Source organism: Bos grunniens, chromosome 25, assembly GCF_055505025.1.
Source record: "Bos grunniens cultivar Pamir isolate PY7600 chromosome 25, Bosgru_T2T1.0, whole genome shotgun sequence".
Classification (NCBI taxonomy): Eukaryota; Metazoa; Chordata; class Mammalia; order Artiodactyla; family Bovidae; genus Bos; species Bos grunniens.
Window position 1 is genome coordinate 4,318,388 of NC_141189.1, and position 58,006 is coordinate 4,376,393.

Consider the following 58,006-nt stretch of genomic DNA (forward strand, 5'->3'; position numbering starts at 1 on the left):
CACCTGGAAAAAGCTCAGCAGGTCATGGAAATCTGGTTCATCGCTGGACCAGCAAAGGTGAAATAAAACGCCTGGTGACCCTGTTCACGTTTAGGGATCCGGGAACCCTAAGCGTCGACTCATCAAATATCCGGTGACTCACAGCACCTGAAACTCACGTGGATGTCATTGAGGGCTCAGCCAGGCACTCAGGAGGGAGGCGGACACAGCCACACTGCCTGGGGCACAGAGCCTGGGGCTGTGGACCCAAGACGGACGGGAGGCCGAGAGCCCTGGGGCCACTCCTCTCTCCCACCTGCGCATCCTTCACCAACCCCAGTGGAGCGCTGGGGACAAGACAGAGGCACAGGCTTTGAGTGCAAAGCGCAGAGGCTAAGGGCCATCGGCCAGCGTGGCTCATCAGTCTCTCAGACCTGAATGGGGTCACTTCCAAACACAGCAACCCCAGGATCCTGGGCAGAGAGTGGGAACCCCAGAGGATCAGAGGACACCAGGGCCCACCCCAGCTCAGCCAGCTCTATCAGCACACGGTGTCTGCCGCAGAAGCCCTAATCCAGGACGGGGCCCCCACAGAAAGGTGCCCCCCAGTCACGAGAACAGTCCAGACTACCGGGCACCTCCTAGGAGAAGTGCTCACTGATTAGCTCTTACCACAACTCATCACGTCTCTGTTAATAAGGCAGCGTGCGCTCATTTTTCCCAAGTGCTCTGAGCTGCCGCTTTAAAATCTACAGTATAATTGGGAGGGAACTCTGAGCATTCGCACAGCTCCTCCCAGAGACCAGGACCCAAGTCCGGGGGCACACGGGCACCCAGAAGCCCCCTCTGTCCTGACTCTCACGCTGGCCCCGTCCTAGGTCCCGTATCACTGGACTAAAGGTGCCGGCCACGGGAACTACACCCAGGAGGGCCACTCTCCGCCCCAGTCACTCGCAGAGCCCATGTCCTCAGTCTCCGTGGCTCTCTGGCCACGTGAAGGTGCCTGAGCTGCAGAAACACATGTGCATGTGTCACCTTGGCCGCCTGCAGGAGAACAGAGCCCTACCCAGCACTCAGGGTGTCAGAAACACTCAGCAGAGGTTTCCCAATCGCCACTCACCTCAGGCCCAGAGGGAGGCTCTTCTCATCCAGGCCTCAGGCTGCAAATTCAGGCTAAGCCCGGATGCCATGCCAAGCCCAGCAGAGCCCCTCCTGCCTAGCTCTCTCCCACAGCAGGCGCCCCCAGGCCGGGCCTGCACCTGAGGACTCGTGGCTTTGGAATAAAGTGACCCTGTGCTCGTTCCACCTCGAGACCTTTGCACATGCCGCTCCCGCTCCCTGGCACTCTCCTTCCCTCTTCACTGGGCCTTTGGAGGCAGCCCCCTGGGCTCCTATGACATGCACAGTTCCCGGGACTCTGCGCTCTCAGCACCTACATTTTAATACACTTATTGAAGTATCTGCTATTGCTTGTCTCCCCACGCACATAGTCGACTCCAGGTGGGCAGAAGCTCCCTCTGCTCCTCTCTCAAATCTCTTCTGTGCCAGACAGAGTGAGCACTCAGATATTTACCAAAGGAATGATTCTAAAGCCTGCGGTCAACGCAATGAACATAAGCTTTTTAAGACTCAGTATTCTGGCCCCACATCACGTTCCAGAACAGACTAATTGCTGTTGAGGGTCCTTCACCCTGGAACCCACTGGTGGTGCGTCTAAGGAGGTCAGGCCCTGAGGGCTCTTCTCCTAAGAGGTGCACCTGCTGGTGATCAGGGAAGGAAAGACCCGGCTGCCATGGAGACGGGCAGTCACCCTGCCGACCGCCCAGCCAGACATCCCTCCATCCTGACCCAGCATCTGGAATAGAACGGTTCCGAAAAAGTAACTAAGTAACTTGGGTGCCAGGTTCCTTCTGCCTCCCCAGGCCAGGTATGTGCTGCACACTCTGCTCTCTTCTCTTTCCAACCTGCCAGACCACCAGACACTCACCTCCTGGCATCCCGCTCAGGTAAGCCAGGTAAGCAACCTGATCAACATAACCCCGCACGTCATCCCAGACCATTATTGCCTGGGAGGTGGGGCGGGGCTGCACCCTAGGGTACCATGCTGCAGAATTTAGAACAGGGTGGAGGGGGGCAGTGACAAGATGCCTGCCCCACGGACAGCAAGCGGCAAACTTGGGAAACTTTCAGCAACTCTCCACTGAGATCCCACATCCAGGGAACCTATGGGGAGCAGCAGGAGGAATGGGTGGGCGCAGAGGCAGCTGGGCCCCTTCCTACCCTCTGGTGGCCTCACTGGCCCCACCCGTTATTCAAGGCCTTCCAGGCTTCCATCTTCTTCCTTGACTACCAGGATCCTCATTGCTTGTCCACGATTTGGGCCCCTCTACTCTCCTGGTGTGCCCCTGGTGCAGGTGTATCCGCGGGGCCATGCCTGCTGCCCAAAGGCAGCCCCTCACCTGGCAGCCAGCGCCCCAGACCTGCCGACACTTGTTGAACTAAACCCAGCACCAACGTCTCCCCACACAGGCACAGCAGGGCCTGACCATGCATACCTCCCCTCTCCTCTGCCCACTGGGTCCTCCTCCAAACGCCAGCCCCTCTCCCATCTCTGCGACCACACGGGGCAGCCCAGACCCCATCCGACCCCAGGAAGGACCCCATCCGATCCCAGGAGTGAGCTCCGCAAGCTACCTCCTGGCGGTACAAGACTCGGCCAAGCTGCCCACCGGAGCCTCCATTTGAAGAGGGAAGACCCAGACAAGGCCCCCAAGGTCACTAAGCAGGCTCGCGGGGGGCGCCTAGCCCAGCCATCTCTACCCCTTCAAGGGGCTGATCAGGCCCCCGCCTCCCGCGGAAGTAGGGGCCAGGCCGTGACAGCCCCTTCTGGATGGGTGTGTCCCGGGGGCGGCCGCGGCCCAACCCCCGCCCCTCCGGCCTAGACCGTGGAGGGCACCTCCCAGGACTAGCGCGCGTGTGTCCTCTGCTGCCCGCCTACTCCGCGCTGCCCACCCGGACCGACCCCGGGGGTCGGAGCCCGCCCCCATCGCGCGGGCCGGGGCGGGGGTCCACCGGCTGCACTGAGCGTGGGCGCGGCTGCCCAAGGCCAGGCCAGCGCGCTGCTCCGGGCCCCCCAACCCCAGGTCCAGGCCAGGTCCGCCCCGCCGCGCGCCGCGATCTCACCGCGGCCTCGCGCGCCGGCGTCGAGGGGCGGCGCGACCCCGACCCCACGCCCGCGCCCGGCCCGCCCGCACCTGCCGCCCGCGAGCGCCGCCCGCCGGCCCAGCCGCGCACTCACCGCGCCGCCCGCTCACCGCGCGCGCCAGCCGCCGAGCCGCCGCCGGACACCGGGGCCGGGCCGGGACCTGCGCGCCCCGCGCTACACAAAGTGACGGCCCCGGAGCTGCGCGGCGGCGGCGGCGCGTGGGCACCGGAAGTGCCGCCGCCGGGCTCCGCCTCGCCAGTGCCCACGGGGGGGCACTTCCGGTCACGCGGGGTCCAGCGCGGCCTCAAAGGGTCGTGCGTGGGGGGAGAGGACGCGCCCCTCGCGCGAGGGCGCCCTCGGCCCTGAGTCCGCGCGCTCGTGTGCACCGGGACCCCGGCCTTGGGGACCGCGACGCACCGCCCCCGCGCCTTCCCAGGACCCAACCCCACCTCCGGGGACCCCCCGCCCCGCCCTGGCCCTGGAGACGCCCGCCGGGTCCCTGGCCGGACCGCCGCTCCCCAGAACCCGCTCAGCCTCAACCGCAATTCCAGGAGCTCTGCTGAGCGCCAGAGCCGGCTGGCTCCATCCCAGGCCCCGCGATGGTGGAGGGAGGAGGTGACCCCTATGAGTGGCCTCGGGGAGGCGTCGTGCAGGCCCGTGTGCCCTCAGATCCGGACAGGGCAGGGCCGATCCCTGCCGGGCAGGGGCCAGCAGGACAAGAGCAGGTGGCCGGACGCCCACGGCTCGTGTGGGGCCAACTCTGGCTAGAAGGTAGAGGTGGGGGTGTTCCCAGGATGGAGGAGGACGCGGACCGAGGGGGCCAGCCATTGGGCCGGGGTCGCTGGATGAATGCAATAAGCCCTCAGATCTGGAAGCTTTCCAAGTGACCAGGAAGAGGGCCCGCTTCTAGGAAGGGACGTGTTCCCCCAGCAGAGGGAGGCGGGAGGGGGAGACGGCCGCCCAGGAGGTGTGAGAAGGTGAGGTGGGAGACTCGGGATGTCCACAGCCCTCCCCAAAACTTACCTGTATCTGCCCCCCCACCCCCATCCCCCAGGGCCACAGCTGCTGTCTTATGGTGACATCTTGCACCCACGGAGGTTGGGCCCTGGGCCTTGCCCAGCTATCATTGCACTGGTACCATTTTTCTTCTATTTTCACTAATGCCCGCCCACCCCCACCCCTTAAGACAGGACTGTCAACACTACAGCCTGACTCGGCTCTCAGAGGGTTCATACCTGCTTGAAGTGACAGCTTCTCCCCTCCAGACCCTCAGCGTCTGGCTGTGGGTCTGCTCAGACCACGGAGGACTCAGACCTGCCTGCACAGCGATTTCCATCACAAGGAGGGGAAAAGGGTAGCTGTGTGTGGTGATGAGGCTTAACTAAACTTACTGTGGCAGTCATTTCACAGTATACATCAAATCGTTACATTGAACACCTAAAACGAATACAGTGTTATATGTCAGTTATATCTCAACAAAGCATATATATATATATATGTTGTTTCCCTGGCAGTGATTAGGACTTTGCCTTTCAATGCAGAGGGTGAGGGGTTTGATCCCTGGTCAGGAAAGTAAGATCCCATACACCTCGATCCCAAAAAGCCAGAACATAAAATGGAAGCAATACTGTAACAAATTCAATAAAGACTTTAAACATGGGCCACATCAAAAGAAAAAAATCTTTAAAAACTAAAAGTTGAAGGTCTCATTAAAAGATGGCAAAAAAAAATCAGTTCTGCCAGTGTCACACCTGTGGTTTGCAGGGTCCCGCTCCGGGCCCTCAGAAGTGACCAGCCCCAGCGGATGAGACTGGGCTTGAGGTGCTCCATGCCCACCGTCCCCCCGCCTCCACCTTTCTGCAGGCCCACTTGTCCATGGCACTCCCCATCTGGTCCTGTGGATGCCCACCGTCCCCCCGCCCCCACCTTTCTGCAGGCCCACTTGTCCATGGCACTCCCCATCTGGTCCTGTGGGCCTCTGTGCCTTGGACTCCGGGACCCTCTCCCCAGCCCCCTCCACCCCAGGTGGTCCCATTGAGAAGCTCTGAAGGGGAGATAACTCAGGAGAGCAGCAGAGCCAGGAAAAGGGGAGCAATAGGAACAGAGGCACCAGAGACTGGCACCTGGACCTGAAGGGGCGGCTGGAGAAGGAGGCCTGCAGGGAGCTGGAGGCTGGAGGTGGCGTCACCGGGTAGGAGCTGGGGCTGTGCAGGAGGGGTGCGACTGGCCCCTTCCCACTGCAGCGCCAGCCTGTCCTCTCCTTCCCACCCTACCAGTGCTGCCCACTGGTCAAGTCCACTCCTAATGTGAGGGACAGGGGATGAAGTCAGTCAGGCACCAGAACCAGATAGGAAACAAATGGGGGAGGAGGTGGTGGTGATTTAGTTGCTAAGTCATGTCTGACGCTTGTGACCCCATGGACTATAGGCCGCCAGGGTCCTTTGTCCATGGGATTTTCCAGGCAAACATTCTGGACTGGGTTGCCATTTCCTCCACCAGGGGATCTTCCCAACCCAGGGATCCAACCTGGGTCTACTGCATTGCAGGCAGACTTTTAACTGACAGGGATTCTTAATGGACTGGGAAGCCCAAACTGGGGAGGGGGCAGGTGAAACAGAACTGACAGCTCATCCCTGTCTTCGAACCCTCCACCTCATCCGGCAGAGACCCCCATGGCACCGTGGCGTCTGCTCACTTGTCCTCTTGGCCTGTTCCCACCTGACCCCTTCCCTAAGAGCCGATTTCTTCCTCTGATCTCTGCGGATGTTCCTAGCTGTGGAGTCCACCAACTCTGCCCACTGGGCAGCGCCCCCCTGCCCAGTCCCTACCCGAGTCTCCTCCCTCAGCTGACCACCAGCCTCTCGAGGCCAAGGAGAGGCTGCCGTCCTGGGCCCTGTGGTTTCCTCCCCTCCCTGAGGGTCTCCTCCCCACACCTCCACCCCCGGAGCCTCTCCTTCGTCCTGCCCTGTGACAGGCAGAGTCCCCAAAGCTCGGCCCGTGCAGGACAGAGTGAGGGTCCACACGGAGGTCCCGGAGCCTTCCATGTTCAGCGTGTCACAGGTCGCAATGCGGCTTCCAGTCCTCCTCTGCCTCACGCCTATGAAGACTGCAGGGGCAAGGTGTGCTCAGGGCATCCGCCCACTCCTCTGTAGGAATCAAACCTGAGCCACTTGCCAGGCTCCTTAGTGTTTATTTGTTTTGGAATCAAATAAAATTCCCCACTCTTGTGATCCCACCCGATTCCGTTCCCACGCTCCACTGGACCTGGATTGGATGTACGGGCCTTGCCAACAGCCTCAGGCTGGCTGAGCCTCTGCAGGTGACCCCCTCCCTGCCCCACAGGCCTGGCATCACCTTTGTGCCTACTCAGGGCTGTCCCAAATAGACCACACTTGGGCCTTGCATGATCTGAAGTCACCTGGCCTTGACTCTGCCAAGCACCTAAGTCCTGAGCTGCCAGGGGTCACAGCTGGCTGCCCGAAGGTGCCTGTGGGCACAGACCCTGGGGCAGGACCCCTGCCAGGCAGGCCTGTCTTCACGGGGTGCTGGGGAGCCAGAGACCCAGCTTCCAGCCTTGACGCGCCTCCTCCCCTCCCCGTTTCCTGCATCTTGCAGTGATATTCCTCAAAACGTTGTGTGGCCCTGTGCTTGGGCTCCAAGAACTCAGCAGTCCTGGCCACTGGCCTCTCTGGCCACCTCTTCCTGTGGGTTCTCAACAGCATCCTTCGAGCCCTCTGAGGCCAGCCGCCCGACCCTTGCTTGTCCCTCATTCTCAACGGGAGTTTTTGGTCTGGGTATATGTCTACGCATTTACACTCAGCTAGTACGCGTTGTGCGTGGATGAACGTGGGACCCTGTGCTCACTCCAGTTGGTGGGGACTGGGGGAGATGGGGGCCCCGTGGCTCACCAAGCCCTAAGGATCTTGTCGAAGCGTGTGAGAACCTTCTGGGGGCAGAAGGGCTGCAGGACGAGGTGCGAAAACTGATGGGGGAGGGAGGCTAGCAGGGGTGAGACCAGCAATGGAAAAATCCAGGCCTGTGGGAGTCACTGTGTTCCCAAGAGAACCTGATGACCAAACCGCTGAGTCTAGACTCAGCTAAGGCGCCAGCCCCAGCCACAGGCAGGCTCGGCTTTGGGACCATCTGAATTTACATTGAAAGCGTTAGTTGCTCAGTTGTGTCCAACTCTTTTTGATCCCATGGACTGTAGCCCACCAGGCTCCTCCGTCCTTGGAATTCTCCAGGCAAGAATACTGGAGTGGGTAGCCATTTTCTTCTCCAGGGATTCCCGACTCAGGGATCGAAGCCATGTCTCCCGCATTGTAGACAGATTCTTTACCATCTGGGGCTTCCCGGATAGCTCAGTTGGTAAAGAATCCGCCCGCGGTCCAGGAGACCCCAGTTCGATTCCTGGGTCGGGAAGATCTGCTGGAGAAGGGATAGGCTACGCACTCCAATATTCCTGGGCTTCCCTGGGGGCTCAGCTGGTAAAGAATCCGCCTGCAATGCGGGAGACCTGGGTTCGACCCCTGAGTTGGAAAGATCTCCTGGAAAAGGGAAAGGCGACCCACTACAGTATTCTGGCCTGGAGAATTCCATGGACTGTATAGTCCATGGGCTTGCAAAGAGTCAGACACGACTGAGTGACTTTCATTTTCTTTACCATCTGAGCCACTGGGGAAGCCCTGAATTTACATTGAGGGCTCTCAAAACTCAGGGTTACACTCCTACCTGGCAGTGACAGAGAGCCCTGGGATCACAGTTATAAATGGAAACGAGACGTCAGTATTCCATGCTGTGGATGACTGGAGATGGACAAGGGGTTTGATACCATTTGGGGACATGAGAAAATCTAGATGTACCCAGTGCTGCCAGTTGCCTGGCTCTGCAAGGGGTGGCTGATGGGCCAGAAACACAAGGACCATCTGAGGAAGGGAGCCCAGTCCCACTCGAGACCTCTGCCAACACAAGACCATCTGGGGAGAAAGGGAGGGTGAGCGGGCCTGCACTGGGGCTGGTCCGCCCTCCAGCCTGCTGCTTGTGAGCCAGAAAGAGGGAGGAGAGAGAGGCGGACGGGGCCTGCCAGGGCCTGTGCGGCTCAAGAGAGCAGGAAGCAGCAAGAATGAGAAAAAGAGAGACCCAAACTGGACGTTGCCCCTTCGCCCAGCCAGCACTAACCTTGAGCTGGAGGTCTTTCTCTTGGGGGTGCTGAAAGGGGGCTGATGGAGAGACTTCCTCTATGATCCAGCGGCTAAGACCCCACGCTCCCGGTGCAAGGGGCCCAGGTTCCATCCCTGATCAGGGAACTAGATCCCACAAGCTGCAACAAAGGTCAAATATTCCCGGTGCCGCATCTAAGACCCGGTGCAGACAAATAAACATTTTTAAAAGGGTGAGAGGCTCGTGGAGGTGGGCTGGGCAGAGGGGAAGCAGCAGGGGGAAGGGCTGGCCTCAGCATGAACTCCTCCTGCACCTGCAGGTCTGGGGAGGGGAAACACAGCAAGGAGGGGTGCAGGGCCTCCCGGCCCAGAAGACGGCAAGTCCTGGAGTCCTAACTGTGAGAGCCATATGGGGACGTGGTGAGGAGGTCCCCATGCCTTCAGGGGACAGGTGGCATTTCAGCCCAGCCTGAAAGATGGCTGGAGACTGGGATGCAGTGGGGACAGGGGAGACCAAGCCTGAGCAAGACCTGTTGGCTGGAGGGACAGGTGGGGGGACTTGAGGCAGGTCTAGGGAGGGGGCAGGGCCCCATGACAGCTGGCAGCCCACAAAGGCATCGGGCAGAGGTGGGTCATACTTGTTAAGATGGATGGTGGGGGTGGGAATGGCAGGGGTCCAGGTGGGTGACCGGGTGCTGTCCAAAGGGTGTTGAGGTGACCCAGGTGGAAAATGGCAGGGCTTCAAGGTGACAAAATATCTTAATCCATTTGGGCTGCTATAACAAAGTCACTATAGATGGAGGGGCTGAAACATTTATTTCTCTCAGTTCTGGAGGTTGGGAAGTCCAAGATCAAGGTGTTGGCAGATTCAGCATCCAGTGAGAACCTTCTTCCTGGCTCAGAGCCAGGGCCCCCTCGCTGAGTCCTCACATTGGGAGAAGGGTGAGTGATCTCTCTGGAGGTCCCTTTATAAGGGCACTAATAGCCTTCATGAGGACTCCACCCTCATGACCTAATCACATCCCACAGTCCCCCTCCTCCAAAATGATGGAATATATTACATTGGGGGTTAGGCTTCAACATGTGAATTCGAGTTGGGGGTAAGGGGCAGACCCAAACATTCAGTCTCCGGCACAAGATGAGAGTTAAGCTATGGAAATGGGAATGGCCAATAGCGGGGGATCCTGATCACTTTGGGAACATCTCTTGGTTCTGCGATTGTGATGCTGCTGTGATGGACTCTGCCCATCATCCTTGCAGAGGGAGCCCCTCCCTGCCCCAGCCCCCTGTCAGATGCCTGCACCTGCCTGGGTGTCAAGTCCATTCTAGCACCTCACCCAGCAGTTCAGGGCAAGCGTAGTTATGCTGGGCCTGGGGACAGAGCAGAGGGCAGAAAGGAAGAGCAAACAGCTTCCCCCCCAAACCGCAGCCTGGGTACAGACAGAAATGACAAAAATGTCTGCCAATCAGGGGCAGAGGTTCAGGTCCAGGCAGAGAGGAACAGGCAGCGGTGGAGTGTGCACTGCAGACAGAGGAGGCACAAGCCAGGTGTGCAAAAGACTCCCTTCTCCACCAAACTTTTAGTCTGAGCCTCATCCACCTTGGGGCTCCCTTGTCTGTCTCTGCATTGCCCAGTTTTAGCAGAAACCCTATCAAGTCAGTTTTGCCAGAATCCTCACCCTGGTATCAGATCACCGTCATATCTGATCAGAGTCCTCACCCCCACCATTCCCTAGGTGATGTCTGAACACCCTGGCCTGCCTTCAGCAAGAATCCTGTCAGGTCTGTTTAACCAGAACTCCCCCCACCCCGCCCCTGATGTTCCTTTCCTCTTAGTAATTTTCCATCTAGCAGCTTCCTCCTACCTTGCACATTGGCTGTGAATCTCTGCTTGTCCTTGTGGTGTTCGGGATTGAGTCCGCTTCTATTCTGAGCCCTCTTTTCTCCTATTGCCTTAGGTCTTGAGTACAGTTTGTTTTTACTGCTTTGATCACTGTCCGGCTCTGGCTTTCTCTGACGGTGGCACTACTGTCCTCTCCCTCAGGCAGGGGCGTGTGGAGGCTGGTTGGAGACATTGGTCAGCACTCCTCAGTGTCAGACTCTTTGCCAGCCCACAGCATGAGAACCCAGAAGGAATCCAGGGGGGCTTCCTGCAGGAGGTGTCAGCTAAGCAAGGCCTAGGAGCCTAGTGTGAGTGAGCTCTGCCCAGCTGGGGGACCAGCCCCTGAAGTCAGTCTGCACCTGGGGATGAGTCTGTGCAGAGGTGGGGCTTACTCAAAGCCCATATGCTCAGACAGAGCCATCCTGGATCTCACAAATTCCAAATGTCTCATAACTCCCACATGCCCGTGTCCCTGCTGGTGAACCACAGGAAGGCTGACACTCAGAATGAATTCATGACAGGCACTGGATGGCTGACAGCCTCCTCAACATCAGCATGCCCCGTGGAGGGCAAGGCAAGAACTAGGCAGATGATACCCCCACTCCCGCCGTGAACTCTTATTTCATGCATGCATTTTCATATACATCCCCCAAGCTGTTTACAGACATACAGAGTGGACATTTTATTAAAGCAAAAGTATAAGATTTGTTTATTGGAAACCATTTGATTTCTTACATCTAATTTTGATGAGCTTAAAATTTACTCCTTGGGAATTCCCTGGCGGTCCAGTGGTAAAGAAATCTGCCTGTGTTGCAGGAGACCTGGGTTCGAACCTTGGGTCCGGAAGATCCCCTGGAGGAAGGAATGGCAACCCACTCCAGTATTCTTACCTGGAGAATCCCAGAGACAGAGGAACCTGGTTGGGCTATAGTCCACGGGGTCACAAAGAGTTGAACATGACTGAGCAACTCAACATACACACACACCAGTGGTTAGGACCCTAGGCTTCCAAGGTGGGGGGCATGGGTTCAATCCCTGGTTGGGGAACTAAGATCTCTGCATACCACACGGTGCGGTCAAACGTAGAAACTAAATAAAGTTACTTCTTTTTCAGGCGAATTTGAATGGTGCTGCCAGCACCAAAGGGAGAAATCAGGGGTGGAGTGCTCCACGTGGACTTACTGAGCCTTAGATCTTTGGAACGTCCAAGTCTAGGAGACTGAGTCCTCAGGTTCAGAGCTTTGGGGAGATACCTGTATGGTGGCTGATGTCACGGCCTTGGATAGAGTCACCTGGAACCCTACCAGACTCGACCTGCAAGGGAGAATCCTAAGGGCATCACTATGCCCTTCTACCATCTGGGGCCTCACAAAGTCCTCTTTTCTACAATGTCTAAACTTTTAAACCTTGGGATAGTAGAAAGCCTTATCTCATAGAAAATCCAACCAGAGGAAAGAGTATGTGTTGGTTTCTTGCTTTAGATGCAACAAATATATTCCAAGTGCCTACTGTAGGTTAGGTTCGTTTGCATGTAATATTTTACCTGCTTGACATACAACAACCGGGAACAATGGATACTCTTGCTTCCTTGTTACAGGTAAGGGAAGTTGTCACGTAGTAACTGGCAGCCAGAATTCCAATTCCCAAGTCCTCACTAGAGGACCATTGCTAGTTTCTAAAAGATGCCAAGCTGACTCAAAGGAAGCAAAGACAGTACTAAGGGTTGAACTCTTTTCTGTTTTATAGATTTGACTTTACCTTATTCCCTGGAGAGTCTTCATTTTACCAGAGACTTCTGAGCTTAGCCAGCCAGTCCCTGATATGGCATAAGTACAGCCCAGGGTCAGTCCAGAGATACTTACTGGATAAGAAAGAAAAATGACAGCCTTCCCTACTGCCATTAATGTGACTAACACATCCCAAAGAGACAGGAAGGACTTCATACTTAGCTCCTCTGTTTCACACCAGTGCCCAATATAGGTAAAACCTTGAGCCCTTTCCCAGGCCCCTCATAGAAACAACCCTCTCTTTACCTTTTGCAAACCCTTGGAGATGTGATCATTATATGAAAAGTTGAGACTAATTATACTCTCAGTAATTTGGGGGCGGGGGTTAATTTTTTCCCACTGTATTTTTTTTTTCACTTGATGAGCCAGCCTTGTAAGGTCTGAACTCCGTTACAAAATTCCTCAAGTCAAACTCCTTAATGTTCTTGTCTTTAATTTTCCCTTGATATCTCTCAACACACATGAATTAGTCACGTCTAACTGGCTGCCAGCACAGAACAGACAAGGTGTGATATAAATCCAGAAAAGCAGAGCTCCCCTGTGACTTAGGGTTAGGGTTAGGGTTAGGGTTAGGGCTCAGGACAGAACCTGGTAAAGGCTGACTCAGGACAAAGAAACACTCGATTTGGTGGCTGAAAATGCTGGGAGGAGGTGGGGTGGAGACCTCGCCAGGGCCAAGGCTCTGAGGGAGCCTGCCTCCCCGCTATAAAGCCGTGGACCTGGAGTGGGCTATCTCCACTGGGAAGAGGGACACATTTTAAAATTCGTTCCAAGGTACCATACACGTGGTATTGGTCCTGCATACACCTGCGTGAGTCACCTCTGGAAGTTTGTCACAAAGTCAGAAGGAGGAGGTAAGAATCGAGAGGCAAATTTCCTGGGGCTCCTTCTCAGGCCTGAGAGGACACAGAAGCATGTCTTTTTATTTCATTTATTTTTGGCTGTGCTGGGTCTTTGTTGCTGCACGGGCTTTTCTCTAGTTGTGCCGAGTGGGGGCTACTCCAGCTGCAGTGCTCGGGCTTCTCATTGTGGCGGCTCCTCTTGTTGGGGAGCAAGGGCTCTAGGGTCCTCTAGCCTCAGTAGTTGCGGCTCCCGGGCTCTGGAGCACAGGTTCAATACCTGTGGCGTGTGCACTTAGTAGGTCTGCAGCATGTTGGATCTTCCCGACCCAGGGATTGAACCCGTGTCCCCTGCATTAGTAGGTGGACTCTTTACCACTGAGCCACCAGGGAAGCCCCAGAAGCATGTCTTAATCTCCAGCCTAAAATGCCACCCACTCTCAGCCCCTCGCCTTCTAGATCCACTCCCAAGTGTACTTTCCTGTTTCCTGCCTGGAGGTATTAGCCAGGACTTGCAGCTCCTTTGGCAAATAATCCCTCCCCACTCTTGGCAGAGCCAGCATTGCCCCAGCCAAGCCATGCTGGGCCTAGGACCTCATTATAGGAGGACAAGTAGTGTCTTGAAAAACACCTGCCTCAACCGTCTCTGGACAAGGTAAGAGGCACAGCTGATGCTTTTAAACTACATTTTCTTTCTTTCTTTGCTGCATCAGGTCCTTGTTGCAGCATCGTGCAGGATCTTTCGTGGCAGCTTCCAGACTCTAGTTGTGGCACACGGGCTTCAGGAGTTGCAGCACGCAGGCTTAGTTTCTCCATGGCATAGGGGATCTTAAATTACCTGACCAGGGGTCAAGCCTGGGTCCCCTGCATTGTCAGGTGGATTCTTAACCACTGGACCACCAGGCAAATCCCCAGAGCTGGTGTTTTTAGCCAGGGAAATCAGGCCACTTTCACAGGCCCATAGAGTTGGGGGGAATGTGTGCTCAAGGACATCCCCAATCCTACCCAGGTTTCATTCCTCTTGCCTCAGGCCCCGTCCCCAGTCTTTGGTAGTCGGTCCTCGGCAGGAGGAACTTAGTTTCTTTACGGCACAGAGGCCTCCTGACTGACCCTCTGGGCCTTCAGCTGATAACTGTGATCCCGAGCCTCTCTTTCACCCGCATCATGGCTTCAGTGGTGCTCAGCAAAACCAACCCATCCCACAGTCCCTAGAATAACCATTCTCTAGCGTATCCCAGGTCCTCAGGATGAGGACATGAGCTGGGCAGCCCCTCTCAGCTGGTATCCTGTCCTGTCCATCATGATAGCAGTCAGGAGTCACAACAGGGAGAGCCTGTTGCTGCGATGGGAGAGTGGTCCAAGCCCACGGTCCCCACCTTAGACTCCACTTCCTAAGCCCACTGTCAACACCATCAGTCTGAAGGTGGGCTCCTGACAAGCAAACCCTGAAACAAGGATTATAGGCGTGAGTGATTTATTAAGGCCCTGCTCCCAGTGAGTATCTGAGTAAAGGAAATAAGACCACAAAGGAGAAGAAGCAGAGTAAGGGCAAGTCTCAAGGCAAACCCTGCAGAGATGCTCGCATGGGATCCCACAGACAAGCTTGGCCATGATCCATGCCTCCGAGCAGTGCTGGCTGGAAGAGGAGGAGCTTGGTTTGAACACCTGTCTTTCATTGGCCAAGAGCCACCTTGGGGGAGGCAATCCCCAGGTACATCCAGCTCTCCACACACGTGGGTCAAGAGGCTTCAGCAGCCCCTAGGGTCATCCAGCAAAGAAGAGCTGAGGGCAGGAAGGTTGAAAGCAAAAGCTGGAAGACAAGGGGAGACAAAGATGGTAAAAAGGCATCTGAGAGCATTTGACTGTTGAGTCTTAGAGCCAGGGACTCTCAGGGCTGGCAGGGGCCTCAGTCCTCACGACACCCCTCCAGGTGACCCAGCACACTCGCCACTGTCACCAGCAGTCCACACTACCGTTGGACTGGACGGCTTCAAAACTTGTCCGGAGGAGATGCCCCAAACCGGCTTCCTCCAGCATCCACTTTCTGGTCCCCGTCCCTCCCAGGAGAGTTTTACTGAATAAGCCCATCCCTGGCCAAGAATCTCAGGCTGGAAGGAAGGGTCTGGGGTGCAGAGATGGGCATGGTTCTGAGTACGAAGCTGTCTGCTTCTAGAGCAACGGGCAAAATGTGACAAAGAAATGAAGCCCCGTAAAATCCAGAGGTGAAAACACAAAGACAGGACAAGCTATTTCCTCATTTTTGTTTATTTTGTTTCTCACTTACCAACATGTTGGTAAAATGGAGCAGGCTGTGTTAGTAAAGGAGAAGCAGGGAGGGGAGTCAGGCAGCGTCTAAGGAGCCACGTGGGGGAGTCAGGAGCAGGAAGGGCCGGAAGGACCAGAGATACCAGGTGCCCCCACAACATCATCCTGCCCTCCCACAAGACATGGAGATTGCTGCTGCTCCGACCCCCAGACGTTTACAAAATCGCCATAAAGAGCATTTCTGTTGCCTCCTGTCCTTGTCTCCCGTATTCTCCTTCTGACCCCCAGAGACGAGGCAGGGTCTACTCAGGCTGGCCCTCTGCGCGGCCTGGCCTGAGAGAACCTGCCCCTGCATCTCAAGGTCCCAGCCCCTAAGCCGCAGTGGGTGTACTGGCTTCTGAGAAGGCAAGGCAGGTGGGGGCTACAGGGAGGTCTTTGGGAGTGATGGAGGGACCACCCCTTAGGGCCTTGGACAGCACTCACAGGATGCCCTCTGCTTCCGCCCCCCAATTCTATTCAAGAGGATTTAGGGACCGCCTGTGAGCCTGGGAATACCCCAGCGCCTGCCTGGGAGTCTTGTTTGGGTGCGGCCCTGGAGGGAAGGTTTCACCTGCACCCAGAGTGGACTTCCTGGCCTTTGCACATTGACCCAGTGGGACCCTGTGTTCATGAACACAAAACATTTACATGAGGATTTCGTCCACCCTGATGAACTTTCATTCGCGGAAGTATTTTCAAGGCAAAAGCCACTGAGGATAACTGAATGCCTTGATCAGCTTTCTACGTAGTGCAGATAAATTTCCTCTTCCCCCATGAAATAATTTTCACCAGGACCCTTTTACGTGTGTTATACCACGTATGTCGGCTTCCCTGGTTAGTGTTGGAGCTCTGTCGAATGTCACCCAGCGTCTCGACCTGCCGTTGGTTTTCCCCCGTGGCTCTCAACTCCAGTCAAGTCCAATTTCTCTGGGAGAGAAACTGGCCAACTTCTCAACCCATTCGTACCCAAAGACGACCCTGAACCATGTGCTGTGGGCAGTAATGTGCCACCTCCGTGCCGCTTTAGCCTCGTCGATATCCTCCCGTGGAGTGTTTCCGAGGGTGAATCGGTCCGTCACTCAGTTGGCCCGGAAGAAGGATGCCAGCGATATTCCAGGATGTTGCGGCACGTGGTCAAGACTTCCAAGCGCGCGGTGCTTCCCGGGTGCGGGGGAAGCGGCGCCCTCCCCGACCTCGGCGCCCTCGTCCCCAGCCCCGACCCGGGGTCAGGGCGCCTTGTCCGCCGCCGGCTCGGCACGCGGGGCGCCCCCGGCGGCCACGCGCGCACCGCGGAGCAGGCCGAGGCCCCGGGAGCGGCCGGCGCCGTGCAGCTGGCGCTCGTGGCGGCGGATCTGAACCTTGTGGCGGAAACGCTCGCCGCAGTCCTCGCAGGCATAGGGCCGCTCGCCAGAGTGCGTGCGGCGGTGGCGCAGCAGGTTGGAAGAGACGCTGAAGCGCTTGCCGCAGTCGCCGCAGGCGTAGGGCCGCTCGCCCGTGTGCGTGCGCTGGTGCTGCACGAGTGCCGAGCTCTCGCTGAAGCGCTTGGCGCAGTACGGGCACGCGTAGGGCTTCTCGCCTGTGTGGATGCGCTGGTGCGTCACCAGGTTCGAGTGCTGCGAGAAGCTCTTGCCGCATTCGCCGCAGCGGTGCGGCCGCTCGCCCGTGTGTGTGGCCTGGTGCCGCACCAGGTCCGTGCTGCGGCTGAAGCCCTTGCCGCACTCCCCGCAGATGGTCGGCCGGTCCCGGGCGCGCCGCCGCCGCCGGGGCGGCCGGGCCGGCGTCAGGGCCGCGCCGCTCGGCGGGCCCGGGACAGCCACTATGGAGGGCGCCGACACGGCCGCTGGCAGCACCATCAGCTCCTGCAGCACCACGTAGCCCGGAGGCGCCACCACCACCGCGGCAGGCGCCCCCGCAGCGGCCGGCACCAGCTCCAGCTGCAGCTCGGGCGGCACAGGGGTCAGCTCCAGCTGCAGCTCAGGCGGGTGTACCCCAGGCTCCACCGGTGTCAGCTCCAGCTGCACCTCCGGCGGCTGCGCCAGCGGCTGCGCCAGCTGCTGCTCCAGCTGCTTCTCCAGCTGCTGCAACTGCTCCTGCAGTTGGAGCTGCAGCTGCCGCTGCTCCTGCTGCCGCTCCAGCTCCTGCCGCTGCCGCTCCAGCTCCTGATCAGACTCCACGTCCACCGGCATGAGCTCCAGCTCAACCTCCTCCTCCTCCTCCGGCCCCAGAGGCCGGGGCTGTAGCTGCTGCTGCAACTGCTGCTGCTGCTGCAGCAACAGCTCCAGCTGTTCTTGCTGCTGCTGCAGCAGCTGCAACTGTTCCTGCTGCTTCTGCAGCTGCTGCTGCAGCTCTAACTGCTCCTGCTGTGGTAGTAAGTGTTCCTGCTGCTGTTGCTGCTGCTGCCGCTGTAACTCTTGCTGCTGCAACAGCTGTTGCTGCAACTGTTCTTGGTGCTGGAGCTGTTCTTGCTGTTGATGCAGCAGCTGACACTGTTCTTGCTGTGGTTGCAGTGACTCCTGCTGTGATTGTAGCTGCTCCTGCTGTGGTTGTAATGGCTCCTGCTGTTGTAGCTGCTGTGGCTGCTGTACCGCTTGCTGCAGCTGTTGTACCGCTTGCTGCGGCAGCTGTGGCCATCCCTGCTGTAAGTCCTGTTGCAGCTCCTGCTGCAGCTGTGGCAGCTGCTGTTCTTGCACTTGCCTCTCCTCTGATTGTTCCTGCCGCTGCAGCTGCTTCTGCTGCTCATACTGCACACACGGGGGCTTTTCCTGCAGTTCCTGCCGCTGGAACCGTTCCTGCCGCAGCCGTGACCGCCGTCGCACCTGCCTGTGCTGCTCCCGTGACTGTTTCTGCCGCGGCATAAGCCGAAGCCGTGGTTTCAGCGGCCCCTGTTGTTCAGACTGGGGTTCTTCCTGCAATTCTGGCTGCGGTTGGGGCAGCGGCTCTTGCCCATCTTGCTGCTGCTGCTGCGACTCTGGCTGAGGTCCTGACCCTTGGTTGTGTGGTTGCGGTTGTGGCTGCTGCTCTGGCCACTGTTTTAACTGTCGGGCTTGCAGCTTCTGCCGTCCTGACGCAGTCTCCTCAGCGACTTCACTGGCCCGCTTGGGAGCTGAGACTGCTGGCCGAGGTGGGCTGCTCCTCCTCTCCTGACTCTCACTCCCACCGCTGCCACCTGGAGTGGGAATGGCAGGAAGCCAGGAGAGAAAGATCTGGAGTCAGCTCTCTGGTTCAGACTCCCATGATGTCCTTCCTTACCCTCTCCCATGTACAGTCACTCTATGATACGCTCCTGAGCCCTCAGCAGGGACCCCCAGAACACGGGACCACGTGACAATGGCAGCAGGATAGAAAGAGAAATGCCCAGCGGTGTGGAGTTGGCTTAGAAATGTATCCAAGGGACAGCTAGCTGGTCACATCACTCTGGACCCCAGGTCCCCAACCTCTCCTCGGGGCCTTCTTCCACACAGGCTCGATGCTTAGACCTTGGCAGTGACACCACTCTGGGTGCCTGGGGCTCCCCAACACCACTCCCCGAAAAGTCCTTTGGGCCTAACCGCCATCTGAGAGGAATCTGTGAATCTGCCATTCCCATGGCTAAGCCACAAGCCCATGCTGAACTCTGACCTCAGTCAAAGGTCACACTCGAAACAAATGAAACTCACCCTCTCTGTACATAATACAGAATTTCTGTCAGGCTGCCTGGAAGTGTTTCCAAAGCAGTTTCTAAAAATCACCGAAGTCAGAGAGAACACGAGGTTTCCAGGTGGGAGGTGCCCGGTAATTCTACCAAGTAGCAGCTGGCTAACCTCCTGCAGGTTCAGGGCCCTCCTGGTCTGGAATATACCTTTGTCATCCCCACACTGCCAGCTTAATGAGTCAAGCAGGAAGGGCCCCGGCATCACCCTTAGTAGGTACTTGAAAAATCCCTCTCCCTGTGGGTTAGGAATTGTCTTGAAAATTAGCAAGAAGTTTGGAAATATTAATACCAAGGATACAACTAGCTCCATTTGAAATAGCCTTTAGACTGAAAGTGGTCTGCTTGTTTGTTTGTTTTTTGGCTGTACCACTCAGCATGTAGGATCTTAGTTCCCCAACCAGGAGTGGAACCCGAGTCCCCTGCATTAGAAATGCAGAGTCTCAACCACTAGACTGCCAGGGAAGTCTGAGGCTGGAAGTAGTTTTAGGCTGTTAATTCTCGGATGGAAAGGAACAATTCACAGCCCCAAGTCTACATGGCGACTGGCCAGTTACTTAACGCCTGGGAACCTGAGTTTCCCCATCTGCTTAAAGGAGCTAAACCCCTTTCCGGGAAATTGCGAAAAATTAGAGGGAATAAACACACAGCCCCAGCATGGTGCACGATGTAGAGAAAGCTCGGCGATACAGGACTCACCTCATTGCTACATGTCACAAAACCCGCACGCAGTGTCTCACTCTGAGCATACTGCTGTGCTATCAGAAAATCCAAAGAGGCCTTCTCCATTCCCAAGTCTGATTCAACATCTGTTTTTCCCATAGCATCGTATTTTCAACTTTGGAATGGGAAGTAGAGGTTTGGTTGACCCAATTTTGCTTTCTGGCTGACTTTCCAGGAATATACTGATTTCATAAAATCAAGGGATATCTACATGTAAATAATTCCCTCTTAGAAAACCTATTCCCAAGACCCTTCGCTTAGGCTAATGGATCAGTGAGTGCATTTTTCTTACACACTCACACCAGGTGGGAGTATGCGGGAAGTGAGGGAAGACAGACCATCACAGACAACCTGTTGTCTTGGCAAATCCAAGGTCACATGGGCACTCCCTCCTCCTACCACCTCTGGGGGCAGCCGGGACTCATCACCCCTCTGGGTAGGTCCTCTCATTTCTAGGACAGTGCTTGGCCAAACGACCACTCCCTGCTTCTCACGGCATTTGCACACTCTTACCAACGATATTTTGGTAAATGTATACTGAAGTGTCATCGGATGTGCCTACTCTCGCGAGATTTTTGTCAGTTGAGTATTTAAGCCAAGAGTCCTGGGAATTCCCTGGTGGTCCAGTGATTAGGACTCTGAGCTCTTACTGCAGAGGGTGTGGGTTCGATCCCTGGTCGGGGAACTCCGATCTCACAAGCTACATGGGGAAGCTGGCGGTGGGGGGTGGAGGGGGGGTGTGTGTGTGGTGGAAGGCCAAGGGTCCTAGTTGGGTCCACACATCCCCATCCGATGCCTCGTCCCTTTGGTCCTTTTCATGTTCTGTTCAACCCTGCCCAGCCCCTCACTCAGTGCTCTCAAAGCACAGAGTAGGGAGGTGGCTCCCGTGAGCATGGCCGCCTTGGGAGATTTGCCGAGAGTGGGGAGCGGGGCAAGTCTTGGAACGTTCTTCGAGGCCACATTTGCCTCCGGGAAAAAGGAGAGAAAGATGGATGGAAGCAGGCAGAAGTCAAGGAAAAGCGGACAAGACCAGAGGCCACAGAGAAAAGAAAAGCCAAACAACCAGCGACAAGGGTGCCCCTCAGCCCCTGAATTCAATCTGGGACCTTAAGTCACAGGGAGGAGAGTGGAAGGAAACGGAGGTTGTGAGCCCTGGGAACCAGCAGCACGCGTCCAGGTGGGGATGGGGGCTGAGAACGTGCGCACTGCCAGACAGCCCTCACCAGAAACACTGCAGCCTGATGGTGGCTTCAGAAAACCCTGAGGTGACCCTGCCGATGTGAGGGCGTGCAGCCTCCCCGCCACACCCCAGACAGACGGCTGCTTGCCAACCTTCAGGGCTCCCTCTCAGCAGGCCTGGGGCTTGGTCAAAGGATCCTCGCCAGGGACCTGAGGACCATCTCCTGGTTCAGGAGGTCAGAGGTGTCCCCCACCCTTAGCCCCTTACCTGAGGGGGTGTCGGGCCCCAGGCCCCCATCTTTAAGACGGCGAGGCTTCCGCACGAAGGTCTTGGTTGCCCGCCTCACCTTCATCCTGGCGGTCAGACCAAGATCCTGGGGAGCCCGCTGTGCTGAGGGGAAGGAAGGAAGCTGTTCAGACTGGCGGGGAGCCCCGGGCCAGGGGCCCTGATGCCTTGCTGCCTCAAGTCGGCAGCTCACCCCTGCCGGAAAGGAGGACAGTGTGGTCCACGGCCGGGAAAAGGATGAGCGAGGGCAGCCTGGAGGCCCTGCTCCTAGGGCCAGCTCCCTGCACAGGGAGTCCTGACTCTCCTGACTTTGTGCAGGGCCCACGTCCAGCCTCCTGCCTGGGGCAGCTCTTGCAGCTGCTCATCACTGATGATGAGAGACAATGGCTAGGTACACTCCCAGAAGGGATGTTTGGGGAACTTTATAGGAAAAAAGACTTGTTTGTCCATCTCCATCTCACATTCCCCTGGCCCCCTCAAAACATGAACAAGTCTGTTCAATTCCCTGGTCTCTTGCCTCCCAAGCTGCTCTGGGGATTGGACCAGTCTTCCCAGGTCACCAGCAGACCGCCAGTTCTGGGCCATGTGAGTCCATCCAGGTGCTACCTCAGTTCCCAGGACGCTAGGTTCCCAGAGCACTACAAGCCCTGCAACTGGAGGGCTGCGGGCCTGGCCCTGTGCCCCAGCGCTCCTGAGGTCTGCAGGGCTCCCCGCCCCTCTCCAGCGTCCCCCCGCCCCTCTCCAGTGTCCCCCCAGGGTCCCTGTGGCGGTATCCTCGCCTCCTAAGAGGATGACTCCAGGTCCCTCTAGCTTCCAAGAATCCAGCCCAACCCTCTTAAGAAAAGCCTCCCTGGGTTCGCCCTGCTGACCTACCCTCCTGGGCCTCACCTGGCACAAGCATCGCCTGCTCTGCGGGCAGCCTGGGCACTAGGGGAGGTGTGGTCAGCAGGGAATGGAAGGTGAAGGCCAGAGCGTTTAGCCAGCTCCTTCGCCAGGTGCCCCCATCCAGAAAGAGCCGGGGAGGCGCTGGGCCACCCGGGGAGGCGCTGGGCCACCCGGGTGGGCTTTCTGGTCACTTGGGACGGTCTGTTGCTGTCAGGGTTGCCGAGGTCGCCCTGGGCCAAAAGAAGGGGGGCAGAGCAGAGTTCAAGAGCAGAAGTTGGTGTGGGCCCCCTGGGGCGTGGGGCGGGGGCGGGGGGAAGGCAGGGGGCGGGGTGGAGGGGTGTAGACAGAGCCCCGAACCAGCGCGGGGCTCAGGGCGGGACCATTGCGGGCGCCGAGGGCGGACCGGGGGCGGACCTGGTGGGCGGTGGACCGGTGTCGTTTCAGCCCAGGGCAGCGCGGGGCCGGCCAGGGATCTGCCCGCCGCCACAGGTGCCAGGAGCCGGCGGGCGGGCGGCCTGGGCCGGGCCGGGCCGCGCGGAAGGCGGGCGGGGGGCGGGCGCCGCGGCCGGGCCGGGGTCCCCGTGCGCTCGCCCGCCCGCCCGAGCGTGCGACAGGCCGGCCGTGCGTCCGAGCGGGCAGCTGCCGGGCCGGGGGCGGGGGCGGGGGCGGCGGGGGCCGGCACAGGAAGTCCCCCCGGCATCCGCATCCTGTCCCCCGCGCCCCGGCCCCCGCCGCCGCCGCCGCTCTAGGCCGCCGCGAGCTCGGTGGGCTTAACCCTTCCCGGCCCGGCCACTCACCCCGCGCGGGGGGCGCGAGCCGGGGGCGCCGGGGCCGGGCGCAGCGCGCTCCGCAGCATCTCCGGGTGTGCGCGTCCGCGCGCCAGGGTTGGCGACCGTCGCCGCGCGAGTGCAAGGGAGGCTCCCAGCCGGGCTCGGCAGCCCGCTGAAGGGCAGGCACGGCACCGGGACAAACGGGGTTCAAGTCGCACTCAGTTAGGTGACGCTCGGTTCACGAAGCCCCATCCCGGGCCGCTGCGCACACCCTAGAGAGGCCTCTCCTTCGTCCCCCTAGACCCATGTCCTGGATGTGGCGGGGATGGGCCTGGGGGCGCGGGGAGTTGTGGCCGGCAGTCAGGTGGGCGTGGACCCCAAAGGACCAGATGGGGCCGTAGGGGCCACCCTGGCCAACTGGAGAGCTAAGCTTGGCTCTCTCTGCGCCCTTGCGCTGTGCGTACCGCCGCGTGGCCAGGCCCCCTCGCCACCCCCACCCTCCGCCCTCCCCAACCCCCTCCTCAGCCTCTCAGGGCAGCCGCCCTCCCTGGTGGTGCCGAGCCGCTTCCCCACGGGTCAGGAGGGGTCCCTGTGTCTCCATATCCCGCCCCTTTGCTACTCTGTTCTCTCTCATCTGGAGAGGGGCTGACGCTGAAATCGGGATGCTCCAGTTCTCCGAAAACCCAAAGCACTGGCCGCAGATGCTCCTGGGGGGAGCACGGGGGTGCCCCACTGGAGGGGGACAGGGGTCCTACTGTGGTCACAGCCCCTCCCCCCTTACTGTCTCCACGCTTACATAACTGCCACACCTGTGGCCCCCTTGTTCCGATTTTGGATTCTTCCAGGCCCTTTGGGAGTGGAGATTGGGGCTTCCCCTCTCGCCCTTGCCTGAACCGCCTACACTCTGTCTGGCAGCTTCACCCCAGATGAGGTGCTCCAGAGGGCAGGGACCGCATCTGCCTCCGTAGAGGAATAAGCGCAGCGAGAGCCCATCTTTGGAGGCGGAAAAATCTGGGTTCCCAAGGGGGGCTCTTCCAGCCGTGTTAGGAGGCCAATTATGGCCTTCCATTGGGGCGGTGGGACCGCACCCCACTAGCCGGGTGTCTGGGGGTGAATGAACTGGCTCCCTCCTGCCCGGGGCAGGCGTGCCCCTTCCTCTGCCTGGGAGAGTTGAGAGCAAAGCTATTTCTGCCTCCTCCTGCCTCCTGGGAGACCTCAAGCCCAGAGGATCCACTCCCCGCCCCTGAATTTTTAACCTCCCCCCTCTGCTGCCTTCTTTCCAACAGCGCTTGCTCATTCCCACAGCTCTCTCATCTTAAAACAGGCACCGCCCCCCCAACCTTGCTCTCTTGCCCTTGGTGCCAAACTTGCTGGAAAGATGCCCCATGATAGTTCTGTCCATACCCCCATCGTCCTGACCCCCCTTCCCTCTCTGCAGCCTGGCCTCTGCCTCGTCACTGCACTCAGACAGCCCTGCCTGATGTCACCAGTGACCTCCACTGATCTCTCAGTTCGTCCCACCTCTAGGCAGCTTTGCTAGGAGAGCACTCTTGGTTCCCCCTTCTTCCCCACATACCACCTTTGCAGGCTCTCTTCCTTCACCAGGCTCATTGCCCACCCTTACATCGTGCCAACCTGCACTCAGGTGTCTTCCCGGGGCAGCTCTCCCCAAGAACATTTCTCTGGTCCACACCTGAGCACTGGCTTGACCAAAGCTACCACCCTTTCTTTTGCTTTCTTCCTCTTCTTCCCTTTAATCTTTTTTTTTTTTTTTTCAAATTTTTCTCTTTTTTTTTGCTGCACCATGCAGCAACACGCAGGATCCTTGCTCCCTGATCAAGGACTGAACCCAGGCCCCCTGCAGTTAGAAGCATGGAGTCCTAACCACTGGACTGCCAGGTAAGTCCCTGTCTTACTTACTTTCTTCTTCTTTTTTTTTAATCAAGGTAACACGTATACCAAGTTGAGTAAATCAAATAGTTCTACAATATCTGCAGCAACAAGAAAAGTTTCTCCTCACTTGTGAGTCCACTCCCATTTCTTCAGATCTCTCTTGCCATGTTTCTAAATATTGTGCTTCTAACGCTCTTACTTGCTTTTTCCAGTTTAGATCATATCTATTGACATCCCACTCTGGAAGGTGCTGGTTAAACTGTTTAAACCACACAGAGACATGCATACTTTCCCTGCCATCCTCCCATTGTCTAATCATTTGTCTGGTCTTTATCCTGTTTTCTGAGTGAGAGCTTCAAACTCTGGTGGCTCAGACGGTAAAGAAACCGCCTGCAATGCAGGAGAACCAGGTTTGATCCCTGGGTCAAGAAGATCTCCTAACAAGGGAATGGCTGCCCACTCCAGGAAATCCCATGAACAGAGGAGTCTGGCGGGCTACAGTCCATGGGGCCGCAAAGAGTCGGACTCCACTGAACACACAGACACGCACTCAGACAGCCATCAGTGTAAGTGCTTTCCCAAATTCTGTGAGTTGATCTAACGCATTAACGAACCCGAGTGGGTCACAGGAATCCTGACTTTGTAGCCAGCTGGTCGGAAGTGCAGGGGGCCTGGGAACATCCAAACGTGAGGCCAGCGTATGAGGTCAGGGCGGTGTGTGCTGGGCTTGGTTGCAGCATGCAGGATCTAGTTCCCTGGTCAGGGATGGAACCTGGGCCCCCTGCACTGGGAGCAGAGTCAACTGCTAGACCACTGAGGAAGTCACTTTCCTCTTCATTGCTTTTTGGCTTCGGGTATTGCTATTGCGGATGTCCAGGGCCATTTTGATACCCAGTCCTTTGCACATGACTGATACTTTCTCTCTGTGCTGTGTGCTCAGTCGCTCGATTGTGTCTGACCCTTTGTGACTGCATAGACTGTAGACTGCCAGTCTCCTCTGTCTGCAGGATTTTCCTGGCAAGAATACTGGAGTGGGTTGCCATGTCTTCCTCCAGTTTTTCTCTCTGGAAGCTTGTAGATATATATTTTTTAAACCTGTATTCTGAAATTCGCTCGTGGACACTCAGGCAGCCACTTCAATCTGGAGACTCATGTTTATCGGTTCTGAGAAGTGAATTTGAGTAATTTCTTTGATTGTGTTCCCCTTGGTTTTCTTTTCTCCTTTTCTGGAATTTTGATTTTTTCAGATATTGGACCCTCTGTTCCACTCCTCTCAATTTTAACTTCTCTTCTATTTGTCATCACTTAACCTCTCGGTACACTTTCTGGAGGCTTTTCTCTTCATTTTCTTCTAAGCGTTCTGTTGAATGCTTTTATTTCTGGTATTCTGTCTTCCATTCCCCAGAGCTTTCTTATTCTCAAGCTCTTGCTTTTCTCATGCGTGCTGTTCTTGTTTCATGATTCCAGCGCTTGCTCTCATCTCTCTGAGGACAGTGAAGTTTGTTCCTGCTCCCTCTGTCATCTTTGTTTGCTCCACTTGTTCCCCGCCTCCCTCCAATGTGTCTATTTCATTTCTTCTGTTGGAGGATTTCCTAGGATGCTGGCTGACCCTGGGCAGTTTGGTCATGTGTGTGGTCATTAAATCCCCCTTGCTTTCAAGATGAACTCTCCCTGCCTTTGGTTTACTGGCCCCAGGCTTATGCCAGTTCTGGCTCAGATTCTGGAGTTGGGTTTCATCAGGGCTCATTGGTTCATGGGTTCACCTTCAGGCAACCCCGTGGTGGTTGCCTCAGCTGGGCCATGCCTGGATCAAGGATGGATCCAGGGCCTCAGGGGTGAAGTCAGGACGCTATCACCAGCAGGAAAGGGGGGCTGAATTGTGGATGGACAGAAACAACAGATCCATCATAACTGGAATGTATTGGTATTTATTCACAATGCGTTTACACGGTCCAGATCCTAATATACACATTGACTTTCAACAACTTGCTCTTTTTTTTTTCTCCCTAACCTGGAACTGAACCTGAGCCCACAGCTGTGAAAGCAGAGTGCTAACCATTCGAGGGACTTAGCATGGGTGCACACAATCCACTCCAGAGGAGGGGCCCAGCTTCCCTGAAGGGGCTGCCTGTCAAACACTTGCCCCCAAAGAGGTCCTTTGTCAAGAAGGAGACAGATGACTGGTTGTGTTCAGTCGCTCAGTCGTGTCTGACTCTTTGCAATTCCATGGACTGTAGCCCCCCAGGCTCTTCTGCCCATGGAATTTTCCAGGCAAGAATACTGGAGTGGGTTGCTGTTTCCTACTCCAGGGGATCTTTCTGACCCAGGAATCGAACCCTCGTCTCTTTTGCCTCCTGCATTGACAGGCGAATTCTTTTACCATTAGCGCCACCTGAGAATCCCAGATGACTGGTGTTAGTCGTTCAGTTGTGTCCAACTCTTTGTGATCCCATGGACTGTAACCCACCAGGCTCTTCTGTCCATGGGATTCTCCGGCGAAGAATACTGGAAGGCAATGGCTAATAATTCTGCCACATACACTTGCTCCAGCTTCCCTGGTGGCTAGTGGTAAAGAATCTGCTTGCCATTGCAGAAAATGTGGATTTGATCCCTGGGTCAGGAAGATCCCCTGGAGAAGGGAATGGCAACCCACTCCAGAATTCTTGCCTAGAAAACTCCATGGACAGAAGAACCTGGCAGGCTACACTCCCTGGGGTCACAATGAGTCAGACATGACTTAGTGACAAAGACCAAACCAGATGCTTGCTTGCCACACCTTTTTTTTTTTTAACAGCTGACAATATGATGGGCAAAAATTACCTCACTGCTCTAATTTGCATTAACAAAATTAAGTGACATTGAACAGGATTTTATAAGTTGAAGGAGGCATGTGCTCACTCAGTCATGTCCAACTCTTTGTGACCCCGTGGACTGTAGCCCACCAGGATCCTCCATTCATGGGATTTTCCAGGCAAGAGTACTGGAGTGGGGTGCCATTGCCTTCTCTGGTAATTCACAGTTACCTAGTAATTTCCCCCTGTCGTTTCCCATTTGTCTTTTATGCCATTAACCATGACTGTTTTAGTCCAGCTGTGACACTGGAAGACTTTTTGAACCTGTTTCTGTCAGTTGCATCTGCTGGTCCCCACTGTTGTTCATCTCTCACTGGACATCAGTCGGTCTCCTTGGACAGTCATTGGTGGGTTGAGCCCAGGATGACTGACTTTCCTCCAGAGAATGTGTGTTTGCTCCTCGAGGGCAGCGGGGAGGACTGCAAGCCCAGGAAGCCCTAAGGACTGAGGTCACGGCAGGCAGAGTCCCGGGGTGACCAGTGCTGTCAACCCAGGGTGAGGACTTGCCCCGCCCCTTACTTCTTAGGAACCAGACTCCCCTTTGGCTTTTCCCAGGCTCCACTCAGCTCGAGGGCAACATTCCCTGCCGTCTTCTGTTCTTCTTCAAGGTATATCCCAGGGGTTCCAGCAGAACGGAGAGTGGGTCTCCTAGTAGATCCCCACTTAAGCCCTTCATCCTTGGGGCCCTCAGGGGCACAGGTGCCTTTGTGCCCCTTACCTGCTTTCACTTACCATCTGCCCTGGATCTTGTCTTTGGCCGTGCCGCATCTTTGTTGCTACACGTGGACTTTCACCAGCTGCGGTGAGCGGGGCCTACCCCCTAGTTTCAGCACGCGGGCTTCACATTGTGCTGGCTTCTCTTTTGTGGGGCACAGGCTCTAGGTGCCAGGGCTTCAGTAGCTGCAGCGCAGGAGCTCAGCAGTTGCGGTTCCTCGACTCTAGAGCACTGGCTTAATAGTTGTGACGCTCAGGCTTAGTTGCTCCTCGGCAGGTGGGGTCCCCCTGGCCCAGGGATGGAACCTGTGTCTCCTGCATTGGCAGGCGGATTCTTTACCACTGACCCCCCAGGGAAGTCCCTGAGCTGGATGTTCTTTATAACCTGCTGGTTTGTCAGTAGGTCATTGTATGTTTTCCAGTGTTTTAAATTAAAGCAGAAGTGTTGGCTGAAAAATCTAACCCATCACTACCAGAAATAGAAGTTCTAAAATGCACTTAAAAAATTTACTTGTAATTAGACAAGTAACATGTGAATACACCATCCTTATAAAAACAAACTGTGTGTGGTTATCGGCTGGTACGTATGCCAGACCCAGGCTTCTTTTACTTACAGGAGTCAGGGACTAATTCAGTCTTGTCCTTCCTTACGACTCAGAATATTTTTTTAAATTGAGTTAAAAAATAAAAATTGAAACTTTAAAACTGTGTAGACAAGGAAAGGCCTCCTTTGGCTGTCACCCAACGTCCATTATCTTCCCCAGAGGTTTCCACTGTTTTTGGCTTAGTACATACCATTTAAAAAATATACTTATTTATTAGGCTGTATTTACTTATTTGGCCATGGCAGATTTTTGAACTGACGCAGGGATCAACCCAGTGGAAGCATGGCATCTTAACCCCTGGACTGCCAGGGAAGCCCCTCTTTTCTATGAATTTTCTGTTCATTTCCTTCACTCAATTTAAAAATTGGAATGTCTTTGGATCAGTGGGTAATTTCTTATACATTCTGTGTAGTTTGTTTCCCCTGATGCCTAATATTTTCTTATGTATCAATTTTTAATGGATGTAAAACACCATTGTAAAGAAAAAAAAAGATGGTGCAAGTGCCTGGCACATAATTACTTAACAGGAGGCCCATCATTTGTAATTGCCCACATACTGCTAAAAATACCACAGAATAAATCTGTGCCTCTAGTGGCTTTGTTTCCTACATGTTTTCTTTTTTTTTGCAAAATCACCTGAAGTCTGAGTGGAGCTGAGACTATGTAGCCCTGGAGATAAATGGTGACGTCCACCTTCTGGGACACAGCCAGGTTCAGAGGCCCTCTAATCAGGAAGTGTTAGGAGAGCCCCTTTTTCACCCTTTACAGAAACACTCGGTATCAGAGTTGACACCAAGAACCAGCAAGTGCTAATCTTAGTCCCGTGGCTGTGTCCCACCGAGAGAGATGGAAGCAGATACTTGACTTCGGCTCCTGCTTCAACATCAGATTTGTCCATAAACAGAAAACCATGAGGATAATGAAATCAAAGGAAAGGACATCTTCTTTAGTTCATGGCTCTCAAAAGCAATTTAAAAGCAGGGTCCTGCTAGGCTTTGCTTGCAGACCAGCTCCTACACATGGCTGGGGTGGTGGGAGCCTGGCACGAGGGCCTAGAGCTCACGTCCCTGAGACAGCACCTGTGGTCATGGTCACCCACATCATGGACTTGCGACCAAGGCCAGCCCTGCAGTGCAGCTGTGTTACCCTGAGGGACGTCTCAAACTCCAGACGTCACACACACACACACACACACACAAAAAAAACCTGGTCTCATCTGCCGCCACAAGGCTGAATTTCATCCCTACGACACACACACACACACACACACACACACACACACAAAACCTGGTCTCATCTGCCGCCACAAGGCTGAATTTCATCCCTACGACGCACGCACACACACACACACACACACACACACAAAAAAAACCTGGTCTCATCTGCCGCCACAAGGCTGAATTTCATCCCTACGACACACACACACACACACACAAAAAACCTGGTCTCATCTGCCGCCACAAGGCTGAATTTCATCCCTACCACACACACACACACACACACACCCTGGTCTCATCTGCCGCCACAAGGCTGAATTTCATCCCTACGACACACACACACACACACACACACACACACACACACACACACACACACACAAAACCTGGTCTCATCTGCCGCCACAAGGCTGAATTTCATCCCTACGACACACACACACACACACACACACACACACACACACACACACACAAAACCTGGTCTCATCTGCCGCCACAAGGCTGAATTTCATCCCTACGACACACACACACACACACACACACACACACACACACACACACAACCTGGTCTCATCTGCCGCCACAAGGCTGAATTTCATCCCTACGACACACACACACACACACACACACACACACACACACAACCTGGTCTCATCTGCCGCCACAAGGCTGAATTTCATCCCTACGACACACACACACACACACACACACACACACACACACACACACACACACAACCTGGTCTCATCTGCCGCCACAAGGCTGAATTTCATCCCTACGACACACACACACACACACACACACACACACACACACACACACACACACAACCTGGTCTCATCTGCCGCCACAAGGCTGAATTTCATCCCTACGACACACACACACACACACACACACACACACACACACACACACACACACACAACCTGGTCTCATCTGCCGCCACAAGGCTGAATTTCATCCCTACGAGTTGATCTTAGTCCTCAGCACTCACTCTTCACTGTAACCGCCTCTCGCGCCTCACCTTCAGCCTAGGGGAGCCCAGCAATAGGGTTACTGAGTCTCTATCCCTCCTCCCCAAACCAGTAAGTGAGGCCTGAGTTCTGTCCCTGAGGGCAGAAAGGACTTGTGACTGAAGCAGACAGACCCCGGCGCTCTGTACAGGGTGGGGAGAGTCTGCGGTGCTTCTGGCAACAGGAGCGGCTAGAATCATATCCAGTCTTCTGACCAGGACCTCAGCAGACTGCGGAGGACACTTCCGGGGGCCCGGCCAGTGAGTTTTCAAACATGTTCCATAATGGTCTATGAGATGTTTAGAAAAAATTTATTTGAACATATGAAAAGAAACTTTAGGGAACCCAATAAAACAGAGAAGTTCCTCTCCTCAGTGCTGGGGGCTACGCTCACAGGATTCCCTGACCTGTACCAAGTGCTGGGTGCAAGCTCGCGATGCCAGTGGTTCAGCCTTGCTCCCTGAGCTGTGGGCGTGGCCTGTGTCTCGGTGGGACGCAGCCCACCCCCGGGGAGGAAAGCCAGGCAGGTGGACTCGGCGACGCTGGTCCCCCATCCATGCCCCTTGGCACAGGTTCAGGGTGCGTGTCTGCAACGACACGCCGGACCACAGGCTCACAGTCCTGGCAGCTTCTAAAGGTGCCGGCGTGGCTCCGCAGAGGGCTGGATGATTTTTCTTTCATTGGTCGCATCTGGACTTTTACAGATGTTGACAGGGAGGAGGCGCAAAGATGCTGATGTCACCGAACTTTGGCACCAACCGGGTCCTGTGGCGAGGAGGGGTCACCTGGCCGCCCCCATGGCCGCCTCTCTGCTCACCGCCCTCTGCCGGGAAGGCTTCCTCCAAACCAGGCATGGAAGGCACGGTGCCAACTCAGCAGTTCACGGAGCCAGGCTAGTGGATGGGCCTGAACGGGAAGGTCATGCCTGAGATGAAGGTGTGCCCGGGGTGCGTGGGCAGGGCAGGGTGGGCAGCCGGGTGGGCTGGCACGGCCCCGTAGCCCAGTGGGGGCGTGTGGATGTGGGGGTAGAACCCAGGGGGGAGTGCCGTGTGGGGCGATTGCTGCACGGGTCCCGAGATCACCAGCTGGAGCAGGCTGCAGAAACAAGGAGAGGGGTTAGGGTGCGCTGGCTCCAACCACACTGCCCGCCTGCCCAGGGCCACTGCAGGGAGGCAGCGGGCGGCTGACGGCACCAGGCCTCTGGGTGAGGAAGGCTGTGTGCCCAGGAGAACGGAGGGGGTGACCTGGAGGCGGTGGGATGTGGACTGGGGGGGCCTGGAGAGGGAGAGGCCACGGCGGGAAACGCCAGGACCCTGCCCACAGTGCCGGGAAGCAGGGGCCCTGCGGTCCACAGGACCCTGCCCACAGCGCCGGGAAGCAGGGGCCCTGCGGTCCATGGGCGTTCTGGACACGGCCTCGGCGTCTGTGGTTCAGGGACGACTACAGATCACTGTCTGTTTCGGCCTCGGCCATCCATACCCAGGGGGGTCATTGTGACGGAGGGCCACGCTTCTCTGAGGCATTCCAAATGACTGAGTCCCAGCTGAACGCCAAGCACAGCCATAAGGCAGCTGGCCTTGGACGTGACCCTGACATCCAGCGTCCTCAGAGGAGGCCCAGGCCTGGACCCAGTCCTCAACCACTCTCAGGGCCCCCTCCCGTCCCACTCCCACCCCCGGGAGCCTTATTCCTCCCCTCCTGAACTCCCTTCCTCCCGGGTCTGCACCCTCCTCTCTGCAGTTCAGGACGTCCACAGCCTCTGCCTCCCAAGAAGTCCTCCTCCCTCCTGAATTCAATGTCACCTCCACTGCTGGCCCCTTCTGGACCCCCTGGGAGAGTCTCCTCTCTTTTCTCTTGTCCTGTCTGACCCGCCCTCCCCTCCCAGCACAATCAGCAGGGTGTCTTAACCTCCTTACCACCTCTAGCTCGGCCGCAAGGACTCAGCCTAAACACCAATCCCCTCCTTCAGGGCTTCCTCCCCAGCCCCGCTCCCCTGACCTCTGCTCTCCCAGCCTCACCCCAGGGTCTCCACTCTCACACAGCCAGGGAATCCCGCCTGCCAGGCCGCCTCCCTGCCCCCCAGCTTCCCTGTGGCCCTGGGCCGCGCCGTCCCCTCACATGGCCCTGCTCCAGTGCTGGAGTATCTCCCGTGGAACCACTTCATTCCCCTAGGAACCACTGCATTTCATCCTCTCTGTTTCACCCCCCAGACGTCCACCCGGAGCCCCCCGGCCCCTCTTGCCAGCAGCCTGGGGAACAGCCCCTGGCCCATCCTTTGGCCTCAAGTTCAGCCTGCGCTCAGCGGTCACACCTGCCTGCCCTCCTGGGCCCCAGTGGGGCTGGGGGGTGGGGCCCTGGGCGGCTGGGCGTACACACTGTGAGTGTGCCCAGCCACCGGGCACACTCACCTCTGTCCTCACTGCCTGCCAATGACGGCCCTAGGGCCCCACCATCTGTGTTAAAAACCAAGGGGAAGGAACATTCCTCCATATTGAAAAACCCTCGGAAAGAAGATTAAGCATCCAACTAACCTAACTCGGCCGTTCTCATTCCTGTAAACCCGCCCACCTGCTCGCTGCGTTCATATATACATTTGCTGTTTTTAGCGAAGACACACGATACTCTGGCCACCTGATGCGAAGAACTGACTCACTGGAAGAGATCCTGATGCTGGGAAAGACTGAAGGCAGGAGGAGAAGGGGTCGACAGAGGATGCGATGTTGGATGGCATCACTGCCTTGATGGGCATTAGTTTGAGCAAGCTCCGGGAGATGGTGGTGGACCGGGGAATGGGTGCTGCAGTCCATGGGGACACAAAGAGCCAGACACGACTGTGCAACCGAGCTGACCGGCGCTCCACGCCTCTGATGTAACGTTACCAATTTCCCAAGTGTCCCTGTGGACGGGAGGGCCAGGTTGCTTCCAGCTTCTTCGCTACTAATGATACTGCCTTTGCATGAAACAGCTTTGTACACACAGTTCTTTGCTTCTTAGATTCAATGAAATTAACCTGATTCCAAGAAACCCCTGAGCTACAAGGTGACGGGAGACGGGACAGCAGCAAACGCTTCTGAGGTGCTTCCTGCCTATCAAGTGCTGTGCTACCTGCTTCCTGTGTTTTTACTCAATTAATCGTCACAAAAATCCCATGATCGGGAGCAGGGCACGGGAGGCAGGGGGGGCTCGAGGCAGGTGCCATGGTTTTCTTGATTTTACAGAGAAAACGGAGGGAGCGAGAACATGCCTGAGGTCACACAGATAGGAAGTGGCAAGGCTGGGATTCTTCCCAGCAGCTGTGCGGCCACACGGTGCCTGCTCCTCGCCACTTTTACCACGGCTCTCCCCCAAATTAGGACAAGAACCACGACCGCTGAGGGGGAGACTGCCGGGCACCGTGGACAAGGAACTCTGCAAATGCCACCTCGTTTAAACCTGACTATGACCCTGGAGGCACACAAATCAGCGGAGGGGGAAACTGAGGTGACAAGGCGGCCCAGCGTCACTACAAACCACAGGCAGAACTGCACTCGGAACCTGGTCTGTGGCACCCAATGTCAGGGCGCTGGCCTAACCCACACGCTGTGGCCCAGGGCATGTCCCTGTCCTGCCCCCCTAAGGGCTGTGCCACCATAATGTCACCAATGGTGACACAAGAGCACCACAACACACACCCACACTGACTTCGTCAGCGATGAAGGACACTCAGGGGCTTCCGTGGTGGCTCAAACGGTAAAGCATCTGCCTGCGCGGCAGGAGACTAGCAGGAGATGCAGGTTCCAGCCCTGGGCCGGGAAGATCCCCTGGAGGAGGAAATGGCTGCCCACTCCAGTGTTCTTGCCTGGAGAGTTCGATGGACAGAGGAGCCTGGCGGGCTACAGTCCATGGGGTCGCAGAGAGTCAGACACGACTGAGCGACTAAATAACAACAACATCAAAGGACACTCCAGCTCACTCCAGCTTCTTCACTGACACCCAGCAAGACAGCCGCTTCTCTCACCCTCCCGATGGCCGCTCTGCTGGGGCTTCCTCTCCTGTGCGTTACGCTATCACATCCACCCCCTCCCCCACTGATCGGCAGGTCCTGGGGGTCCCTTACACACAGAAGCCCTAGACCCTGCAGACCAGCTCTACCCAAGGCAGCCAGGGCAAGGGGTCCGCCCTGCCCTGCACACCCCCCGCCCCTGCCTCTACCCCTATGCAGCCCAGCCGCAAGTCTGGGGAGGGCACTTACTTATTATGAGGCAGCCTGGAGCACAGGGTTCTCAGGTCGTCTGAAATTAAAGGGACAGAGAATTAAGGAACAGCTGGGAGACGACAAGGGGAGAAGCTCCCGGATGTTCAAGGCCGCCGGCAGGACAGTCACAGTGCCTCACTCTCACCTACCACTGCTCGGAAACCGGGTTCTCATTTTTCTTCCGTATTTGCTTTAACACGCCAGGCCCCCAAGAGAAGACATCACTTAGGAAAGAGGGCGGCTCTGCTGAGAACCCGTCAGATGGCTGGGGAAGGGCCCAGAGAAAGCGGATCAAGGCTAAGAGGGAGATATGAAGCACACGTGGGACTGCCGTCAAGGGCTGGGAGCCGGCGCTCAAAGAGCAAAGGCGGGCGTGTCATCAACACCGGGTCATGCTCCCGGGCGAGTTCCAGCACTGAACATAGGAGAATTGAGGAACCCTCTGAACAGGTGATGGGAATGTTTCCTGTACTTGATCATGCATTCCACTGTATATAAATTATGCCACAATAGAAAAGAACTGCACAAAAAGAAGATTCCCTTGGAGGAAGGACATGCAGCTGTTATTATCCATGCTCTGGAGGAGCCCCGGGTCTGGGCAAAACAGCCAGGAGACACCGAGATGTCTCGCTGCGGGGTTCTACCTGGAGGCGTCCCAGGACTTCTGCCCTCCTCCCTGCAGTCACCAAGAAGCAAGACGATTTAAAACCAGAGGAAAGAAGTCCTTGTCCAGGAGACCCTATTTTGGTTTTGTTTTGTTTTTTTTCCCAATTCTTTTTTTAGGTTTTTTTTTGGGGGGGAGGGAAGCCCCTATTTCCCTCCCCAGAGGGGGTGGCACCCCCCACCCCAGGGGGGCCCGGCCAGGCCATCACCCACCTCTCGTGCACAGCAGGGCCCCGGAGGCCATGGCCACCTGCAGAGCCTGTGCAAGCCGGTCCAGGGCGAGCTCGATCTCCTGGGAGGCGTTGAGGGGGTTCAGTTCATCGGCCAACCTGTTCACCTCCTCCACCAGCGGGACCATGTGGTCAAAGAGGACGAGCCCCAGGCGGCCGTACAGGTTCTTCTCGGTCAGGTGCGCCTGCAGCATCAGGAGCACCTGCAGCACGCTGAGGTGCAGCTTGGAGTACAGCAGGTGAGCGGCCCGCTCCGCCCCGCCCGAGTCCTTCGGGACTTTGGCGGCGACGTGGCCATTGGCTAAGGGGGTCTTCTTCTTCCTTTTGTGAGCCAGGGGGGCCTTCACGCACCAGCGGATCAATCCGGTGAGCGGCGTGAGCTCTAAAAATCCTATCGGGAGGTTGGCGGCAATTGGAGTATTCAGGAAGGTGATGAGGATCAACCTGGGGTCCTCCAAGATCCAGTTGACGATCATCTCAAGCAGGTCCAACGGGGGGATGAGATCGTCTGCAAACAAAGATGCGTTCATTCAGAAGGGTCCTCAGGGACAGGAGGAGATGGGAAGATGGACTTCCTAGCTCACAGGACTCACCACCCGATACCCTGTGCCTCTGTCCTCTCCTGAAGATGGTGTGCCTCTGACTCCTCTCCTGGAACAACCCCTCCTGAGGGCTGGTTCTCACCTGACTCAGCGTCCTGGGACCCCCAGCCTGGCCACGGCAGGGCTCAAGAAACGTGTTAAGCCGAAAATTCCCAAGAACTCCATTATCCCTTGAAGATCCCATGTGTCAATTTAAATAAAAATCCACTCTCTGTAACTAGGGGGATTTTATTCCACTGGAAAAGACCCTGGTGCTGGGAAAGATTGAAGGCAGGAGGAGATGGGGCCAATAGAGGATGAGATGCTTGGATGGCATCACCAACTCAATGGACATGAGTTTGAGCAGACTCTGGGAGATGGTGATGGACAGGGAAGCCTGGCGCGCTGCAGTCCATGGGGTCGCAGAGAGTCGGACGCGACTGAGCGGCTGCACAACAGTAAAGATCCATATCTAAAACCGCTACCACACGTCCCCCCTTCCCGGGGAGTCGCTTTTGTCCGTGTCTGGTGTCCCCTGTGGTCTATCGTGTGCGGTCAGCCCGGGCCTCGGGCAAGACTCCTGCTGCCTGGCACCAGGATCCTTCAGACGCTGAAGCAGATGTTCAGCGCCAGCCCTCGCTTCTGCCGCCAGTTCATCACCTGTCACTGAATAGGTTTGGTGACCGTTACGGTGGCCTTCGGGGAGCAGCTCAGAGTCCAGACAGTGATCTGTCCGCTGCTAATGTTAGCTGCCAGCCCCTGTCTAAGCTAAGCCTGGCCTCCTGTGATCCCCGAGACCTGGGACATTCCATAGCAAAACAGAGAAATTATAACGACAAATGCTGACACTCATTCTGAGTTAACCACGTGCCAGGCACCAGTCTCCTTCACATGGATTAACTCAACCCTCAAACAACTCATCTATTATATAAAGGATAAGGAAGCTGAGACACCGAGATGTGAAGTCATTTCCTCCAGACTCATTAAAAGTACACAGTGGGGCGACTTCTCCGGCAGTCCAGGGATTAAGACTCCTCCCTCCCAGTGCAGGGGGCCCAGACTAAATTCCTGGTCAGGGAAGATCCCACATGCCACATGGCGTGGCCAAAAAAAAAAAAAAGTACATGGTGGGCCCAGACCTGACCCCAGGAGGCTTTTAACAGCGAGGCGACACCACCTATCCTGGGATGGCTGCATACTGCCCCCGGGGCTGTCTGTGCGCACAGCAGCAGACCCCCGGCCTCCTGTCCCCGGGGCTGTGCAGCCTTCAGCTCATGACAAAGCTAAGGCTGACGGAGTCCCTGCCAGGCTGCTGTGGTCCAGGGCCATGCTTGAGACTGGAGAGCTGGGGGGAGTGAGCCCCACGTCGGTGTCAGCCCCCTAGATGCTCTTTCACAGGGGCCACTGGCCTCTCCCCTAAGATTATCTGCTGGTTTGTGAATGAACCGCCCGTTCCCTGCTGCTATGAATGACGGTATCAGGAGGCAGCAGCTGTCGATGAGTTGGACTTGGCGAGGTAAACACTGGTGACTCTGAGTCTGTCCCCTCGACTTCACAAGACGTGTCCATCTGGGAAATGCCAAGTCTCAGAACCACTTTTCCAGCAACCTAGCCCCTCCCCAGCCCTGCACACATCTCAGCTGAGGCATCTCCAGAGCCTGTACACAGCACTTGTACACATGTGCTCTGTGTACACACGTGTGTGTACCTGAGGAACCCATCTCCACAGTCTTGCTTCGGGGAGACCTGAGTTCTCTGCACCCATCGGGCAGGAGGGTGTTGTTTGGTTAGGTGAGCTCCTTTCATTTTGGGGTTTTGGAGGTGGAGACACCCCAGGTAGGCCTTCCCATTACCCGAGCGCTGGCCATGGCAACCACTGTGCTGCTGGCGGACTCCATGCCCGCCCTCTGGGCCACCGCCCTGCAGCCGGTGATTTCCGTGGCTCCAAACTCATCACATTACACACATACAAAAACAGAGAGCTTCTTGTATGCCAATCACACGTTGGCAGCGGTTTAAAAAAGAAAACAGACACCACTGACATATCAGACTGGCAAGCTGACATAAGAGAAAAATACCACGTCTCACATCCATTCGAGCACGTGAGTGGTATTCTGTGAACACTTTTTCCTTCTGCACATGTTAATTAATCCATTTATTAATCCAATGTTAAAACCAATTTCTGTTCTTGTTGCCCTGGAGTAACTGAAGAAAGGGCAACTGCGATGCTGTGAACTTGCTTGAACTAAATCTTTCCTATGAGAAGACAAAGGACCTGAACACTGTTCCCAGCTGTTGAGTGCTCTTGCCTCTGTGGAGAGGGCCAGGAAAGGTGCCCTGCCATGGCGGGGTGCTGCCAAGTCCAGCCACCCATCCCAGACACCAGACCCTAGCTTGCTGGGCTGTCTGCCACCCGGACTGTTCAGAGTCAGCCAGATGGGATTCACTAAGGAGAGTTCCCCATTAGGAAATCCCAGAGATCTAAGTAGCCCATGCCTTTAGCTTTTAGCCTGAAATAAAGTACACATTGCAGAGGGAAAGATAAAAAGACAAAGCATTTGCTGGCTGGGTGGTCAGCGTGCATACCACTGGCAGTCAGCTGAAGCCATTTCCAAGCTTACCTGATGACAGGTCATACAGTGCGGTGACAGAGGTGATGAACTGGCAGCAGAAGCGAGGGCTGGCGCTGAGTATCTGCCTCAGCGTCTGGACGGAGCCTGGCACCAGGCAGCAGTAGTCGTCCACGAGGGCCCGGGCCAGCCGCACGCAGTAGGCCACGGGCGTCCGCTGCAAGGAAGCCACAGGCCAGTAACTAGGGGTGCGGAGCGCCCGCGCACGTGCAACCATGAACACGCGGTGAAGACCAGAACCGGCAGGACCCCTCCCAGGCAGGGAAGAAGATGTGACCGGCTTACTCGGAAGCAGGGACTGGCAAGCGAAAGCCTGCAGACCAAATCCTCCCTGCCACCTGCTTTTGTTTTACTGAAACACAGCCCTGCTCCTGTGCCACGAGGGCAGAGCTGAGCAGGGGTGACAGAGATCACAGGACCCGCAAAGCCTAGGAGGCTGACTGTCTTGCCCTTTACCTGAAAGGCCTGCTGAGCCCTGCTTTGACGTCTACTTGGGAAAAGTCATTCTTGACTTCAAGTGGGGAAATGACCGTTTTTGTAACCCTACAGGTAAGACTCTAAAGGTAAAAATTAACAGTTGGTATCACTTTGACGTGCTTTAGCAGTCTGTGAACTGTCATGTGACTTACCGCAGCACTGTCTCAATTTTTCTTACAATCTTCTCCTAGTACAGGTTCCTACATCACCACCCTCCGGTCCTTTTGCCCTCCTGGTCAGATGCCAACCTGTAGCCACATTCAGCAGTTGCTCAGGATGCCATAGTTCCAGGGCTGAAACAGGGCCTGGGTGTCAGGGTGTCGGCAGGGTGTCAGACCAGGCTGTTCATTTAGGCACTAAGGCAGCCATCCCTACACCTTTCCTCGGAGGAAGCTGCAGCGCATGTCAAGGGGTGTCAAACCCTGACCCAAGCCACAAGACCCTTTCCCGTTAACATCTGCTTTCACTTTGCTAGAATGCCAGTACAACAGCACCACAAGAGATAAATGGAAAATCACAGGATGAATTTCAAGGCGTTAAACTTGACTTAAGCTAGGTTGCCAAGGGATAAAGGTTATCTCGAGGTTAAAGACAACACGAGAGATGAGTTCAGGGGCCCTAGAAATCAGAATAGTGACAATTAAGGTACGTTTCACTAAGATTTACCTGTGTGCTACAGAGAACAATATGCATTTTTACTAGCCCAATGTTAAAGATGAATAAGATCATAGGAAAAAACATTGAGATAAATTTTTTAAAAACACAAATGTCATCAAGTCCTTGGGAATGAAGCAAGTTTGAGAAACTGAATGTGGTAAATTCTGTTAACTTAGCTGAGGACCACGGTAATAAAATTTTGAGTTAATAATTACTCTAAATGGATTAGGAATTTTTCAACAACTTTGAGTAACAAAAAAGCAAAACAAAATAGATCTTCCAAAAAACTACCCAACACACAATCTACTACGCGTGTACAGAGTTGGCTCCAGGCGTGTCCGACTCTTTGTGACCCCATGGACTGTAGCCTGCCAGGCTCCTCTGTCCATTGGATTCTCCAGGCAAGAATACTGCAGTGGGTTGCCATTTCCTCCTTCAGGGGATCTTCCCGACCCAGGGATCGAACCCATGTCTCTTATGTCTCCTGCATCTGCAGGCAGGTTTACCTTATTTCCCCTTAGATATTTAAAAATACTCTAGAAGGCTTCTATGTCCACATCCATTAGAAGAGCAATCAACTTAGAAGTGGCACTCTGGAACAACTCATAGGCTTACTGATCTATAAAAAACAAGAATACTGAAGTGGGTTGCCACTTCGTTCTTCAGGGGATATTCCCCACCCAGGGATCAAATGTGAGTTTCCTGCATCTCCTATACCGGCAGGTGGATTTTTTTTTTTTTTTACTGAAGGATAATTAATGTACAGAATTTTGTTGTTTTCTGTGGATTCTTTAACATAGGGAAAAAAATTCTCTAGAAACCAAAGTGAAAGTGAAAGTCGCTCAGTCACCTCTGACTCTTTGCAACCCCATGGACTGTATAGTCCCTGGAATTCTCCAGGCTAGAATATTGGAGTGGGTAGCCTTTTCCTTCTCCAGAGGATCTTCCAAACCCAGGGATTGAACCCAGGTCTCCTGCATGGCGGGTGGATTCTTTACCAGCTGAGCCACAAGGTAAGCCAGAGACTACTGGAGTGGGTAGCCTATCCCTTCTCCAGGGGATCTTCCCGACCCAGAAATCGAACCGGGGTCTCCTGCATGCAGGCAAATTCTTTACCAACTGAGCTATGAGAGAAACATCTTCAGAGACTTGCAGAAGTACCTGGAGCCAGGACGCTGCACACTCCAACACTGGGATTCGACACACAGCCACTGCCATAGAGACAAGTTTTCCCAACAAGCTCATCCGGCTGTCATCCGCTTTGTTCCCTTGGGGACTGAAAAGGGATGAAAAAATAATCTGCCGGACAGAGTCCTTGGTTTGCTCCTGGAAATAATTGCACATGATTTCAAGAAGTTGGAGCTCCTGCAGTGAATTTAATCTCTGTAAAACAAATCCGGGAGAAGCGGGGAGAAACGAAGCGTATTAATTAATTCACACGGTAAGAAAACACACTATTTTCCCCCAGGGAACTTTTCACCTCCCTAAAGCCCGGGTGCCACGGAGTAGAACTCGATTGTTAAACGTAGGGAAATGTCCCTCTGCGTCATTATGCATCACCCTGTGGGATTCACGGTGACCTACGGTCTCTTCTTTTAACAAAAGCTTGGAGACGCAGGGCTCACACACCCCCAAGACGGGCAAATTGGCCGTTGCTGAAAGAACCAGGCCAAGGGCTAGGACGGAGCCGCTGCTGCGAAGAGAGCTCGCGGTGCGGTCGACGCTTGTCACCGGGAAGAAGGGAGCCGGGGTTCACGGATCGGGGCGGGGGGCCTGCCGGCCGCCCGGCGCACCTTGGGCTGCGCGCCGCGCTCCTTGGGCACCTGGAACACGAACTCCTCGAGCAGCTCCACGGGGCCCTTGTCCACGATGGGCAGCGGCGCGCTCTGCAGCTGGCTGCTGAAATAGATGTCCAGGTGGTACAGCACCTCCTTGGCGGCGCTCAGCGCGTCGCGGCGCAGCAGCGAGTGGCGGATGTCGCTCATGGTGCAGCCGCGGCGGCCGGGTCGCCGGGAGCGCCGACGGACTTCCGCTCCGGGGCCCCCGCGGACGCGACAGCCGCCGCCGCCGCCGCCGCCGAGACAAAGAGGCCGCGGCCCGGCCTCCGTCCGCCGACCCGGGGCCTGCGCCGCGGCACCCGCCCGCCCTCCGCCGCCGCCCGCTCGGGCCCGTTCAGGGGGCCATCGCTGACCCCGCCGGCAGCCGGCGGGCGCCCCAGCTGCGCGTCGACAGCGCCACCGACAGCCCTGTGAACCAGACGCCGCGGGGCCGCGCTGCAGTGGAGTCGGAGCGCGGCGACGGCGGCCCGCAGGGGCCAAGCGCGGGCGGCGGCGAGGGCCCGCCCTCGGGGAGCGCGCCCCCTAGCGGCCCGGCCCGCGGGAACGGAAGCGGAGGCCCCGCCCACCCTGACCCCGCCCCTGCCGAGGGGGAGCCACACCTCCCCACCCCCCGGCGAAGGCTCCCGGGGCCTGGTGCCCCCCACCCACGCCCCAGAGACCCTCCCGGAGCTCCCCTCGCTTTCTTCACGCGGCGTTCAAAGCTTGCGCATCTGATTTTACCGAGCTTTTCCAAGGACAGGGTGGTGGTGCAGGGCCCTGGCTCAGGCCTCAGCCATTCATTCACTTTTAAGATTGAATCTAGTCTTAACTCACGGGGCTGCAGTGACGCGGAATGATACCTCCTACCCCGGAGTTCCTATTCCCCAGTGCCCTCTGGAGTGGCCCGGTCTGCCTGGAAGGGCCACAGGGAACCAGTATCCTGCTCCTGAAGACTAAGATCTGAAAATCTAAAAGCCCTCAGCACTTTCTGTGAATCTTTTTCCCTGCGTTCATCTTTCTGCAATGAATTAACTGGGGCTTAGTTCGGGGTTTTAAAAATAGGGCAGAAATGACTTGAATGTGGCCACAAGAGGCCAGTTGAGGGCAGGCAAGAGGCCACAGGGATGTGCTTCCTGTAAAAGGCCCATCCTAGCCTGCAGCTGGGTCAAGGTGAGGATGCTGGATGTGGGTCAGGACTTAAAAAAAAAAAAGCCATGGTCTTTCCCTGGGAAAGATGGAAAGGACATCAAAGAGGCTGCATCCAGGGACAATTCCAAATTACAGGGACCCTCCTGCACATCGGTGGACACAGCCATAAGGCCCCTCCCATCTAGGTGCCCAGCCTGAGACCAAGGTCAAGAGGAACCTCTGAGAAGTCACCTTTGAGTCCCTTGGCACCAGGATTTCAGGGATGCTCTGTTCAGCCAGCTGACTGAACAGAGGATAAAAGGGTTTATTAGCAGGGTACCTGGCAAAGATTAGACACCCAGCAAATACTAATTTCCCCTCCTCTCCTTAGCCACTGAAAGCCAACTCATAAACACAGCAGAAACCAGAAAAACAAATAGACCAACGCTTACAACGTACCCATGTGTATAAATAAATGTAACTGTATTTGAAAGGCAGCAGCACTCTTCCCAGCCCTATTTCTCCTTTCTCTCGTAACATGCAGTAGCAGGTAGAAAGATCTCCCGAAGGTTGCTCCAAAGCCCATGCGAGTGGATGTTCCGGTAGGCCTGGGGCTCCGCTGCTGGGGGCCTGGCCACGTGGGGACAGTGCTGGCACCAGGCTCGGTCGCCTTTGTACCACTCGTTAGTGGTCTGGTTGGTGGCGGCCAGGTACAGACAGAAGCACAGATAGCCCCCCAGGAGGAAGCTCAGCACCACGACAAAGCCCACCAGGAAGACGATCCTTGGGAAGGTCAGGAACAGGTACTGGGGACAAAGAAGCATCACGTTAGACAGCCAGGCTGTGACCCAAGTCAGGGTCACCCCACCAGCCAGGGTCTTGTCCACACACATGGCGAAGCTGCCTCCCCAGCTCCCCAATCTCTGACCCACTGAAGACAATCAGAAACACAAATGGCACAGACAGCCCAGGAGGAAATCCTGGCGTGTGTAAGAACGTCATACGGGATAAACGGAGTGCGTACATTGAGGAAAAGGGGAAGGACGCTCGGGAAATGGTGTTATGCCAGGTGGCTATGCAGAAAATAAAAATAAATGCAGATCTTAGTTCATACATCAACACAAAGTCCAGACAGACAGATCAGTCTCTCTCTGAAAACAATATGACCACAGAAATACATGTATAAGGGTATTCACTGTAACATCAGCCCCTCTTCCCAAAAGAAACAGGTTAAATGTCCATCCAGGAGGTAGAACAAAACTCTGGGATAGTTACGCTATGGAACAATAAGGAGCCATTAAAGTGAGGTCAATGTTTGTGCATTAATTTGGAAAAGATGCTGGAAATATATTGCCCAATGAGAAAGACAAAAATGCAAAAATCACCATGGAATCCTGTTTGTGTAAAAATAAAGCTAACTCTGTGAAGGTGTATGGCTATATAAAACAGATTCAGGGGGGAAAAAAGCCTGAAATAAACAACAAACTATAAAGGCGTTTGCCTCTGGAGAGTGAAATTGTTGGGAGAGGAATAATTTCCAGTTTATATTTTATTTTTGTCCAATATAGTTCAAATTTTCTTTTCACTCCTAGTTTTATAGAGCGATAACTGACAAATAACATTGTGAAAGTTTAAGGTGTAACAATGTAATATACAACATAATGATTATCTATAGTATACTGGTGAAACGATCACAGTAATGTTAGTTAACACATCAGTCACCTCCTATAGTTATAATGTGTTATCCTAGTATCAAATAGATAAAGAGAGCATAATACACACACACAAAAACACCCTAAAATGGACTTATCATACAATCCACAATCACACTGAATACCTATTTTCATACAGCAGCTTATAAATGGAAGTTCATAGCAGCCTCATCAGTAACAGTCCAAAACTGGAAATTATCCAAATGTCCCTCAAAGGGTAACTGATTAAACAAACTGACCCATCCACACCATAGAATATGGTGTGGCAGTAAGAAAGAATGAACTACTGATACAGGGAAACACCTGGATGGATCTCAAAGAAACTGTGGTGAGTGGAAAAAACCAACCCCAAACTGCTACTGTAGGGTTCCATGGAGGTAACAATCACGAAATAACGTAATGATAGACAGGACAGATGGGTGGGAGCTGGGCGTTAGGGATGTGGGGAAGAGGCTGTGGGGATCAGGGGTACCACCGAGCGTCTGCAGTGATGGACAGAAGACCACCTTGACTGCAGTGGCTGTTCTGCAAACAGCCCGCAATGCAGTTACCTGAACAAGAAAGACAGTGTCGACAACCTGCAAGTGGCCGAGGTCATCGACGTAGGTCTGCAGGTACACGTCTGACATCACCACCAGCCGGACCAGGAACACGGTGCTCACCACGGCCATGGTGGCAGCCGAGGCCGTCAGCGTGAAGAGGTAGGAGAGGAAGTACCGGGTGTTCCAGGCCCCGATGCAGTTGTTCACCCACACACAGTGATGGTCAAACCGGTGCACACACCGGTTACACACACCTGCACAGCAACAGGGGAGCCACAACCCTGCGTCGATCCTTGGTAACAACAGCAGGCACACCTCCCGAGAACGCGACACACGGACACGAGCTGAAGGCTGGGGGAAACGGCAGCTGCCGCCACGTTTTCAGAACCTCGGTGTAAATACAGGGGCCAATACAGTAGCCACGTGTGGGGACTGAGGCCTTGAAACACGGCTACAAGAACCACCTGAAGGAATACTTTGTTGACAGTGATAAATTCACACTTGTTTTCCAATTTATGCGATGCTCCTTTGAGTTCAATGTGAGTTAACACTGAGGTGACACAGTACTTAGTGAACTCACTTTATTTAGATATAATTTTAAAACTGATGCTTCCGCTTCAAAGTCACATCAGTTTTTTGGATGAAGATGAACCATCACGTCAATGTAGATGTGGATATTAAAGGAAAAGGACATTTTGGTACTGACTCAGTCACTGAAAAACTATTACCAATGTCTAGAAGAGCTTGGGTATATGAATCAGTTCTTCCAACTATAAATTTTAAGAACTCTAAATACACATCAAGAATGTCCAATAAAAAATTGATGTTTACTGACTGAGAGGTACCAGTGATGTAAAAAACACAATGAATTCCAAGAAATTAGTATGAAAAGGGAACATAAACAATCCACGAGTGATATTTTTATTTTTTCTATTGATTACACGTTAAGATGGCGTTTTAGGTATGTTAGGTTAAATGAAACACATATTAATTTTGTCCATTTCTTGTTTACTTTTGCAATGCGGCTACTGGAAAATTTAAAATCCCCTACGCTGTTCACAGGACGCTTCTGTTGGACAGCAGCGATCCAGTATCTCGGGCATGCCTTAAGAGAGTAGGCTCTGCCAGGACCCAAGTCAGCAAACGCAACATCCCACAGAAGCATCTCTTGGGCAGCAAGCCCAGCCAACAAGGACAGGCTGTCGGACCCAGAGCTGAAGGCTGCTCACGAGAACACAAGGCTTCACCCCCAGGTATGTTAAAGAAACCATGATCAGGTCCCTACCGGCAGTGGCCGCTTCTAGATGTACGTAACATTCTCTGACAGATAGAACCCACTTGTCTGCGGGGCGAGGGCGGAGCTGGAGGGTCAAGGCCAGACTTACCGCAGTGCTTGGACCTCGCCGGTTTCCTTAAATCACAAGCAGGGCACCTCACGTTCTTTGGGAACATCACTTCATCGAATTCATAAACTTGAAGGAACAGTAACTCATTTGCTTTTGTTATGGTGCCTGAAAAAAGGAAGCACAGGTTGTCAGTTTTGAGCTACACAGTCGACTGGGTGTTCAAGCAATCTGTCCTGGCAAAATACAACCAACATTGCTATGTTTAGTATTCCAAATAATTTATTTTTTAAATTAACAGCTTTATTGAGATACAGTTCATAAAACCAACTGACTTGTTTGTAGTGTGCCATTCGGTGGTTTTTACACTCACAGAGTTGCACAACCATTACAAGCAGCGTTAGAACATTTGCATCACCCCAACAAGAAACCCTTTAACAGTCACTCTTCACTTCTCTCTAGTCCCACAGCCTCTGGCAACCACTAATCTACTTTCTGTCTCCATGGATTTGCCTTTCTTGAACACTTCCTATAAACGGAATCATACAATATGTGGTCTTTTTTTACCTGGCTTCTTTCAGTGAGCATAATGTTTTCAAGGTTTTTCCACGTTACAGCATGTATAAGTACTTATTCCTCCTTATGGCTGAGTAACATTCCACTGAAGAGGTATATCTCATTTTATCTATTCATTAGTTAGTGCACCTTTAGTCTTTCAAAAATAGAAGTTAAAATAAAAAAAATACCCGGCAAGTATCCAGCAAAAAACAGTGTAATAATATCAGACAGAGGACCCTTGAGAACAGTGCATTACTAGTAACAGAGAGGCTCATTTAGAAAAAAGAATCCAGAGATAATACTAATTCTAAACTTAAATACTCCTGAGTATATATAACTATTATACACACATAAATATTTAACAGCTTCAAAATATGTGAAGAAAAAAATCTGTCAAACCTACCATTAGAATGAGATCACATACTCTCTGAGTAATCAATCAAAAAAACTTAGTACGAATATAAAAGATCTCAACATAATTAACATCTTCATCTAATGGGCTTAAACAGTTGCCTGTATCTAAGAACTAGACGATATATACTCTTTAAGAAAACATGGATTATTTATAGAAACTGACCACATACCTGGGCATAATGCAAATATCACTAACCATTTTAAAAGAAAATGTATCATACAGACTGAAAGCTCTGTACATAACACAATTAAGTGAAAGTGTCAAAAAATAAAAGTGTATCGCAATTTTTAAATAGTTTAAAATAATCTGTGAGGCAAAGAAGCAAAAAATAAAGTTAAAAAAAAAAGAAAGCACACCTGTGTGCGTGAAGAAGGACAAAAATAAAATTAGAAAACACTCAAACGGAAAGATCAGGCTTCCCTGGCAACTCAGTACAGAATATGCCTGCCAGTGCGGGAGACACGGGTTCGACCCCTGGTCTGGGAAGATCCTACACGCCTCAAAGGCAACGAAGCCCGCGCACCGCAACTATGGAGCCTGTGCTCTAGAGCCCGGGAGCCGCCACCACTGAGGCCCATGGGCCCTGGAGCCCGGGAGCCGCCACCACTGAGGCCCACGGGCCCTGGAGCCTGTGCTCAGCAACAAGAGAAGCCCGCGCACCGCGACGAAGAGGGGTCCTCACTCGTCACGAGAGAAGAGCCCGAGTAGCACCGGAGACTCCGCACTGCCATAAATAAATAAATACAATTTAAAACACACAAACCTGCAAGTTCATGCACACCTTACATACCAACTCTTCTGCAAAGCCCTGAGAGGGATCACTACTTGTTTGTAATACTGTCAACGAGTCTGACAGTTGAGCTGTCACCAGTTTCTATACTAAGAGCCTCAACTTACCAGGGTTGGTTACACAACTTAGGGTGAAAAAAAGCAGGTTTACAATCAGCAGCAGATAAGGCAGAAAAAGGTAATACAAAGAGAACTCCAGCTGTTGACAGAGGCCGAAAATTTCCCAGGTGTACTCGGTATAAACCATCCCTTGCAGGATGAGATGCAGGACAACAAAGGTGTAGTTTCTGAAAGAAACAGGGAGACGGCTTGTCACAGGGGCTTCCCGTGAAAACTGGTGCATGCTATGGAATTAAAAGATGTTTACTGCTTGGAGGAAAAGCTATGACCAACCTGGACAGCATATTCAAAAGCAGAGACATTACTTTGCCAACAAAGGTCCGTCTAGTCAAAGCTATGGTTTTTCCAGGAGTCATGTATGGATGCGAGAATTGGACTATAAAGAAATCTGAGTGCTGAAGAATTGATGCTTTTGAACTGTGGTGTTGGAGAAGACTCTTGAGAGTCCCCTGGACTGCAAGGAGATCCAACCAGTCCATCCTAAAGGAGCTCAGTCCTGAATATTCATTGGAAGGACTGATGCTGAAGCTGAAACTTCAATACTGTGGCCACCTGATGCGAAGAACTGACTCATTGGAAAAGACCCTGATGCTGGGAAAGATTGAAGGCAGGAGGAGAAGAGGACGACAGACGATGAGATGGTTGGATGGCATCACCAACTCGATGGACATGAGTTTGAGCAAGCTCCAGGACTTGGTGACAGACAGGGACGCCTGGCATGCTGCAGTCCATGGGGTCGCAGAGTCAGACACAACTGAGCAACTGAACTGAACTGATGCTATGGAAAGTGAACCAAGGGACACCACTTCTTCTGGGCTTGAGTAAGAGTAATCATTGAAACCTTTCACCTACTGCCTACCACACAGCAAGGATTCAATAAATCTTATCAATTATCATCATCATCTTTGTTGGGAATTGAGGTCTCAGTATTAGATACATTTCTTTTTATAGAAATCCGTGTCAATATTTTCTCTTTCTTTAAATATTTCTATTTAAAATTAGGTATGTTGAAACCCCAAAGATATAAGGCAGATTATCCATGAGTAGAGGGTCTGAACCCAGGAGTCTTGATCCCTCCAGCATCGTGCCCCCTAACACGCTGGAAACAAACAAGGAACCTCCTGAAGCCAGAGGACAGCAACAGCTAACAAGCTAAACAGGATAGAAGATACTACTAACACTTAAAACTCTGAAATAGGAATACCTTGTATGGAAGAGGTAATGAAGCACGCTTAGCATGGCTCTCTGAAGACATTCTGGAATTATATATGAAAATACCTAAAACAAAAAAGAAGGCTTCAGTTTCATTTCTCGTTATCCACCCCCAACTCCTAAACAAATTACATGCATCACTTTCACCCTGCAATACTGGTAATATTAAGGCATGTTTCTTCTTATGGGCAGAGAACTGATCTAAGTGAGAACAGAGGAGGGCTTCCTGCAGCAGGCCTTCCTTTGATGCCCACTCCTCTGTTTCTACCCTGACCTCACACAAGGCACCAACTGGAGGTCTTCAGGCAAAGGGAGGTGAGCAAAGGGGCTGGATCAGGTGATGCTAATGTGAACTGCTAACAAAACCTTTCCCTGCCCTGCGTTCAATCCGAAGTCCCAGAGTCCACTGGGCATTAGCCTGGGTCCCTCCCAGCCAACTCCCTCCCAAGGCGCTTCACCCCAACTCTGCTCACTCTGATCCCTGGAGTGTGGGTAGCCTGATATTCGGCTTTCTGTTCACACAAGCCCCAGTTTCACCCATCAGGGCCCTCCAGGCATACACTTCTCACATTCATGCCCAATTACAGGCATCAAATCCAGGGAAACAGCCAGTCTTGAGAATGATAGCTTTGGAATATACAACTGCCGTAAGTAAAAGAACAAGTGAACGAACAAATAAAAATGGCATCACCTTTTCGTTCTGGTGGAAAACTGGCGAGCCTTTCGTGTGTGTGTGTGTGTGTGTGTGTGTGTGTGCGTGTGTGCTCAGTCGTGTTCAACTCTTTGTGACCACATGAACTGTAGCCCATCAGGCTCCTCTGTCCATGGGATTTCCCAGGCAAGAACGCTGGAGTGGGTTGCCATGCCCTCCTCCAAGGGATCTTCCTGACCCAGGGGTTGAACCTGCGTCTCTTTTGTCTCCTGCACTGGCAGGCAGGTTCTTCACCACTAGCGCCCCGAGAAGCCCAAGCCTTTTAGACCGGTGTTATTCAAGTGGTCTCCAATCATCACTGTTACCTGTGCTCCTCTGCTGATCAGGCCTTGCAAGTAATGGGTTTTCGAGCCTATGCAGATCATCACAAAACCAAGCAGCACCAAAGCCAGGTAGAGCAAGAAGAGAACCAGAAAGTCCATCCTGGGTCTACGAAAGAACACAAAGAGCGTGACTGCTACTGAGGGATGTATTCTAACGCATATTCGCAGACACTGATTCCCTAAGTGGCTCCTCAAACAGAATTCTTCAGCCTTCTAGCACGAACTGCCTCTCAGTGGGGCTACTCACCTGGTCATCCTTCAAGAGTTTCCTAATCAAACCACTGTGGTCTGTCTTGTGGCATTTCCTGCCTGCAAATCCCACAATCAGTGGGGGAGAATATGCAGAAAGCATCGGTCTTCCCTCAAATAGCACACTGATATGAAATGTACCCAAGAGAATCTGCTAACAATATTATTGGAAAGAGGGTCCAGCAGAGGAGGTCAGGGGCCAGGATCAGTAATGGCGTCTTATGAAGCAACCCTCCAGGCCAGTGACCCCAACAATCAGGGACCACCCTGGGGGACCAGAGTCAACAAACAGGCAGGCCTATATTAAGAAACTGGAAACGGTTACTCTGGGCCTTGGCAGATATGATTCTGGGCAGAACTTTCAACTGAGATAACCAAACTGGAAACTCTACACGACATAAGACAGAAGAAATAAAGAGCAGTAATTCTCACGAGGTGATTCGGGGTCCCCAGCCTACATATTTCTTTTATCTGGATAGCTTTCAGCCGACAGCTCTGGCGTTCCTCCTCCGAACATTCACTGAGAACTCAAACGGCATCTCCTCTTGCGCAGCGGCGTGCGCCTGGCGCAACGAGTGGCACCCAAAGCTACAGGAGACATGGTTCCCCTAGGAGGCTGGATCTGGCTGCAGAGACATCAATTCAACACACACGATATAATAGACTAGGAGTCAGGGGCGGACTCTACTGTGGGAAAGAATGTGAAAGTCAGAGGATGTTGTGCCCCCGCAGGGTGAATGGGAATTTTAAGATTTCGAGAGGGCAAAAAAGCTAATCGGGAAGAAATAACCAAAGAGACTTGGATCTTGGTGTTTATCCCTATACTTAAGGAGCCCACGCTGGGGACCCAACAGAAGGGCATTCCCGAGGCTACACTCCGTCCGAAGATCCCAGCAGCTCCGGCCATTTCCCCAGGAGCCAAAGCAGGGCGGGGGTGGGGCGGGGTTAGAAAGATCGGAGGGAACACGGAGGGTGTCTGGGCGCCGGGCAGCCCCACACAACGGGAAAGGACTGGTCAGACGGGGAGACGTACGACCCTGCGCCAGCCCGGGTACCTAACACCCGAGTGGAGGCTGACTTACCGCCGGGATCTGCCAACAACCAGCTTTGCCCTGGCCGGCGCCTCCAGGGCGCGTCCCCAGACTTCCGGCGGACACGTGACGTCAACATGCGAAGCTATTGTTGGCCCGCTCGACTTCCGGCGGAAGTGCTTGCGGAAGGCCGCAGGGGCGGAGCTGTCTGTGGCGTTCTGCTCCCTTTGAGGCGTCTCTAGTTTCCCGATTGGGCACTTCCAGACCGACGACTGGAGGTCCAGTTTTGGAGAGCCGTTGTCAAAAATCTTACAAAAGACTGTCCCAGGCCTGGTGCGGGTGAGGACGCCGGTGTTGTGAAGCAAACCTAGCCACCCGCTGATCTGAGTAGAGCCCAGTCAGGGCTGGGCTCCCAGCCGTGCAGGGGCCGGGGCAGCCCAGGACAGGCACACCTTGGCGCTCGTACACTGTGTCTTCGTGATGAACAGTTTGCTTTGCTTTCTGCCAGTTGCACCGTTTGGACTCGTCTGAACCTTTCCAGTGGCTTTGCTCCTGCTGTCTCAGAACAGCTCTGAACATCCTGCCCCTGGGTGGTTGAAGATTGTTTGACTCCAAATATGGACGATAAGAAGGAAGGTTGTTTAATGATAGTTGAACCTGGAGAGAGAAAAGCTGCTTCCAAACATAGCATTGAGAAGGCTCCTGTGGGGTGTTCCTTTGCCCTGACACCTCAGAATCCGCTGAGACCGGTCTATTCTCGATGCCTCTGAAAACATGAGCCAGACCTATCCTCCCTTTGAGGGGAAATGTCTGTGATCTCCAAACATGGACATTAAAGCGCTTCTCTTTGCCTGTCTTTGCTATATACCCCCAGCTTATTGATTCTTCTTCTTTCCTTCTTTCTTTCTTTTTTTTTTTTTTCTTTTTATAAAACTTCCCAAGCTGGTCACTTTCTGACATATTATGTGAAAGGCATTCATGAACTTGAGGACACAGAATCGAGAAACAAAACCCAAAAATCAGAAAATATGATAGCACCAGGGAGGTCTGTGGTTATGGATGGAGCCACATCAAGTATGCGGAGTGGCTGGATTTCATCAGTGTTTTCTGTGGGCTCATCACCCTGCTGGTTAATTCTGAGCTGGTAGTTAAGTATTTTGATTAGCTTTCATCACTCATAAGCACCGAGTTTTATTTTTAACCCCATTCATTTTTCTTTAGATGGTTTCATTTGGGCCTCACTTTAAATCTTGGTTTGATTACTAGGGTATATTGTGCTGGACTGCTTTTCTTTCATTTTTTTAAATTTATGCAAGTAATACTATATTGTGTTCTCCTTGTAAAAGAGTCAAACTATACAGAACGAAAACTTCCCTTGACCACCACCCCTCCCAAATCTCAGTACTTTGACAGAATTAATCACTTATTTAGTGTGTATCTTCCACAACTCTTTATACATTTACACATTGTTGTTTAGTCACCCAGTCATGTCCGACTGTTCGCAACCCCATAGACTGCAGCACGCCAGGCCTCTCTGTTCCTCACCATCTCCTGAAGTTTGCCCAAGTTCATGTCCATTGCATCAATGATGCCATCCAGCCATTTCATCCTCTGACCCCCTCTTCTATGTATTTATTAAACAAATAATGTATTGAGGGACTGGGAAGCCCAGGTGGTTCAGTGGTAAAGAATCTGCCTGCCAAGCAGGAGACAAGAGATGTGAGTTCTATTCCTGGGTCGGGAAGATCCCCTGGAGAAGAAATGGCAACCCACTCCAGCATTCTTGCCTGGGAATTCCCATGGAGGGAGGAGCCTGGCAGGCTATATAGTCCATGGGGTCACGAAAAGTCGGACATGGCTTAGAAACTAAACAACAACAACAAATTGAGGGACATCCCTGGTGGTCCAGTGGTTGACAATCCACCTTCCAACGCAGAGGATGTGGGTTCAGTCCCTGGTAGGGGAACTAAGATCCAACATGCTGCAGGTCAACTGAGCCTGTACTCCATTTGCAATAAGAGAAGGCCAGTGCACTGCAACTGCAGAAAGCCTGTGTGCTGCAACGAAGACCCAGTGCAGCCAAAATAAAAATTTTAAACTATGATATATGGAATTTAGTAAGATGGTAACAATAACCTGGTGTACGAGACAGCAAAAGAGACACTGATGTATAGAACAGTCTTATGGACTCTGTGGGAGAGGGAGAGGGTGGGAAGATTTGGGAGAGTGACATTGAAACATGTAGAATATCATGTAAGAAACAAGTTGCCAGTCCAGGTTCGATGCGCGATACTGGATGCTTGGGGCTGGTGCACTGGGACGACCCAGAGGGATGGTGTGGGGAGGGAGGAGGGAGGAGGGTTCAGGATGGGGAACACATGTATGCCTGTGGCGGATTCATTTTGATATTTGGCAAAACTAATACAATTATGTAAAGTTTAAAAATAAAGTAAAATTTAAAAAAAAAAGATAACAAAAAAAAAAATTTAAACTATGTATTAAGAACCCAGATCCAACCAGTCCATTCTGAAGATCAGCCCTGGGATTTCTTTGGAAGGAATGATGCTAACGCTGAAACTCCAGTACTTTGGCCACTTCATGCGAAGAGTTGACTCATTGGAAAAGACTCTGATGCTGGGAAGGATTGGGGGCAGGAGGAAAAGGGGACGACAGAGAATGAGATGGCTGGATGGCATCACTGACTCGATGGACGTGAGTCTGAGTGAACTCCGGGAGTTGGTGATGGACAGGGAGGCCTGGCGTGCTATGATTCATGGGGTCGCAAAGAGTCAGACATGACTGAGCGACTGAACTGAACTGAATATGCCAGGGACTGTTTTAGGCACTGGGAACATAACACTAAAATGGAAAGATCCCTGAACTTCATACTTTACATTGTAGTGTGTACATACTACTACTACCAAGTCGCGTCAGTCGTGTCCGACTCTGTGCGACCCCATAGACGGCAGCCCACCAGGCTCCCCTGTCCCTGGGATTCTCCAGGCAAGAACACTGGAGTGGGTTGCCATTGCCTTCTCCGAGTGTGTACATACAAATACATAATTTTTTGTTTACCAAAATAGCATTATTGTATACATAATGGTTCTACCTCTTGCTTGCTCTTTTTTTTTAACCCCAGAGTATGTCTTGGTGATCCTTTACACCACTACATAATCAGCTGCTATATTGTATTTACCTCACATGTACAATTCATTATTTGGCGGAGCCATAACATACCTGCCAAAGTCTCAAACTCTGTTGCCTACAGGGGATATGCAAGTAACAATACAATAAGGTGACAAAGTGGAGCAGGTGTGTTTTGTTCTAAACAGAAGTAGCTATTTACACAGACCAAAGGATTGTTAACTTGAATGTCAGTGTTTTAAGAATATTTGAAAACCCGGATCTTTATGACATAAATCTAATTTTTTAATATTTGCAACTAATTCAAGATTATGAAACAGTATTCAGGCTAAGCACAACATACCTGCAGGACAAATTTAGCCTAAGGGCCACCAATTTGCAACCTTAAATGTAACGGTCCTATTATTAAACATTTAGGTCAATTTCAGGTTTTGCTATTACAAACTGTGTTGCAGTGAAAATACATTTATGAAGTTCATTACACACAAGTAGGTATATTTTTCTAGGACAGCTACAGGAAGTGGAATTCCTGGGCCCCAGAATATATAGACATTGTTGTCATTGTTATTGATGTTGTTCAGTTACTAAGTTGTGTCCGACTCTTTGCAACCCCATGCATTTTTAGTTTTAATAAATAGTATTAAATTGCTCTTCCACTTCAAATGTCTGAAAGAGCCTGTTTCTCCAAAACCCTTGCAAGCATTTGAGAGATCAGGTCCTTTTTGTTCGTTGGTTTGGCCATTCCACAATGCTTGTGGAATCTTAGTTCCCCGACCAGGAATTGAACCCTCAACCCAGGCCATAGAAGTGGCCCACCAGGGAATTCCCAGATCAGCTCCTTTAATATATACATTCTGTTGAGTTAAATGGCATTTTATTTATTTGTTCACCACACACTTAATGTCGCCCTTACTATGTTCCACGTGCTGTTCTAAGTAGTTTAAAGTTTTTAAATATTTATCATTTAATTTTTATAGTAACTCTATGAGATAGTTCAGTTCAGTTCAGTTGCTCAGTCATGTCCCGACTCTTTGAAGCCCCCAAGGACTGCAGCATGCCTGGCTTTCCTGTGGAAGTTCAAGAGTCCATCACCCCAGGAGTCCTTCACCAACTCCCAGAGCTTGGTCAAACTCATGTCCATCGAGTCAGTGATGCCATCCAACCATTTCATCCTCTGTCGTCCCCTTCTCCTCCTACCTTCAATCTTTCCCACCATCAGGGTCTTTTCCAATGAGTCAGTTCTTTGCATCAGGTGGCCAAAGTATTGGAGTTTCAGCCTCAGCATCAGTCCTTCCAATGAATATTCAGGACTGATCTCCTTTAGGATGGACTGGTTGAACCTCCTTGCAGTCCAAGGGACTCTCAAGAGTCTTCTCCAACACCACAGTTCAAAAGCATCAATTCTTCGGCACTCAGCTTTCTTTATGGTCCAATTCTCACATCCATACATGACTCCTGGAAAAACCATAGCTTTGACTAGACAGACCTTTGTTAGCAAAGTAATGTCTCTGCTTTTGAATATGCTGTCTAGGTTGGTCATAGCTTTTCTTCCAAGGCGCAAGCTCTCATACTTACTATGAATTAAGTATTATTATTATACCACTTTTATAGATGAGGAAATGGAGGCCTAGAGAAGTTAAACTGTTAAACTAGAGTTAAAATGTTAACAATAGAGTTAACTGTTAAATAGAGTTAAACAATAGAGTTAAAATGTATGAGAACCATGATTCAAACCCAGGCCATTGGGCTAAAGAATCAGTGGGCTCTATTGCTGTGCTGGGCTGTCTTAGTTACAACTGGCTGGCTTCTAGCCATGCTGAGCATCACTAGACATTTAAGTTGCTTCCATGTCTTTTCTGTTGTAAACAATGTGCCACAGTGAACATTGGGTTGCATGTATCCTTTCAAACCGTGGTTTTCTCTGGATATATGCTCAGGAATGGAGTTTCTGAATCACAGGGTAGCTCTAGTTTTGGTTTTTTGTGGAAGCTCCATACTGTTCCCCATAGTGGCATCACCAATTTACATTCTCATCCCCAGTGTAAGAGTGTTCCTTTTTCTCCACACTGGCTCCAGCATTTATTATTTGTAGACTTTTTGATGGTGGCCATTCTGACCGGGGTGAGACGATATCTCATTGTAGTTTTGATCTGCATTTCTCTAATAATTAGTAATGTTGAGCGTCTTTTCATGCACCTCTTTGCCATCTATGTGTCTTCTTTGGAGAATAGGAGTGGGTCTTTATTGGTCTCAGCCAATCAGGATAATCCTATCTTCCTTATCACAGTAATTTTTCAAAACCAATTAGAATGAAGCTAGGATTCCTGTTCAGTGGTGCCTCTTTTCCCTTGCGTGAGTGTGTGCTAAGTCGCTTCAGTTGTGTCTGACTCTTTGCAACCCCATGGACTATAGCCCACCAGGCTCCTCTGTCCATGGGATTCTCCAGGCAAGAGTACTGG

The 58,006-nt window shown here is 53.4% G+C and overlaps 4 protein-coding genes and 1 long non-coding RNA gene across 13 annotated transcripts in view; 1 reads left to right on the plus strand and 4 right to left on the minus strand.

Annotated features, from left to right (window-relative positions):
• The window catches only part of ZNF316 (zinc finger protein 316), a 13,283-nt gene extending 9,866 nt beyond the window's left edge, over nucleotides 1-3,417 (minus strand). The window contains exon 1 of the mRNA XM_086373826.1: nucleotides 3,278-3,417. The gene's annotated coding sequence lies outside the window, so the exon portion shown is untranslated. The remainder of the gene's footprint in view (nucleotides 1-3,277) is intronic.
• Nucleotides 3,418-3,490: 73 nt separating this feature from the next.
• LOC147344746 (uncharacterized) lies at nucleotides 3,491-4,921 on the plus strand. The gene is made up of 2 exons (XR_015154249.1): nucleotides 3,491-3,955; nucleotides 4,371-4,921. It is a non-coding gene; the product is annotated as an uncharacterized LOC147344746 (long non-coding RNA).
• Nucleotides 4,922-15,100: 10,179 nt separating this feature from the next.
• On the minus strand, nucleotides 15,101-22,571 carry ZNF853 (zinc finger protein 853). 2 transcript variants are annotated; one of them, XM_086373839.1, is made up of 4 exons: nucleotides 22,331-22,571; nucleotides 21,920-22,146; nucleotides 21,014-21,131; nucleotides 15,101-18,321 (listed from the first exon to the last, which is right to left on the minus strand). In XM_086373839.1, exons 3-4 carry the CDS (start codon nucleotides 21,096-21,098, stop codon nucleotides 16,382-16,384), a joined length of 2,025 nt encoding a protein of 674 aa, XP_086229965.1. In that variant the 5' UTR covers nucleotides 21,099-21,131; nucleotides 21,920-22,146; nucleotides 22,331-22,571; the 3' UTR covers nucleotides 15,101-16,381. The 2 variants fall into 2 exon arrangements, with proteins under 2 accessions (XP_086229965.1, XP_086229964.1); XM_086373838.1 differs by having other exon boundaries at nucleotides 21,014-21,136.
• Nucleotides 22,572-31,275: 8,704 nt separating this feature from the next.
• INTS15 (integrator complex subunit 15) lies at nucleotides 31,276-44,154 on the minus strand. 4 transcript variants are annotated; one of them, XR_015154250.1, is made up of 7 exons: nucleotides 42,246-42,573; nucleotides 41,614-41,835; nucleotides 39,310-39,475; nucleotides 36,091-36,615; nucleotides 35,212-35,251; nucleotides 33,634-33,876; nucleotides 31,276-32,075 (listed from the first exon to the last, which is right to left on the minus strand). XR_015154250.1 is itself a non-coding variant. In XM_086373841.1 (7 exons), exons 3-7 carry the CDS (start codon nucleotides 41,794-41,796, stop codon nucleotides 31,874-31,876), a joined length of 1,116 nt encoding a protein of 371 aa, XP_086229967.1. In that variant the 5' UTR covers nucleotides 41,797-41,835; nucleotides 42,246-42,351; nucleotides 43,857-44,154; the 3' UTR covers nucleotides 31,276-31,873. The 4 variants fall into 4 exon arrangements, 3 of the variants coding, with proteins under 3 accessions (XP_086229967.1, XP_086229966.1, XP_086229968.1); XM_086373841.1 differs by lacking the exon at nucleotides 33,634-33,876 and adding an exon at nucleotides 43,857-44,154 and having other exon boundaries at nucleotides 42,246-42,351; XM_086373840.1 differs by lacking the exon at nucleotides 33,634-33,876 and having other exon boundaries at nucleotides 42,246-42,757.
• On the minus strand, nucleotides 43,860-52,527 carry ZDHHC4 (zDHHC palmitoyltransferase 4). 5 transcript variants are annotated; one of them, XM_086373843.1, is made up of 8 exons: nucleotides 52,455-52,527; nucleotides 51,831-51,998; nucleotides 51,106-51,229; nucleotides 50,081-50,154; nucleotides 48,865-49,043; nucleotides 47,037-47,162; nucleotides 45,661-45,905; nucleotides 43,860-44,203 (listed from the first exon to the last, which is right to left on the minus strand). In XM_086373843.1, the coding sequence occupies exons 2-8, from the start codon at nucleotides 51,887-51,889 to the stop codon at nucleotides 43,913-43,915; spliced, it is 1,098 nt and encodes a 365-aa protein (XP_086229969.1). In that variant the 5' UTR covers nucleotides 51,890-51,998; nucleotides 52,455-52,527; the 3' UTR covers nucleotides 43,860-43,912. The 5 variants fall into 5 exon arrangements, with proteins under 5 accessions (XP_086229969.1, XP_086229970.1, XP_086229971.1 ...); XM_086373844.1 differs by having other exon boundaries at nucleotides 51,805-51,998; XM_086373845.1 differs by having other exon boundaries at nucleotides 47,562-49,043; nucleotides 51,805-51,998.
• Between the last annotated feature and the right edge of the window lie 5,479 nt (nucleotides 52,528-58,006).

Coding starts and splice junctions, on each gene's coding strand:
- ZNF853 (XM_086373838.1), bottom strand. Junction 18,322..21,013: donor GGGGCCCGACACCCCCTCAG/GTAAGGGGCTAA, acceptor TTCCCACTCCAG/GTGGCAGCGGTGGGAGTGAG.
- INTS15 (XM_086373840.1), bottom strand. CDS start 42,437: ATGAGCGACATCCGCCACTCGCTGCTGCGCCGCGACGCGCTGAGCGCC. Junction 39,476..41,613: donor GTGCAGCGTCCTGGCTCCAG/GTACTTCTGCAA, acceptor GCTTCCTTGCAG/CGGACGCCCGTGGCCTACTG. Junction 32,076..35,211: donor TCCAGGCTGCCTCATAATAA/GTAAGTGCCCTC, acceptor TTGTTTCTGCAG/CCTGCTCCAGCTGGTGATCT.
- ZDHHC4 (XM_086373843.1), bottom strand. CDS start 51,889: ATGTTCGGAGGAGGAACGCCAGAGCTGTCGGCTGAAAGCTATCCAGAT. Junction 45,906..47,036: donor GGCGAGGTCCAAGCACTGCG/GTAAGTCTGGCC, acceptor GTTGCTGTGCAG/GTGTGTGTAACCGGTGTGTG. Junction 44,204..45,660: donor ACACTGTCTTTCTTGTTCAG/GTAACTGCATTG, acceptor CTTTGTCCCCAG/TACCTGTTCCTGACCTTCCC.